The sequence below is a fragment of the Salmo trutta genome, chromosome 10 (assembly GCF_901001165.1).
Source record: "Salmo trutta chromosome 10, fSalTru1.1, whole genome shotgun sequence".
In the NCBI taxonomy this organism is placed as follows: Eukaryota; Metazoa; Chordata; class Actinopteri; order Salmoniformes; family Salmonidae; genus Salmo; species Salmo trutta.
In genome coordinates, this window is record NC_042966.1 from 8,323,510 (window position 1) to 8,395,598 (window position 72,089).

A 72,089-nucleotide genomic window follows, 5' to 3' on the forward strand; every position below is an offset into this window, starting at 1 on the left:
TGAATTTCTTATTTAACTAGAAAATAGCTTTTCACATAATGTCAAAACATTGGATCATGTGTATTCTGTGCTGCAGAACAACATTGAAGAGACTTGATTTAAATGTCTTGTAAACATGCAGCTATCCAATGGTGATATAGGGTCAGACAAGCCTAGGTGCACCATAAATTGTCAGGTCTACATGTCTGGCAACACCCCATAAGCACATCTAATTCCTTAGGCTAATGCGGATAATGCCCTGGCCACATTGCGCGGTGGCACAGCTCTCCATGGATTTGGGGGATGCGCATTTTACTCATTGCGCGAGGACAGGGAAGCCGTCATTGGCAGTTTCTACAACACTTTTTGAAGGCATTTCTTGTTTTTCCCGCATATTTGTTGATAAAGCCATTGTTGAACGATATGGTGAGGCTCTGTGATTTGACAAACAAATGGGAAATCACGAAGTTTGTTGGAGATTTGAAGAAAAAATGATTACCATGATGAGAGTGGTCACACATGAACTTCAGGTAAGCACACAGACTGATATTTGCATTTATGGAATGTGTAGTTTGACGAGATGACTTTTCAGGAAAGGGTAATTTCCAAGAATTGTATATGAATTGCAATTTCAACATGTCCACTTTAGCCAACTAAACAAACAACCACATAACCAAAACAAGCTACAGTATTTATTGGGTTGACCCATTTCAAAATGTTGCGATTGGACATAAATATGCAATAATATCAGATAATTATAGATTTGGCTATTGTAGAATACATTTGTTTTAACACTTTATTAGGCACATCATTAATCAGACTAGGATCTTATGGCTATGAATGAGATGTTTAATCAATAGATGGTTGAAAAAAAAAAATCCCACATTTTATACTTGTGCCGTGCTTAAAATGGCTTTGTTCAGTTCAGACCATGAGTCAAGTTGTGTGGGACAATAATTCATAATGGGCTTTAGATAAGAGCCTCCTTGCCACTATTTAACCCTTGTGATGAGGCCCAAGGTTATGCCTTTTTGCATAGTGCTTCCCTGAGAATAACAAGTAGTTTGAATTACTTAACCACATAGCAAGTTTACTCACTTGTTTGATCACCACCTTCATCCTGTCTGTGGTACACTCACGCAATTGTCAGACAGTGGCATCAGAGTTTTCAGGGTCATTGTCCTGTTGGAAGGTGAACCGTCACCCCAGTCTGAGGTCCTGAGCTCTCTGGAGCAGGTTTTCATCAAGGATCTCTCTGTACTTGGCCCTGTTAATCTTTCCCTCGATCCGGACTAGTCTCCCAGTCCCTGCCACTAAAAAACATCCCCACACCATGATGCTATGACCACCATTCTTCACCGTAGGGATGGTGCCAGATTTCCTCTAGATGTGACGCTTGGCCTTCAGGCCAAAGAGTTCAATCTTGGCTTCATCAGACTAGAGAATCTTGTTTCTCATGGTCTGAGAGTCCTTTAGGTGCCTTTTGGCAAACCTCAAGCGGGCTGTCATGTGTCTTTTACTGAGGAGTGGCTTCCGTCTGGCCACTCTAGCATAAAGGCCTGATTGATGGAGTGCTGCAGAGGTGGTTGTCCTTCTGGAAGAAACTCTAGAGCTCTGTCAGAGTGACCATCGGGTTCTTGGTCACCTCCCTGATCAAGGCCCTTCTCCCCCGATTGCTCAGTTTGGCCAGCTCTAGGAAGAGTCTCGGTGGTTCCAAACTCTTCCATTTAAGAATGATGGAGGGCACTGTGTTCTTTGGGGACCTTCAATGCTGCAGAAAAGTTTTGGTACCCTTCCCCAGATCTGTGCCTCGACACAATCCTGTCTCAGAGCTCTACGGACAGTTCCCTCATGGCTAGGTTTTGGCTCTGATATGTACTGTCAACTGTGGGACATTATATAGACAGGTGTGTGCCTTTCCAAATCATGTCCAATCAATTTAATTTACCACAGGTTGACTCCAATCAAGTTGTAGAAACATCACAAGGGTGATCAATGGAAACACGATGCACCTGAGCTCAATTTCGAGTCTCATAGCATAGGGTCTGAATATGTAAATAAGGTTAAACATTTTTTTATATATATATAAATGTGCAAAAATTCCTAAAAACCTGTTTTTGCTTTGTCATTATGGGGTATTGTGATGTGGCACGCAACCATTGGTTGATGCATGCAATGTCTGAGTAGGGGAACGCGACCAATGTCTTAAGTAGCTGAACCTGTCATTTCTACAACCTCATGAGAGTGACAAACTGACAGGTTTTATTTTAGTCCCTAAAACATTGTATAGAATGAGTGCCTTTCATTTGATGACCTTGTGGGGGACTTTTTTTGTTGACATGAGGTAAGCAGAGAAAGTGGGTCTACAACAGACTCGCGTTTGGAAAATCTGTTTAATAATAATTTCCTTGAGATATTTTGTCTCAAATTCCCTCCGTTTTAAGGACTAATCGTTCTGCCCACCAGGCACAGTAAGTTGAAATGGAATTTTATTTAACTTCTGGCTTCCCGCAGACTGTTTTTTTTTTTTGCAACCCAGTACAATTGGGAGCAACGCTAGAGCAAATACAGTTTCTGCCAATGTGTACAAAAGTCCCAAGGGTTTGCGATACGGTTTTGGAAACCTTTGGAACTTTACACTGAGAAATTATAATATAAAAGGTCAAATTACTATACACCTTTTTAACGCGATTCCCACACAACCATATTTCCATGGATGAGACAAATCACCAACTTGTCTGATTAATCTGGCTGTAAAACACAATTAATTGGTACATACAGCCTGAAACACTGGAGTGCAAAATCGTGTAAATGTTTCTTACAAGCCAGAATATTTATCTTTCTTTACCGGTTTTCAGTGCTGTTGGCATCCAATATTAATGGTGCATTACTGCCACCAGCTGGACAGGGTATAATTAAAATTCCATCGAGGGAAAGGGAGAAAAACTGTATCATACTAAATATAAAATAGACACGTCAACAAACAAAACCCATCCCACTTAGTCAATCGCATTCCATCCCCCCCATTTAAAAATAAATAAAATATAAATAAGGGGTCTGTGAGGGCAAAACGTTCACCGACTGGATTTCTTGCAAGGCCTCGTCTGTGAAATCACCAAGACCCAAGAAACGTTCGGCTGCATTCACAATGATTCCAATTTTCTCTGACTCTTCTCCGCTTGTGCTGTACAGTTTATGACCATTGCAATAAATAATACAAAGTCCACCTTTTTTAACATGTAGCATTTCACTATCCCTCGATTGATGAGAAACCTTCCCTCTTCGTTGTGGCTCTACTATCATTGTTTCTTCCCCACCACTCGTTCCTTCCATTCTTCTCACCGCCTCCAGATAGGAGACACAATGAACACACCTTTCTCTTGCCACCTCGGTCTCCTTCACCCTCCAGGAATTTGGGTGCAAGTTCGCCTCCACAGTTGCAGCATTTCACTTCATCTGGCATATGGTACTCTTCCCTTCTGAACACACTTGACACATGACCAAATATTTTGCGCTAATGACACTGAAGGGGCCTGTGCACAAAAGCTCTTACAGGCTATTTCATGAATCTTAACTTTATATGAGAAGGGAGAGACTCTTCATCAAAGAACAGTAGTATGGATGAAGTTAATTTATTTTCTCCATCCACCATACGGGTCAGTCGACATGCACCAACCACTCCATCTATGTCTTCAGTTATAGCTTCTGCCTCCTTGATATGCGCCCTGCTTCGAAAATCCATACAGGAAACATTTCCACTCCGATATCTTTTTGAGGGTGCTCCGCAGACACACTTGTGACTCTCACCAACTCCACACTTTCCTCCAACACATTCCAGATTTTCCTTGAGACATTAAATGGATTTCCCAGGTAGCATTGATCCAACACCCTCACTTGGATAAAACATTTGTCTACGGGTTTCCTAGTTTCCATCACAACTTGACTTCTCTTGTTTCCCTTCTTCTTCGCCACTGTAACCCACTCATTCTCACTCTCTGTGCTATTATCTTCACTCGACTCACTAGGAGTAAAAAAAACAAAAACGGTTTCCGCCATCTTCTCCTATACGCTCCAACGACTAGCCCACAAGAGCTGTCCCTCACAACACCCATAGAGCTATAAGCGGTCACACCTCACAGAACAGGTGATATGCAGGACTTTTAATTTGCATTAAGATGCAAGCACTTCCAACTGATTGTGAGAAAACGTACTTCAGTCGGAATGTTCGGCTTTACATAGTGTGTATCAAGGTTATTATAGTTTTGTGTTTTTTTGTTATTTTGTTATATATTTTTTATTTGACCCCTTTTTCTCCCCAATTTTTGTGGTATCCAATTGGTACTTACAGTCTTGTCTCATCTTTGCAACTCCCATACGGACTTGGGAGAGGCGAAGGTCGAGAGCCGTGCGTCCTCCGAAACACAACCCAACCAAGCCGCATTGCTTCTTCACACAATGCCCACTTAACCCGGAAGCCAGCCTCACCAATGTGTCGGGGGAAACACTGTATACCTGGCAACCGTGTCAGTGTGCACTGTGCCCTGCCCGCCATAGGAGTTGCTAGTGCGCGATGGGACAAGGTCATCCCTGCCGGCCAAACCCTCCCCTAACCCGGACGATGCTGGGCCAATTGTGCGCTGACCCATGGGTCTCCCGGTCGCGGCCGGCTGCGACAGAGACTGGACTCTAACCCAGAATCTTTAGTGGCACAGCTAGCACTGCGATACAGTGCCTTAGACCACTGCGCCACTCGGGAGGCCTAGTTTTGTGTTTTTATATTTGTTTTTATTTTTATTCATTTTAAGATTTTTATTTTAAATTCAGTTAAGTTTCAGTTCGTTTTTCAATTCACTTTACTAGTTTTTATTTACTTAAAATTTTATAAAAACATTTCATTTTCTTTTTTATATTATTAAATGTCAGTTTTAGTTTTAGTAGGGACAGAACGTAGCATATGCGATGGAGGCTAGGAGCCTTTTCGCCCCCGTCCCGCCCTTCTGGAAACTTATTTCTTAAATCTAAGGATCCGAGTCACGTTCTGCGCATTTATTATTTTACACACAAATTCACGTTTCTCTCTTCTGAACACTCAACCAATTTCATTGATATGATGATGTAGCCTATATTTGCCTCATATTTTTTAACAATGTTCCAAAAAACTATATGAAGGCTGTTGTAAAGGATATTGCCATAGCTGGCACAAGCAAGACGCAGTCTATACATTGCAATGGGGCAAAACAATAAGCGTTTTGTGTGATTATGTAATCTTTATAGTTATGCCGCCATATAGCCAGCAGTTTGCCTCCTGTTTAGCCAATGTTTGCAATGATAATGAAAAAAGAACATTAAATCGCTATTAACTGCCTTTCTGTGAATAGCCGCAGAAAGTAGCTGCAGCACCCCTTGAAAAATCTGAATAAAAATATATATAAATAAAAATAATTACAGTGCATTCGGAAAGTATTCAGACCCATTGACTTTTTCCACATTTTGTTATGTTACTTGTTCTAAAATGTATAAAAAAATTGTCATCAATCTACACAAAATACTCCATAATGACAAAGCAAAAGCAGGTTTTTCAAAATTTCTGCAGATTTATATATATATATATATATATATATATATATAAAAATGCAGATATGGTTATCCTTCTGTAAGGTTCTAATATCTCCACATAGGAACTCTGGAGCTCTGTCAGAGTGACCATCGGGTTCTTTGTCACCTCTCTGACCAAGGCCATTCTCTCCCGATTGCTCAGTTCGGCCGGGCGGCCAGCTCTAGGAAGAGTCTCATAGCAAAGGGTCTGAATACTTATGTAAAAAAGGTAATTCTGTTTATTTTTATACATTTGCAAAAATGTTTAAAAAAAACTGTTTTTGCATTGTCATTATGGGGTATCGTGTGTAGATTGAGGCTCTTTTTTTATTTTATTGATTTTAGAATAAGGCTGTAACGTAACAAAATGTGGAAAAAGTTAAGGGGTCTGAGTACTTTCTGAATGTACTGTATATCACGGCTGTCAGCAAATCAGCATTCAGGGCTGAAGCAGTTTAGAATTAATAAGCAATAAGGCACAAGGGGTATATTGGCCATATACCACAACCCTCCGGCCTTATTGCTTAAATAACGCACACAGTATATCAGTTCGGTAGAATAGTTCTTAATTCCCCTTTGAAGGTACAATGTACAGTATTTCCATGTAGAATCCACGCCACAATACGTTGGCAAATGACGTTGATACAACGTTGATTCCACCAGTTTGTGCCCAGTGGGAAGTTTGTTCGAACTGATTTTTGTTCAAGAGGCAGCGGAGTCACCAAAGATATTTATAACCAACCCAAGATAGTTCATCTGTGTCGTTTTCAATGGGAGTAAATTAAGCATAGTGAGCAGAATAAGCAAGGAGGTGGGCAGAGCCAAGCATGAGCTAGCGAGATCCTATTGGCGTGTTCTAGCATGTATTTGCATATTTATGTTAGGGATGCCTTCTCTGTGAATTGCACGTACACAATAACTAAATTCACCCTTGCACTCGTTGTAAACAACATTTTGGCAAAGGGTCACGTCTACAAAACTTAGTGTACTCTGTTTGCAACAGATAATAGTTTTGGGAATAGAAAACTTTATTTAAGATCTGACTTTTCTTTGGGGAGAAAATCATCAGCATGTCGGCCCAGTGCCACCTCACTCCATACAGATGTATACATACGGTGAAACAGCTGGCTCCTTGTTCTATCTGTGAACTCACAGGGTGACAGCACTGAGCAGCAGCTGAAAGGAGGTAGACTAGTGGATCCCGCATGCGTACAAATCTCTGTATTTTTAGCAACAGCAAGTCGGGTTCCTGAAAATCCGGAACCGCAGCCACTCCGTTATGGGCCTATAGTTTTTGTATTTTTAGGGATTTAACTTCTTGCCACTGTGGGGCAGTAATGCATAAGGTGATGGGTCAGGTCATAGGTTTGGTTAGTTATAAATGTAGACTCAGCGAGGTGACGTAGATGCACAAAGTAAATCGTATTAGTGGGTACATTTCCGTAACAACAACAAGCATTAAAAGGCGAGGCCTAAAGGAGAAGTTGTATTTTTTTACAACCAAATCTCTATTTTTGATGTAAATGGCATGTTATAGAAGGGTCCAGACACCATTTTTTGAGATATTACTTGTTTTTGAGAAACTTACCCCAACAGTGAATCGTCCTTTTAGAGACGGCAAAGCTCTCAGTATAGTGATGCAGCTCTTTAGATGTTGTACACATGAAATTGTCATTCCAAACTTTATCCGCAATGTTATATTCCAGTTTTCCCTTACACAGCTGTGCAGGCCGGGTGTGTCCATGTAGTATACGAACATAATTCATGATTTTAACTTTATTTTAGTTAGTTTTGGAGTCAAAGATAATCGTTTCAGTATAGTTTTAGTTTTTCAAACGGGTTTGTTAATTCTTTTATTTCAGTTTACTAAATCGTTTTTTCATGATTCGTTTTCGTTTCATTTTTCGTTTACTATAATAACCTTATAGTAAGGTTACTATGGGTGTGAAGTACGTCAGGACATGTGTATATTTGCAATTGATTCTCCTTTAGATCGTGTAGGCCTATTTGGCTGTTTTGACTGACATATCCTTCATCCTTCATTGACTCCCTGTCAAAATAAAATAAATTGATTCAGTTAGTTGGTAGTGGTCCCTTGAACATATAGATAGCTGGTGCGATCAAATGTAAACCATAAACATCACCTAGCATTCAACATCTCCACATAGTATTCATAATCCAATGGAGAAATTGCCCGCTTAAAAATGCCTTGAAAGGCAATACACAGAGCATGAGCATGCACTGTAAATGTGTCTTTTTCTGTGTTGAGTAAGCAAGCTTGAAGCTTGGCTAGCAGCAAATCTCATTATCCTGTTCCGGCCACATGCTTTCCTGACTGAGGTCAGAGAGGCACCCATCCCTACCTCTGTCCTCAACCATCACATGTAACACCAATCCAAGCCAAGCCTGCATGGGTGCACATGGACACACAGCTCTCACAGCCTAATACACATCATCTATTGTGTTTTTGATGGCTGTAGATGTGTAACCTTTGCATAGCCCTAGCACTCCCATACATAGGCCTCAAACTTTGTTGTCACCACCAGCTTCAGTGTTCTCTGCCCTGTGATGTCATTATTGCATGTGCAGGCGGGGTGTTGCTAAAAAAGACTTGGCTAAGCCAATTAGAAGGAAGGTTACTAATCCTGTTCTCAGATTCCCAGCCTGTTGGGAGGAAGTGAGCACAACACTTACCAGCCTACAGGCAATGGCCTCTGATATCATGGCTCTTCCTTTACTGTATATTGACATGGAAATGGTTATTACACTAGATGGGAAATCTGACATTGATCTTAAATAGCTCAGTAGCACAAATACCTGTAGTTCAAGGCTGAGAGGGATCTCAGGTTCTGCCACAAGCCCCCATTGAAACCATTTGCCAAGACCTAGATGTGGTTTTAGTATTTTAGAAATAACACCTGCTGACAAGTTATGAATACAGGCCTCATATCTTCATGCAACAACCTCAGACAAGAGATTTGTGAATCAAACATGGTGAAGAGTCTCTTCAGCCTCTTATTCACATAATTGCAGCAAACAATTGTCCAGTTAACAATTCATAATGTGCAACTTACTCAACAAAAGCTACACGCAAGTGCTGATGGTCCATTTCCACACCCATTTGGTCTACCCCAGAAGTTGATGTGAGGCTGGCTACTATTGCAGAATTATAGCACTGCCTAGATTTGTCTTTAGTGAGAGAGTATTTGTTTCCTGACAGAATTCAGTCTTTCTGAGGTGAACAAGCTAGATCCAGTACGACCCAGGTAAGCCTAGGCTATGTGTTCAAGTGAAGCATCTCTCTGGGAACCAGATTAGAGTGAGTCCCCTCAAGTTCTCCGAAGTTTAGTTTGTTTCACAGATTTGTGTCAGTGTTCGGGAGTGTTGGACACCTCTGGGGGAAGGGTGCATAGCATTTAGTATTATTTTTCTTTTCCGGCCAAGAATGCAGCTCTGTTGAGATGCCATTGAGATCATCTTGAATAACAACTATTTCAAAACCTTCCACGTACAGTGTCTGTGTTGTCCTCATAAGTCATAGTTTTTTTTCTGTAAAGGTTGTTTGATTATTGCTCACATTTCATGTGTTTACTTTCTTTCTCAGACCCATACCCTCCTGAGATGACAGGGAGTTTGTAGCAGGACAGTCTCACTGAAAAATCGACCAATAACACAAGGGAGGGAAGCCTGACATAATTTCAAAAATGGAATCATTTCAAAATCCTTACGGGGCCACGCTCAACCGTAGCCAATCGCTGATGAGTGGCCTGGAGAAGACTCCTCCCACCTGCAACAAGCCCACCCACTCTCGGAGCAGTAGCACTGCCTCCTCCCGTCACTCCCGGGTATGTCTCTTCCACCAAGAGAGAGTCACAATGACAAAGAATCAACATCAACAAATTCAATAAACAATCAACACATTTACAGTCACTGACAGAACTAATTAAATTCTATATGTAAGGAGTTTTAGGCCCATCCTGCACTTGTTTAAATATCAAATATCCAAACAAAACTTCAAACTGGATGTTAACATTCCACAAACAACAGGACTGTCTCTAGATGGTTGTTGATGTGTCTGGTATGGTGTTGTCTCACCCCCAGAACATTAAAGATTGGGAGGTGATGGACGACCTTCAGGTGGACGTGACGTCAGGTGACAACCCCCAGGACCTGACCATCCCAGGCATCTGTGAAGGATACCTCCTCAAGAGGAGAAAATGGCCCCTGAAAGGCTGGCACAAGGTCAGCAAATTGTCCATTCATCACTATTTTGGAAATTAGTTCATTTTGGCCTTAATTCATGTGTTTATCCTACTTTCAGAGGTACTTTGTGTTGGAAACAGGGATCTTGCGATATTCCAAAACCCAACAAGATGTAAGTGCACATTCCCTTAATTATATATTTTTGTTAAATTATGAAAATCTCCCCATTAATAATGGAAAGCACTTATTTTTTACTTTAAAGATCACAAGGGGAAAGCTCCATGGTTCATTAGATGTCAGCCTTGCAGTCATGTCAATCAACAAGAAATCCAATCGTATCAATTTGGATGCAGGAGACATTCTATATCACATGAAGGTATGCCCCGTCCCTTTCACCTTATTTTAGCTTGTTGACTATGCTACATACACTACCGTTCAAAAGTTTGGGGTCACTTAGTGATGTCCTTGATTTTGAAAGAAAAGCACTTTTCTTTGTCCATTAAAATAACATCAAATTGATCAGAAATACAGTGTAGACATTGTTAATGTTGTAAATGACTATTGTAGCTGGAAACGGGAGATTTTTTAATGGAATATCTACATAGGTGTACATAGGCCCATTATCAACAACCATCACTCTTGTGTTCCAATGGCACGTTGTGTTAGCTAATCCAAGTTTATCATTTTAAAAGGCTAATTGATCATTAGAAAACCCCTTTTCAATTATGTTAGCACAGCTGAAACTGTTGTTCTGATTAAAAAAGAAATAAAACTGTCCTTCTTTAGACTAGTTGAGCATCTGGAGCATCAGCATTTGTGGGTTTGATTACAGGCTCAAAATGGCCAGAAACAAATAACTTTGTTCTGAAACTCATCAGTTTATTCTAGTTCTGAGAAATGAAGGCTATTCCATGCGAGAAATTGCCAAGAAACTGAAGATCTCGTACAAAGCTGTATACTACTCCCTTCACAGAACAGCGCACACTGGCTCTAACCAGAATTGAAAGAGGAGTGGGAGGCACCAGTGCACAACTGAGCAAGAGGACAAGTACATTAGAGTGTCTAGTTTGAGAAACAGACACCTCACAAGTCCTCAACTAGCAGCTTCATTAAATAGTACCAGCAAAACACCAGTCTCAACGTCAACAGTGAAGAGGCGACTCCAGGATGCTGGCCTAGGCAGAGTTCCTCTGTCCAGTGTCTGTGTTCTTTTGCCCATCTTAATTTTTTTATTGGCCAGTCTGAGATATGGCTATTTCTTTGCAACTCTGCCTAGAAGGCCAACATCCCAGATTCAGTGATGTTGACGTTGAGACTGGTGTTTTGCTGGTACTATTTAATGAAGCTGCCAGTTGAGGACTTGTGAGGCGTCTGGAACACAGGAGTGATGGTTGCTGATAATGGGCCTCTGTACACCTATGTAGATATTCCATAAAAAAATCTGACGTTTCCAACTACAATAGTCATTTACAACATTAACAATGTCTACACTGTGTTTCTGATCAATTTGATGTTATTTTAACGGACAAAAAAATTTGCTTTTCTTTCAAAAACAAGGACATTTCTCAGTGACCCCCAACTTTTGAACGGTAGTGTACATTATGATTAAATAACTTAATAAACTAAGTTGAGTATTGTCCAAGGTTAATTTGAAGAACAGTTGAGTTGGATTATCTTTTTGGGATTACTTTTAGATGCCTGTAGTAATTAAAATGAACTTGACGCCACTCTTCCTGTTCTTTCGTCTCCTAGGCCAAGAGTCATGACCTGTTCTACATCTGGGTGACCAAGCTGAGTGCCCACCGCATGTTCAAGAAGAACGAGGCTGCTCAAGTGCACAATGGCTTCCTCCAGGCCTTGTCCCAGGGCACCAGTGTGGCTGGACTAGCACAGCGGAATGGCATGCAGGACGTGGTAAATTCTCTTTGTAGAGATCCAGTCTCTGTTGGCAGTGATGGTGGTTCATAGTCTTGTATTGACTCTCTTTCTTCTCCGTCTGTCTGTCTGTCCGTCTGTCTCTCTCTCTCGTCCGTATACCAGTCTTCCTACCAACACTACCAAAGCACTACAGGCTCTTACATGGGTGAGATAGCTGCACCAACACTGTCAGAGTTTCCCTCGGTCAACCCTGGGGTGAATGGGAAGGTGTCAGCCTGGTTACAACAGACTCATGACCCAGACAGCTGTGCTGAAGGTACTGCACTCTTATCTTGTATACAAAGTACACCCAATATGTTATAGTTATATACACTCAGGGCTCCCGAGTGGCGCAGTGGTCTAAGGCACTGCATCTCAGTGCTTGAGGTGTCACTACAGACACCCTGGTTCAAATCCAGGCTGTATCACAACAGGCTGTGATAGGGCCATAGGGCGGCGCACAATTGGCCCAGAGTAATCGCTGTCCAGATGTCTTGAAGTTCTTTTCGGTCATAAGACATGGTGGCGGAAACATTATGTACAAAATAAGTTGCAAATAACGTGAAAAAACATACACAATAGCACAAATGGTTATGGAATCGTAAAACGACAGCCATCTCCTTCGGCGCCATTCTGCCAAATGTATAAATATAGGATTTTTTTGTACTCATGCAAACAATATCTCTAGCTCCTAATTCTCATGAATGGTACTTCATGGACGACCACAGTTAGGAGATACAAGTGTTTTGGTCTAGGTCTTAACTCCCCAGTAGAATTGTTCTAGGACCTGCCCTAACAGCATCTGTATTGTTTTTGCAGAGCTGAACCGTTGTCAGTTGGACCTGTCTGAGCTGAACCGGCTGGTCCAGAGGCTGCAGTCACTGGAGGGGGGGCAGCAAGCCTTCACCAATGGAGAGCTGCAGCGCATCATCAGCATGCAGGTGAGTTGAAGCAAAACCACTACGGCCCAGCGCCAAACCAAAACTTCCTAGGATAGGTTTAGCAATGTGGTAATGGATCCACCCCAGACGTCTCATAGGCTAGGATCAAATATCAACACTTATCCAGATGTTTCATGTCTACACATTTTCCCAGGGGCTAGGGGTGACTTTGGAACTTGGCATACCAGTGAGTTGCAGGACAAGGGTGTGAGACATGCTTGAATTTAGTAATGTAATGAGGCAACTGGCGTATACCACTGGGCACAAACTGGTTGAATCAACGTTGTTTCCACGCCATTTCAACCAAAACATTCAACGTGATGACGTTGAAAAGGGAATTTCATATTTTTTTCACCCAACTTTACTAAATCCAATGACAGGGTGACATTTTGGGTTGAATTCATGTCTGTGCACAATGGGATGCCTGTTCAGTGATTTAAGCTGAGTCTGTTTTTTAATTCCACCAAGAATCTTTCCCTTGAGAAACCCAAGAAGTCCAGGTCTGGCAAGATATGGGGTCACTCACGCACAATGTCAAGAGTGGAGGCCCTTGGAATGGTAAGACAGGTTTGTAACATTTAAAGCATTTGGTTTTAGCTGTGGTTCTTAGATTAAATGTGAAGGTGATTTAGGAAAACTTTAGACTCACCTTTTAGTTTTGACTTATGGATTTTGTTCCAGTGAATTTTCCAATGGATTTGGTACTAATGTTCAGATATTTTTAAATCCCCCAAATCCTGAAATTCCTAAAGGTGATTGTGTACCACTAACCAATCTGTTATGAATATAATGTGTTGCTTTTGTGTATTAGCCAACCCAATCCCCTGATAACTTGTAGGCTTCTTTTTAATCCAAAGCCTTTTCGTGGGATTACAAAATCGGTGAGTCACGACTATGACACTAGGCAGACTGCCAAAGCATGGAACAACGAGTCCTAATTTAGCTCTTCCATGTTGTCCAGACAGTCAAATATAGACAAAGGGGTATATTTGTTTACAATGGAATGTAACATCAAATCCGATGTAACTTTAGGGACAGGATAAAGCAATGATTTAGAGTAAACACTGCTATCAGATGGCAGTTTGCAAGTTGTAGTTGTGATAAAAGTTTGAGAAATAAGACATTTGTTTTGGCTAAAACCTTGTAGGACATACATGCTCCTAGAACTTGACGCTAGCTTTTAGCCTTCCATAGTAGTTATATTGCATGGCTTGTACACAGCTCTCCTTAATTTTCCATCTACATTTAAATATATTTAACATCTCCCTAATGTGGGGAATCAGGGACTGACAAATACTGTAGAAAATGGTTATTCTGTTTGTTCTACTTTTTCATTCTTCACCATTCCTCAATTTTGTAGCTGTCCTCCAGTCACCTGAACAGCTCTTCCCAACTGGGTGCATCTGTCCCCTCCCTCCCAGACTATGTACCCTCCATCCCAGACTACGTCTGCTCCCAGCTGTCCCCTCCCACCAACACCTCTGCTGAAGGCAAGAAGATCCAGCAGGACATCTGTACTTTGTCCCAAAGAGGTCAGAGCCAAGTACACACAGACACACACACACACTTTGCCTTCAGGTGTTATTGCTACTACTGATGCTAAATGTGTATATCTTGATTTTCCTGTCCCCGTCAGTGCACACGTCCCTCAAGTCTGTGCATGAGGCCTTGGCCCAGGAGCGTCAGAGACTGCAGGACACTTACCACCAATCAACCACACTGGCTGAGGTGAGGGTGCACACCTTCACGGAGACAGGTTTGGTTTACAATAGACCTATGAGTGCTTTTCCTCGCTGATTCTGTCTGTTTTGCTGTCTTTCTCATGGTGTCTATTGTTCGTCACTCTTCCCCTCTCTTTAGACTGCATCTGGGAACCAGTCCCGCCGCACGCCCTCAGTGACAGACTCTGCAGCAGAGTATTTTGATGCGAGTGACGACGTCCTGAATGGGAGCTCCTCTGAGTCTGACGAGTCTGGTCTGAGCGACAGGACCACCAGCAACTCTGAACCTGAGGAGGGCCATGGTGAGCGTGAACACACACACACACACACACACACACACACACACACACACACACACACACACACACACACACACACACACACACACACACACACACACACACACACACACACACACACACACACACACACACTGTAACCAGTTATCAATTAGAAGTAGTTTTTCAGTGTTGCGGCGTCACTACAGTCTGGGGTTCGATCCTTGACCGGGAGTCCCATAGGGCGGCGTACAATTGGCCCAGTGTCATCCGGGTTAGGGGAGGGTTTGGCCGGGGGTGCTTTATTTGGCTCATAGCAATCTAGCGACTCCTTGTGGCAGGCCGGACGCCTGCAGGCTGACTTAGGTCGTCAGTTGAACGGTGTTTCCTCCGACACATTGGTGCAGCTGGCTTCCGGGTTAAGCGAGCGGGTGTAAAGAAGCGCGGCTTGGTGAGTCATGTTTTGGGGGACGCATGACTAGACCTTTTCCTCTCCCGATCCCGTTGGGGAGTTGCAGAGATGAGACAGGATCGTAATCACGAAGTTGAGGAGAAAAAGGAGGTAAAAATTTTAAATGTAAAAATATGTTGTTTTTCAAAATATTGAAACCTTTATACATTTTCCCCACAGCTTCGGCCACTCGTGAGTACCGTGCCAGCATCTCTAAGGCTCCCAACAGCGTCGTGCCCAAGAACACCGGCCGCCGTACCACTCTGCCTGCCCACTGCCCAGAGAATGCCCATGTGGGCCTGATGCAGATCCTCTACAACAATATAGGCAAGGACCTGTCCCGTGTCTCCATGCCTGCTGCTCTCAACGAGCCCATCAACCTGATACAAAGACTGTGTGAGGAGCTGGAGTACTCCGAGCTGCTGGACACTGCCAACAACACACAGGACCCCTACCAGAGGATGGTAAAGATTTTTTTTTTAAATACATTAATGTATGTGTCGTCAATATTTGGTAACGCAAAGGATGTACGGCTTTTAGATACATCTTAAAGACACTGAATGGGAAAGTGCTCAAAGTAGCAGCATTTCTTCACATCAATAAACTATGATAAAGATTTTCCATTCTGTCAAAGGTATATGCTAGAATACAGTATACATTGAGCCTCAGGATTGTAACGAAACCACGTAACGACAGCTGCAGTATGTGAGATTAGAAGACTGAAGGTGTTTCTCTGTTCTTGTGCAGGTCTACGTTGGTGCCTTTGCCATCTCTGGTTATGCTACAGCTCACTACCGCAACCGCTACAAGCCCTTTAATCCACTCCTGGGGGAGACCTACGAATGTGTGAGAGAGGACAAGGGCTTCCGCTACATCAGTGAGCAGGTAGGAGGACTGAACCTTCTCTGACATCCCTCAGCGGAAATGACGAGTGACCAGGTCAGACTAGTTCTGTCAGATTCAGACTAAGCCGTTCTCGTCTTTCGTCAGGTTTGCCACCATCCCCCCATCTCTGCATGTCACGCAGACTCAGATAACTTCTCCTTGTGGCAGGGTGAGATGTTCTGATTATAAATGAGCAAAACCTTCATTCTAGTCAGCTAGTGATACGCGTCTTAACATTTGTTTTGAACCATTTTAGATTTTTTTTTGTAACTATACTATCGGACATTTTTATCAATAATGTTTGTCATGGAACACAACATATTTATGTCACCTGAACAGACCAGCGGTGGAAGAATAAGTTCTGGGGAAAGTCACTGGAGATCATGCCAACAGGGATCGTGAATGTCACTCTCCCAAGGTAATTGTCTGGTCCTGGTGGCCATTTCTTTACTATCTGCTCTCTCAAGCTGTTAGAAATCAAAATGTGAAATGCTCTACCTTCAATCACTCTTTCAGGTTTGGGGACCACTATGAGTGGAACAAAGTAGTGACCTGTGTCCATAATGTCCTGAGCCAGCAGCGCTACCTGGAGCACTATGGGGAGGTCATCATCCGTAACCTCAATAGCAACGCATGCACTTGTAAGATCACCTTTGTCAAGTCCCGCTATTGGGGGTCGGACACCAACAAGAACGAGGTGCAGGGCACTGTGCTGGACCAGACTGGGAGTGTTATCCACCGGTTTGGGGGGTTGTGGCATGAGGGCATCTTCTGTGACACTTTTCCCACTCCGCAGTGTATCTGGAAGCCAAGTGAGTACACAAGGAAAAAACTCAGAGAGTTTAAAACAGAAATCTTGTGTAAGGGCTTTATTTCTCCTGTAAAGAAAATTGGACTCATTATGTTCGATGGCCATTGAATAAAACTATTTAGTATGTAGGAAGCCTTTTTAGAAAGACCAAGTTGTAAAAGGTAATTCTAAATGTGCAGTTTTGTCACACAACACAATGCCACAGATGTCTCAAGTTTTGAGGGAGCGTGCAATTAATATGCTGACTGCAGGAATGTCCACCAGAGCTGTTACCACGTGTAACCACGCCAGCTGATGAAACTGGGACTTTGCACAACCGAAGAATTTCTGCACAAGCTGTCATAAACCGTCTCGGGGAAGCTCATCTGTGTGCTCGCCATCCTCATCAGGGTCTTGACCTGACCGCAGTTCGGCGTCGTAACCGACCTCAGTGGGCAAACGCTGACCTTCGATGGCCCCTGTCACGCTGGAGAAGTGTGCTTTTCACAGATGAATCCCAGTTTCAACTGAGAAGAAGGCAGACAGCGTGTATGGCATCATGTGGGCGAGCGGTTTGCTGGTTCACGTTGTGAACAGAGTGCCCCATGGTGGTGGTGGGGTTATGGTATGGACAGGCATAAGATACGGACAGTGCATTTTATCGATGGCAATTTGAATGCACAGAGATACCGTGACGTGATCCTGAGGCCCATTGTCGTGCCATCCATCCACCGACATCACCTCATGTTTCAGTATGATAATGCACAGCCCCATGTCACAAGGATCTGTACATAATTCCTGAAAGCTAAAAATGTCCCAGTTCTTCCATGGCCTGCATACTCACCAGACATGCCATCCATTGAGCACGTTTGGGATGCTCTTGATCGACGTGTACGACAGCGTTTTCCAGTTCCCTCCAATATCCAGCAACTTCGCACAGCCATTGAAGAGGAGTGGGACAACGTTCCACAGGCCACAATCAACAGCCTGATCAACTCTACGCGAAGGAGATGTGTCGCGCTGCATGAGGCAAATGGTGGTCATACCAGATAATGACTGGTTTTCTGATCCTACCTTTTTTTTAAGGTGTCTGTGACCAACAGATGCATATCTGTATTCCCAGTCATGTGAAATCCATAGATTAGGGCCTATTGAATCCATTTCAATTGACTGATTTCCTTATATGAACTGTAACTTAGTAAAATCTTTGAAATTGTTGCACGTTGCGTTTATATTCTTGGTCAGTGTACATCTAGCTACACAATGCTGAACTTCCATCCTCTCAGGCCAGGGGTACAATGTATGGATTAATAGTTGGATCTGAATCTACATTATAACCATTGGCCAGTATGGAGAATTAAGTAAAACCACAAGACCAAAACCCTATCTCCATCCATGGCTAACTTAGCAAAGGGCCAATTTTATCCTCAGGAGGACAACGAGATGCAACAATTCATGTTATTTTTTTGGCTTTTGATGTGATTGGTCTTAAGCCAAATCCAAACTGGCTTCCCTTGACACTTTTTTGGGTGCGCCAGGACCTTTCACAGCTGAGCTCACTCAGTTTAGCTCAACACTGATTGGCTATTATTATTATTATTATTATTATATATTTTTATATCAAGGGAGGCCAAATGCTCGCTGGCTCCCCTTGCATTCAATGCTATGGGCGGCAACAATGTCAGACTGTGGTTACATTAGCTCACTATTGTAGCTCACCTCATTGGCTTCTTTCACTGTGCAGATCCCCAGCCCAAGGACTACCACCTGTATTACGGTTTTTCCAACTTCGCACTGGAGCTGAACGAGCTCACCCCAGGCTTGAAGCCTCTTCTGCCCCCCACAGACTCACGCCTTCGCCCTGACCAGAGGTGAGTGGTGCCTCAATGGGCCGTGGAGGGCTTGATTATTATTAAACCATTTTACAAATCATGTTTTTATATTGATAGGGCCTTAGTTGTAGATATGATGTGATAGGTTTGATGAACTGGAGCGTTTCTTATGAGGTTTTTCTCTTCCTCAGGATGCTGGAGTATGGGAGGGTGGATGATTGTGATAAGTTTAAAGAAGAAGTGGAGGACACGCAGAGGGAGCGGAGGAAACAACTAGCTAAGAAAGGACAAGAGCACAAGCCACGCTTCTTCAAGTAAGTCCCTGCTCTTTTAGTCTTCAGTGATACTGAAGCAATAACAATCAGTGTGTCGTCTTATATCTAGGATAATACTTCACCAAAAAATTCAGTTAGTAGCCTTAACTTCAAGCTATGCTTTCAGTAATTTACATTTTCTGTTCATTTTCCATATTCAGGAAAGCCGTGGATTCCTCTGGGAGGGATGTGTGGCTGACCAACGGAACCTATTGGAAATTCAGAGAGAACCCGGGGTTTGCTAACACAAACAACCTGGAACTATGGTGAAGAAACGCACCGGGGCCATTTGGTGGCTTGAGAGAATCAAATGACAAAAATGTCTGTATTGAAACCCAGAGGATATGTGGTGGGAATTGATGAAGGCATGGATGAACTGTCCTGAGAAGCCCACCTTCTATCATCACCATCTTATATGCACTCCCAAGACAAAGAAAACTTCCAGGAAAGTCTGCAAACTACTCGGATCCACTGAACAGTCAACAGTGAACAGTCAAGTTGAAAATAGTTCCCAGAATTCCCTGAAAGCGTAGCATCACCTGTTCCATCACCTGAGAAGGATAAAGAGAGACTTTGTTCATTTTTCTAATGCATTTCTACCGGTACTTGTATTGTCCATTGCAATGTAGTTACGATCATTCCCTATTGTTTGTGTACATTTATGTTCTTATATCAAGATGCATTTGCTGTCCAGAGCAGTTTCTCAACTCCAGACCTCGAATACCCCAAAAATACACATTTCTGTTGTAGCCCTGGACAAGCACATCTGATTCAACTTGTCAACTAATCATCAAAGCCCTCAATGAGTTGAATCAGGTGAGTTTGTCCGGGGCTACAACCAAAATGTGTGCTGTTGGGGGGTACTGGAGGACTCGAGTTGAGAAACACTGTCTAGAGCAGGGGTATTCAACTCTTGCCCTACGAGGTCCGGAGCTTGCTGGATTTCTGTTCTACCTGATAATTAATTGCAAACACTTGGTGTGACAGGTCTAAATTAGTCCCTGATTAGAGGGGATCAATGAAAACAAGCAGTAGAACAGGCTTCGCGGTCCAGAGTTTGAGTTTGAGCGGCCTCGAGGGGTGGAAGTGTGAGGTTAATTTGCTCAGGTGAAGAAAACATTTACTGTGGACTATTCTTCAGAGATTGTATATTTTGAAACGTGTATTTTATACTCTCTGGGCTGAATCATAACTAGATTTTTGTGTTTCATCACTCAACATTTTCACATAAATCTCCCAAAGAAATCTATGCATGATTCTTAGTTGCGTGAGTGGGTCTTAAGATACGACCCTTTATGAATTATTGTTGAATCATATTTATTTCAGTGGCACTAGTGTATTAAATACCTCTCTTTTACAAGAGTTCATTTTAGTAAGTCAAACAAGTGGACATGGGAATATAACCTATAACTTGTCTCTCTATGTCATCTAGCTTGCACATAAATTACTTTTTATAATGTAAGTGTCGTGCTTTTGATTTGTGATTTTAGTTAACACTAATAATGCTATTGTGATGATTAAAGATATTTCTCATGAAAGGGGTTACCAAGGCGAAACTGGTTGAGTGGGAACTGAATGTACTCTATTCATCATAATTCATCTGCTTTAAGGTACCTTTTATAATGGTGAATTATGAGTATAATCAAATTATAATCAAACTAGACTTGATATCAACATGTGTAATATACAGTACAATGGATATATGGGTATTATTCAATAGTTTGTATTTACATTCAATGAGATATCAAACCAAACAGTTGTGATTTAAGATAGTTAAACTTTAATTCATGAATAAAAAACAACAGTACAATACACACGTAAGCCACCTTTAATAAATAACATTTCTTCCCCTCTGTTTTCTGCCATTCAAGTCTTTTTTACATTAGAATAAATCAAACACAATATTTTGCATTTCTCTACTGCATTCCTGAATCATCTGAGTCTGTATCCCTTTCCTGCCTCCTCGGACCGATTGAGTTAATGATGATTTATACACCTCTATAAAACGTGAGGATAATTCATCTCACAGAATGGAAGGTGCCCTACTCCAAGACAAACAGTGCACATTAAACACAAATGAACATGATTCACTATCCACCGTTGGATGGAGAATTTGACCTTTCAAGTCTATCCCTTACTCTCTAAACCTTTTAAAGTCATCATTACTTCTGTACACAATAGCAATCCCAGGGGACTACATTTCCCATTCACAGGTTTATTCTGATATAGGGGACATGAACGTTAAAGGATGAATAATAATCATTGGTTATGGAGTGTTTATGAAAGATTTCTATTGTCACGAGTTGGGTTTGTTTTGCTCATTGTAAGGAGTGAGATTACCACTAGGTGGCAGTCCTGAGGAGTCCACACCACACATACAGAATTCTCTATTTCCCCCAACAGAGACACTCACTAGCTGTCATGTTAGTGCAGGTTCAGTGCCAGTGTAACATACAAAAAGATACAGAGTAAAATGTCAGCACATTTTCATAGCATTTGATCAAACCAACGTTTTTAATTGCTCTTGCCATATTGAATACCTTATAAATAATTGCACTTAAATGACGTAAATAACTCTCCACCTCTTATCAAATAACTCTAATTTTTAAGTTAAGATATATTAAGAAACCTCGTCCCTTTCTTCGTTTTTTTCAATTAAACTGCTTAAAGGTAAAACCGAAATGTTCAGGAAGCAATATACTATTTTTGTACAGTGTCCAGCATGAGATTCTACATAAGAAAACATCTAGCTTGACTTTTTAAGTTCCAGTTTATTCCCTTTCCCTATTTAAAAACACAAAGTCAGTCCAATGTCATGTGCGAGACCTTTACTGTGCTGCAGCATTATTGCATTATGATGGTGTCACAGCAGTCAAGATTAGTTCCGTTTAGGGAAGGATGTCTTTCTGTTTACAAACATATTTAATATAGGATTCTGCATTACCACAGACCTGATTGTCTTTTCCATCCCATTGCTCCAATTTCTGTCAGAGAATCACTGATTAGCCTGACACAAATGGCAGAATTTCCTTTCGAAAGTTGGCACCTACTGTATATAAGTCATGAATGAATAATATAAAAACACTTTGATGAGGTCAACAAAATTAACATCTAGTATACTGTATATGTATGTCTTTTTTTAATACAATTCTATCTTACATTAAGTGTATTCAATCTTAGCCAGCAGTGTTGACTATAGACACACATAACTTTCTTCTTTTTTTTTTAAGTGGATGTGTTCGTCACCTTCCGGTGTGAGTGGTTGACTGTGTTTATGAGTCATGTCTTCATGGTTGGCCTGTCACTCACCAAGTGCTAATTATACCATGTCTGTCCTCTGTGCATCATATACTGTAATCATATACTTTAGCTACAGAAGCTTGATAAATAATGAGGTCTTGCCTTGATTACATTCCTGTCTGTTTTCTGATGGCCTTGCAATTGGAGCACACAAACCCAGCAATACGTGGTTTAAGACCACCACTATCCCAGGGTCCTCTGAGTGAGTGGCTGCCTGTCACCCAATAGTTGTCTGTGGTCATTAGCACCTTGTGAAGGCAAGGGCTCTGATCAGCTCAGACTGGAGGCTCTCTCTCTCTCTCTCTATAGATCTCTTGTCACCTTGACAGGAAGCTGCGCCTTTGTCACGACATGATGAACCTAACGTCTGGGGGTGGACACGGTCTGTCAGGTCACCCTAACCAAGCCTGGGAGTGACAATACTGTACATAGGCTACATGTACCCTGTCTGTTTGGCTCTCTCTTAGCCCTAGGATACATATGTGCCTGGTATCGGGTTGGGTGGAAATGGAGAAGCAACAGAGGTCATCAAATCCAATGAATAAATACAAATACTACCCTATATTACCATTACCCTGTGTAGGCCATATAATGGGCTTTTGGCATTATGATTGTGTCTGTGTGTTTGTGTGTGTCATTACCAGCTCTCTGTTAGTAAGGATTTCCAGTGTGTGTTGTCCGAGTGGCCCCCGTTTTAATGCAGTTATTGATTGTGGTCTTTATTTGTGTGGTGACGGGGGCACTTTCAGATTGATTTAAATCACACAGAGGGCGACCTCTGTTACAGTGAAACCGTCAAAAACTTTTACCCTGTAATACCGAACGCAGCTCCCTGAAATGGTCTGGGATGGATGCCTGAGAGTAAATTCATTCCAACGATTTAGGTTCCCTTTGTGCGTTTACAAATTCAAATGAATCGCTACTCTAGTTGCCTCCAGAGTGTCTGTGAGATATGTTGAATTCCATTGTGTTGTGAGTCTTTCGGAGTGGCGACTCCTATTGGCTGCTAAGGCCAATACTTCTAAATGAGAGACCTGCTGTAGGCTTCAGAAGACCAGAGGAAGACTAGCCCGTCGGGCTTGAGGCTGATTAGGGTTGCCACTTCAGATCAAGATGGCTAAGGTCCCCCTGACCTCTGACACCTGACCTCTGGCCTCTCGCCTGTGTGCTCGACCCTCAGCTTGCAGTTTTTCACTGCTGTCACAAGGGGGAGTTGCAATCTCCTCAGACAGTAGAGGATAAGCCAGAAATTACTCAATTATGTTATTAACATGCAACCAGTCTTGTCTGCATCTTAGTACATTGGGGCATGTGATTGCGATCATATACTAAAAGAGTTGGGAGAATAGAGAAATGTCTGTGCGTGAGCATGTGTGTGTGTGTGAGAGAGAGAAAGCGTGTGGGCGATTGTGTAAGTGTGTGTGTGTGACGTGGGAAGACCGGACAGTCCCTGCAGGGGTCTGTCAGCAGGTGTGCAGACGTCTTATTTTCTAATCCCCAAACGTTAGAAAGACTTAAGTCACAGGTCTGCGTGTCGTTGTGTCTACGTGTCTCTAGGGCAGTGTCAGTGGACCCAGTCAAATCGCCTTGGCTCTTTGGCCCTCACACACTTTGACAGTCACCTTCAAAGTGTTAGTGTCTGACCTCAAAAGGGTCCTTGTTCTGAAACACGTAGCCAACACAAAGAGAGGGCCTTATGAGCAGAGTAGCCACACTTTTGGGCTATAGAGAGGTCTACTCTATTTGTAAAGTATATATATATATATGTGTGTGAAAATAGCTGAGATACAAGGTATCTGACTTGTCTTCACCCTTTTGATGTTGGACTTCCGTAGCCCATTGAGCTTCAGTCCAGCACCATTACATGACTTCATTGGACAGGCAGAGACACACGGCCATGTGGGAGATACTACAGCACAAAGAGGATCGGGTAGGACACTAGGAGAGGGTATTTACGTGGTGGGTGGGGGGCTCAGTGGGTGTAAAAGCCGTAGTAGCCAGCGTCACTACTGCTGTCTTTTTCACAGACCTCCGCACTGCGGGTGGGTGGCGAGTTCTCCGTGCTAGAGGCGTAGGGCGACACTCGCGGTTTCTTGCTCTCCACCCCGCTCTCAAACAGGCCGGAGTCGGCCGAGTCCACTGATTTGACCGAGGGGGGTTCCAGCCAGGGGTCCTCTCCCCCCACCTCCTTGGGCTTGTCCTGTAGTGGGGGTGGGGGGCGGAGCGGATCTAGCAGGGATGGGGGGTGGAGCCTGGCATGACCTGAAGAGGAGGAGTTGGTAGAGGACACGGGCCTGAACCAGCCTAGACTGGGGCCGGCTTTACTGGGGTGGGGGTGGTTGAGGTACTGAGGGGAGGGCCGGCTGGTGCTCCAGGCCGCTGAGGAGGCTCCCGAGACGGATACGCTGGCAGGGGCGAAGGGGCTGTCCCCGTAGTAGCCCAGTGCATGGTGGGCCGACGTCTGCAGGGGAAAGGGCTTGTAGAAGCTGTTGCTAGCGAAGTCGCTCTCGTAGGTGTTGAAGTCCAGCCGGTTGGAGGCGACACTCTGCTGGGGGGAAAGGTACCAGCGGCTGTGGGGGCTGGCTGAGGGGTCTTTGGACTGCTGGCCCATGGCAGCCATGTGCTCCCGGCTGTAGAATCGGCTCTGAGGCAGCGGGTTCATGTACTGGTCCGTCAGGTACCCCTGTGTGTAGCAGGTCCCCGCCAAAAACTGCTGGCCCTCGGTGGGGGATGGGGTGAGGCGGTCCGTGTCAGGCGGTGCATACAGCCTAGGCAGGGGAGGTGTTACTTCCTGGCAAAACCTAAGCCAAAAATATCTCTCAATGAACTATAAGGCTTCTAACGCCTATTCATATCAACACATCTTTGTGAGATAGAAATACATAGGCCTACCAGCGTTAGCAATTTTACATTATACACTGCTCGAAAAAATAAAGGGAACACTTAAACAACACAATGTAACTCCAAGTCAATCACACTTCTGTGAAATCAAACTGTCCACTTAGGAAGCAACACTGATTGACAATAAATTTCACATGCTGTTGTGCAAATGGAATAGACAACAGGTGGAAATTATAGGCAATTAGCAAGACACCCCCAATAAAGGAGTGGTTCTGCAGGTGGGGACCACAGACCACTTCTCAGTTCCTATGCTTCCTGGCTGATGTTTTGGTCATTTTTGAATGCTGGCGGTGCTTTCACTCTAGTGGTAGCATGAGACAGAGTCTACAACCCACACAAGTGGCTCAGGTAGTGCAGCTCATCCAGGATGGCACATCAATGCGAGCTGTGGCAAGAAGGTTTGCTGTATCTGTCAGCGTAGTGTCCAGAGCATGGAGGCGCTACCAGGAGACAGGCCAGTACATCAGGAGACGTGGAGGAGGCCGTAGGAGGGCAACAACCCAGCAGCAGGACCGCTACCTCTGCCTTTGTGCAAGGAGGAGCAGGAGAAGCACTGCTAGAGCCCTGCAAAATGACCTCCAGCAGGCCACAAATGTGCATGTGTCTGCTCAAACGGTCAGAAACAGACTCCATGAGGGTGGTATGAGGGCCCGACGTCCACAGGTGGGGGTTATGCTTACAGCCCAACACCGTGCAGGACGTTTGGCATTTGCCAGAGAACACCAAGATTGGCAAATTCGCCACTGGCGCCCTGTGCTCTTCACAGATAAAAGCAGGTTCACACTGAGCACGTGACAGACATGACAGAGTCTGGAGACGCCGTGGAAAACGTTCTGCTGCCTGCAACATCCTCCAGCATGACCGGTTTGGCGGTGGGTCAGTCATGGTGTGGGGTGGCATTTCTTAGCCCTCCATGTGCTCGCCAGAGGTAGCCTGACTGCCATCAGGTACCGAGATGAGATCCTCAGACCCCTTGTGAGACCATATGCTGGTGCGGTTGGCCCTGGGTTCCTCCTAATGCAAGACAATGCTAGACCTCATGTGTCTGGAGTGTGTCAACAGTTCCTGCAAGAGGAAGGCATTGATGCTATGGACTGGCCCGCCCGTTCCCCAGACCTGAATCCAATTGAGCACATCTGGGACATCATGTCTCGCTCCATCCACCAACGCCACGTTGCACCACAGACTGTCCAGGAGTTGGCGGATGCTTTAGTCCAGGTCTGGGAGGAGATCCCTCAGGAGACCATCCGCCACCTCATCAGGAGCATGCCCAGGCGTTGTAGGGAGGTCATATAGGCACGTGGAGGCCACACACACTACTGAGCCTCATTTTCACTTGTTTTAAGGACATTACATCAAAGTTGGATCAGCCTGTAGTGTGGTTTTCCACTTTAATTTTGAGTGTGACTCCAAATCCAGACCTCCATGGGTTGATAAATTGGATTTCCATTGATTATTTTTGTGTGATTTTGTTGTCAGCACATTCAACTATGTAAAGAAAAAAGTATTTAATAAGATTATTTCTTTCATTCAGATCTAGGATGTGTTGTTTAAGTGTTCCCTTTATTTTTTTGAGCAGTATATATTAGTTGGCGATATCTAGTGTTGATACAGAGGACTGAGTAGGTGTGTGAGCACTGTGCCTCAGCGCCTGCTTGAATAGACATAGAGCGGCTTTAAACATTCTCATTCAAGACTAGAGGCCCCTCTGGAGAGCAGGGTTTTGTTTTCTCTTTATTAATTCAGTTATTTTCTGGCATACTCACGTGTCATAACTGTCCCGGAAACCTTTAGCAAAGGGGTTATGGTCTATTTTCAGCTGAGTGATCTGTGTAAGAAATAGCAGGAGACAGGATGGGAGAGGGGGCAAGGATAGGACAGAGAGATCGTTGGAGAGAGAGTGTGAGAGCGTAGACGCATTAGAAAAAGAGAGAGAGAGAGAGATCACTGACTGCATGAAATAATTCATGAGGGTTACACACAGTTAATTTTCTTATCGTGGGAAAGTCTTCTGCTTTGGCACCTTTGTGCGAGTATACTTCTATTCCCAATTAAGTTATAATTGTCTATGATATGCTATGGAAAAGAGCACGCCCAATGAGCTGTTGAGGTCAGGCGAGGTTACTCACATCTGCATTTTGATAGGCTGTGACAGCGATGAATTGGTTCTCCGGAAAGATGAAGGTCTGGGCCTTGGTGGTGAGGAAGGGGTCCTCAGAACCATCGTCTTTCACCTCAATGATGTGCAGCCGTGGCTGGTACTTATGGAGTGACTGCAGCACGATCATCTAGAAGGCAACAGCACTGGAGAGTTAGTTATAGAAGAGCATTACGACCATCATAGCCTTAGGAAGTAGTTTGGGGGTGGGGGTGCTGCGATATTTTTCGCTGTGGGGGGAGGGGGGATGCTGAGAATTTTGGGTCAAAGGGGGGAGGGGGGCGGCGCTGAAACAAATGTGTTGTCCGCGCTACAGACGGCTATATCGGTCTGCTAATACAGGACTAGTAAAGGCCCAGTGCACTACATTTGTGAGAATATATATATATATATATATATATATATACATACAAACACAGGGCATTTGGAAAGTGTTCAGACCCCTTTTCTTTTTCCACATTTTGTATGTTACAGCCTTATTCTAAAATTGATTAAATAATTATTTTCCCTCATTGATCTACGCACAATACCCCATAATGACAAAGGAAAAACAGGTTTTTATAAATGTTTGCTAATTTATAAAAATTAAAAACAGAAATACCTTATTTCCATAAGTATTCAGACCCTATTCTATGAGACTCGAAATTGAGCTAAGGTGCATCCTGTTTCTATCGATCATCCTTGAGATGTTTCTACAACTTGATTGGAGTCCACCTGTGGTAAATTCAATTGATTGGACATAATTTGGAAAGGGACACACCTGTCTATATAAGGTCCCACAGTTGCATGTCAGAGCAAAAACCAAGCCATGAGGTAGAAGGAATTGTCCACAGAGCTCCGAGACAGGATTGTGCCAAGGCACATATCTGGGGAAGGGTATCAAAAGATTTCTGCAGCATTGAAGGTCCTCAAGATCACAGTGGCCTCCATCATTCTTAAATGGAAGAAGTTTGGAACCACCAAGACTCTTCCTAGAACTCGCCGCCCGGTCAAACTGAACAATCGGGGGAGACGGGCCTTGGTCAGGGAGGTGACCATGAACCTGATGGTCACTCTGACAGAGCTCCAGAGTTCCTCTGTGGAGATGGGAGAAACTTCCAGAAGGACAACCATCTCTGCAGCACACCATCAATCAGGCCTTTATGGTAGAGTGACCAGATGGAAATCACTCCTCGCTAAAAGGCACATGACAGCCCGCTTAGAATTTGCCAAAAGGCACCTAACGGACTCTGACCATGAGAAACAAGATTCTCTGGTCTGATGAAATCAAGAATGAATTATTTGTCCTGAATGCCAAGCGTCACATCTAGAGGAAACCTGGCACCATCCCTACGGTGAAGCATGGTGGTGGCAGCATCATGCTGTGGGGATGTTTCAAGGGCAGGGACTGGGAGACTAATCAGGATCGAAGCAAAGATGAACGGCACAAAGTACAGAGAGATCCTTGATGAAAACCTGCTCCTGAGCGCTCAGGACCTCCGACTGGGGCGAAGGTTCATCTTCCAACAGGACACCAACAACCCTAAGCACACAGCCAAGACAATTCAGGAGTGGCTTCGGGACAAGTCTCTGAATTTCCTTGAGTGGCCCAGTCAGAGCCCGGACTTGAACACATTTGAACATCTCTGGAGAGACGCTCCCCATCGAACCTGACAGAGCTTGAGAAGATCTGCACAGAAGAAAGGGAGAAACTCCCCAAATACAGGTGTGCCAAGCTTGTAGCGTCATACCCAAGAAGACTTGAGGCTGTAATTGCTGCCAAAGGTGCTTCAACAAAAGTACTGAGTAAAGAGTGTGAATAATAATGTAAATGTGGGGGCTGGTGCCAGGTTTCCTTCAGACGTGACGCTTGGCATTCAGGCCAAAGAGTTCAATCTTAGTTTCATCAGACCAGAGAATCTTGTTTCTCATGGTCTGAGAGTCTTTAGGTGCCTTTTGGCAAAGTCCAAGTGGGCTAGCATGTACCTTTTACTGAGGAGTGACTTCCATATGGTCACTCAACCATAAAGGCCTGATTAGTGGAGTGCTGCAGAGATGGTTGTCCTTCTGGAAGGTTCTTCCATCTTCACAGAGGAACTCTGGAGCTCTGTCAGAGTGACCATCGGGTTCTTGGTCACCTCCCTGACCAAGGCCATTCTCCCCTGATGGCTCAGTTTGGCCGGGCGGCCAGCACTAGGAACAGTCTTGGTGGTTCCAAACTTCTTCCATTTAAGAATGATTGATGCCAATGTGTTCTTTGGTCCCCTTACCAGATCTGTGCCTTGACAGAATTCTGTCTCGGAGCTCTACGGACAACCTCATGGCTTGGTTTTTGCTCTGACATGCACTACAATCAAGTTGTAGAAACATCTCAAGGATGATCAATGGAAACAGGGTTTCACAGAATTGGTTCTGAATACTTATGTAAATACGGTATATGTTTTTATTTTTAATACATTTGCTAAAATGTAAAAAACTGTTTTCGCTTTGTCATTATGGGGTATTGTGTGTAGATTGCTGACAATAATTGTTTTCTAAATCCATTTTACAACAAGGCTGTAACGTAACAAAATGTGGAAAAAGTAAAGTGGTCTGAATACTTTCTGAAAGCAGTGTGTATATATACTAGAGCTCGACCGATTAATCCGCATGGTCGATTAATTAGGGCCGATTTCAAGTTTTCATAACAATCGGCAATCGGCATTTTTGGACGTCAATTATGGGCGATTACATTGCACTCCACGAGGAGACTGCGTGGCAGGCTGACCACCTGTTACGCGAGTGCAGCAAGGAGCCAAGGTAAGTTGCTAGCTAGCATTAAACTTATCTTATAAAAAACAATCTTCACATAATCACTAGTTAACGACACATGGTTGATGATATTACTAGGTTAACTAGCTTGTCCTGCATTGCAAATAATCAATGTGGTGCCTGTTAATTTATCATCGAATCACAGCCTACTCCTACTTCGCCAAACGGGTGATGATTTAATAAGCGCATTCGCGAAAAAAGCACTGTCATTGCACCAATGTACCTAACCATAAACATCATGTATATTTTTTTAAACCTGCATATTTAGTTAAAAGAAATTCATGTTAGCAGGCAATATTAACTAGGGAAATTGTGTCACTTCTCTTGCGTTCTGTGCAAGCAGAGTCAGGGTATATGCAGCAGTTTGGGCCGCCTGACTCGTTGCGAACTGTGTGAAGACCATTTCTTCCTAACAAAGACTGTAATTAATTTGCCTGAATTTTAGCCAGCAATATTTAGACTTATGGATGCCACCCGTTCGATAAAATACGGAAGGGTTCCGTATTTCACTGAAAGAATAAACGTTTTGTTTTCGAAATGATAGTTTCCGGATTTTACCATATTAATGACCTAAGGCTCGTATTTCTGTGTGTTTATTATATTGTAATTAAGTCTATGATTTGATATTTGATAGAGCAGTCTGACTGAGAGGTGGTAGGCAGCAGCAGGCTCGTAAGCATTCATTCAAACAGCACTTTCCTGCGTTTGCCAACAGCTCTTCGCAATGCTTGAAGCACAGCACTGTTTATGACTTCAAGCCTATCAACTCCCGAGATTAGACTGGCAATACTATAATGCCTATAAGAACATCCAATAGTCAAAGGTATATGAAATACAAATGGTATAGAGAGAAATTGTCCTATAATTCCTATAATAACTACAACCTAAAACTTCTTACCTGGGAATATTGAAGACTCATGTTAAAAGGAACCACCAGCTTTCATATGTTCTCATGTTCTGAGCAAGGCACTTAAACGTTAGCTTTCTTACATGGCACATATTGCACTTTTACTTTCTTCTTCAACACTGTTTTTGCATTATTTAAACCAAATTGAACATGTTTCATTATTTATTTGAGACTAAATTGATTTTTATTTATGTATTATATTAAGTTAAAATAAAAGTGTACATTCAGTACTGTTTTAATTGTCATTATTACAAATATATATATAAATAAAAATCATCCGATTAGTCGGTATCATCTTTTTTTGGTGTATCGGTATCGGCGTTGAAAAATCATAATCGGTCGACCTCATATATATATATATATATATATATATATACATATATACATATATATATATATATATATACATATATATGTATACACATATATATATATGAGGTCGACCGATTATGATTTTTCAACGCCGATACCGATACACCAAAAAAAGATGATACCGACTAATCGGATGATTTTTATTTATATATATATATATACATATATATTTGTAATAATGACAATTAACACAAAAAAATAAAATAGAAAGAATATATATATACACTGCTCAAAAAAATAAAGGGAACACTTAAACAACACAATGTAACTCCAAGTCAATCACACTTCTGTGAAATCAAACTGTCCACTTAGGAAGCAACACTGATTGACAATACATTTCACATGCTGTTGTGCAAATGGAATAGACAACAGGTGGAAATTATAGGCAATTAGCAAGACACCCCCAATAAAGGAGTGGTTCTGCAGGTGTTGACCACAGACCACTTCTCAGTTCCTATGCTTCCTGGCTGATGTTTTGGTCACTTTTGAATGCTGGCGGTGCTTTCACTCTAGTGGTAGCATGAGACGGAGTCTACAACCCACACAAGTGGCTCAGGTAGTGCAGCTCATCCAGGATGGCACATCAATGCGAGCTGTGGCAAGAAGGTTTGCTGTGTCTGTCAGCGTAGTGTCCAGAGCATGGAGGCGCTACCAGGAGACAGGCCAGTACATCAGGAGACGTGGAGGAGGCCGTAGGAGGGCAACAACCCAGCAGCAGGACCGCTACCTCCGCCTTTGTGCAAGGAGGAGCAGGAGGAGCACTGCCAGAGCCCTGCAAAATGACCTCCAGCAGGCCACAAATGTTCATGTGTCTGCTCAAATGGTCAGAAACAGACTCCATGAGGGTGGTATGAGGGCCCGGCGTCCACAGGTGGGGGTTGTGCTTACAGCCCAACACCGTGCAGGACGTTTGGCATTTGCCAGAGAACACCAAGATTGGCAAATTCGCCACTGGCACCCTGTGCTCTTCACAGATGAAACCAGGCTCACACTGAGCATATGTGACAGACGTGACAGTCTGGAGACGCCGTGGAGAACGTTCTGCTGCCTGCAACATCCTCCAGCATGACCGGTTTGGCGGTGGTTCAGTCATGGTGTGGGGTGGCATTTCTTTGGGGGGCCGCACTGCCCTCCATGTGCTCGCCAGAGGTAGCCTGACTGCCATTAGGTACCGAGATGAGATCCTCAGACCCCTTGTGAGACCATATGCTGGTGCGGTTGGCCCTGGGTTCCTCCTAATGCAAGACAATGCTAGACCTCATGTGGCTGGAGTGTGTCAGCAGTTCCTGCAAGAGGAAGGCATTGATGCTATGGACTGGCCTGCCCGTTCCCCAGACCTGAATCCAATTGAGCACATCTGGGACATCATGTCTCGCTCCATCCACCAACGCCACGTTGCACCACAGACTGTCCAGGAGTTGGCGGATGCTTTAGTCCAGGTCTGGGAGGAGATCCCTCAGGAGACCATCCGCCACCTCATCAGGAGCATGCCCAGGTGTTGTAGGGAGGTCATACAGGCACGTGGAGGCCACATACACTACTGAGCCTCATTTTGACTTGTTTTAAGGACATTACATCAAAGTTGGATCAGCCTGTAGTGTGGTTTTCCACTTTAATTTTGAGTGTGACTCCAAATCCAGACCTCCATGGGTTGATAAATTGGATTTCCATTGATTATTTTTGTGTGATTTTGTTGTCAGCACATTCAACTATGTAAAGAAACAAGTATTTAATAAGATTATTTATTTCATTCAGATCTAGGATGTGTTGTTTAAGTGTTCCCTTTATTTTTTTGAGCAGTATATATATAAAAGTGTTCATTCAGTACTGTGTTAATTGTCATTATTACAAATATATATATATTCTTTCTATTTTTTTGGGGGGGGGGGGGGGGGCACCCCTACTATGACGACCATGAAATACGATCAAAAGCACCATCAATAGAAAATCGAATTTGGATAAATATTCAAACTACTGAACAAACACACAAACAGCAAAAAAGCAACAACATAAAACATGAGGATTTGATGACATATTTCAATGAGTTTCTGAGCATACTGTATCTGTTACCTGCCCAACGTTGTTGGAGCTGCCCTTGTTGTTGGTGAGCTTGAGCTTGCCAAACGACACCTCCTGCCTCATCCAGTGAGCCCCTGTGTTGGGAGAGTCTGGGTGCATATACATCCTGTTCCCTATGGGAAAGAGTGAGTAACAACGTTCATGAAGCCATCGTGAGCCCTTTATAAGTCTACATTAGCCTACATAAATGCTTCGCAAATCACTTACAAGCAAATGCCATACTACACAGTCACAGCTCCAGTTAACATCGGCACCACAACATTCTAACCCGCCACCACATAATCATTAGCTACCATGGCGATGTTACCACAACTACCACTACAGTGTAATAAGTCCGGTGCCACACAGCCACAATACCTGCTATGACACAGGTTGACCTATTTCGATGACTGCAGTGCTCTGTGGTAGTTCAAATTGATGCTCTATCTCTCAAGGCTACTCTGGACGAGTATTGTGGATTCACTCATTGTACCACTGTATGTCATTGATTGGAGCTGTATGGATGACAGAGAGTGTGTGGTGTGGCAATATTATAAACTGGGTGGATCGAGCTCTGAATAGTGATTGGCTGAAAGCCGCGGTATATCAGACCGTATACCACGGGTGTGAGAAAACATTACTTTTAACTGTTCTAATTATGTTAGTAATCAGTTTCTAATAGCTATAAGTCACCTCGGGGGTTTGTGGTATATGGCCAACATACCACGGCTAAGTGCTGTATGCAGGCACTCCGCGTTGCATTTATCTTAAGGACAGCCCTTAGCAGTGGTATATTATCCATATACCACACTCCCTCTGGCCTTATTGCTTAATTATAATACAATCATACCTGGCATGTTGCCCTCTGCTTTGCCACACTGGACCCACTTGCCTCCCTGGTACCTCCAGTGGTGCTGGTCAGCCAGGACCACGTCCACATACACATTGTAGTGGGCTGACGGGTCCAGAACGCTGATGTTGAAACTCAGGAAGGGGAACATCCTCCTAGAGTAGAAGAGAGGAGAAATACATCATGGTCAGATGAGAGAAGAGGGAGATCTATTTGGTTAAAATACAATAAAAGAGATGTACTGTAGTACATTCTTATAGGGCAAGATTTAAATGAAAGTAAAATACCACTCAAAAATGCATTTCTTGGTATTTGTTTTATTAGTCCACTGTTGATACAGTCAAAAAGATTTTGGGACAGTTGACTAATGAAACAAATAGCAAAATATAGTTTGAGTGGAATTATTCCATGAAGTAACACAAACATGATACTGTATTGCTCTTTCTAATAACCTTATGATGTGTGGTGTTGTCGTTTTACCCCTATTATTCCAATGTGGATATACACAGTACAAACAATTGGAATTAAAATACATGAACATTTCTTGACTTGACAGCTTTACAACACTACCATCAGAATGACTAAATCTACTTCGAGCTACAAATTGTACTACAATCTGAACCAATCCCAAGGCATCTTTGTCAGAAACAACATCGAGCAAGATAGAGAGGGGATTTTTTTTAAAGCTCTGTGTGTGTTTCTTCTGTGTGAGGTCAGACGGCTGAGAGGTGATAGGAGGGGGGGGGGGGCAGGGTGTTGTAGTGGAGGTGAATATTTAATATGGCTGTTAATAAAAGATGGGCCAGAAAGCAGCGTCTGATTGCTGGAGCTTTACTTGGTGAACTGATTTGATCACAGGGGCAGTCACTGAGGAGGTAACGGGGAGGTCAGCCTGTCCCAAGGCAATACAGTGGGGGAATGGAAGGTAAAGTTTGCCCAAAAACAGGAAAAACACACTCATACATACATAATGTACTGTAAACACACACACACACACACACACACACACACACACACACACACACACACACACACACACACACACACACACACACACACACACACACACACACACACACACCAATACATAAGGCTACCGGGGCAGCATGGCACAACACAACCACAGGATTACTTTCTGTTGGAGTGGATTCCCGGTCTCTAAGCCTGTGTACATTTTATAACCCCTTGCGTGCCCTTTGTCACCCTGGCATATCCACTTGTAACGGCCGTTGTCAGAATTAGACCAAGGTGCAGCGGAGGATGTGTTCATCATCAGAATTTTAATTCAAAAAGAGAACACTTTACAAAAATGAAACAAAAACAACCAGAAACAGTCCTGTCAGGAAAACACACTAACAGAATACAATTACCCACAAAACCCAAAGGAAAAACATGCTCCTTATGTGTGACTCCCAATCAGCAACAACGAACTACAGCTGTGCCCGATTGGGAGCCACACACGGCCCAAAACAAAGAAATACAAAAAAACCTAGAAAACGAACATAGAACGCCCACCCAATGTAACACCCTGGCCTAACCAAAATAAATAACAAAAAACCCCTCTCTATGGCCAGGGCGTTACAACACTATACATATCACTTTACACTAGGCTGTATATGCCTTCATTATGATACTGCAGGTTGCTGCTGTTTGAGATAAGCACAGGGTAATTGGTGTTGCTAAATATTCGCGGCATGCTTTTGGCCCGCTGTTTTTATACTTCATAATACATGAGGCTATAGCTGTATAGCACTTCCAACGCAATACATAGACTGAGATAGTGTGCCTCTAGTGAAGGTAAGATACTTGATCAGATAAGGCTGTGACCACTCCTTAGTGGTTCAAAAAGCTGTGCTAAAAACACACTTACTTTCCAGAAACTCTCACCACCACCACCAACTAGCCAACTCAGGAAATTACTATTATGGTGAGAACAGGAATGCAATTTCTGCTACGATATTCATCATTAATACTGAAGGTGCTTACGTTTTAGAGGGTTATTTGTTGGTTGACTACTATGGCGAGAATATGAAGGCAATTTCTGCTATAATATTCAGAATTAATACTGAAGGCGCTTACTTTTTATAGGGTTATATGTAGGTTGCTTTAAATGAAACCATGGTAAAGTATGTAATGCTACAATACTATAGCAGAGATCGAGAGAGAGCTACTCTCTGCCTCTTACGCTGACAGCCCTGTCTACCTCGGTATGACAGAAGGGGCATTACCTTTTCCACTTGGTGTGAGCCTATAAAGTCAGCTCATTTAAATTCAGTCAGCTCGACCCTCAAGCTCTTTCAGCATTTAGCAGTGTAAAACAAGTGAGGTGTATAAAGAGACATTTCTCTGTGTGTGTGTGTGTGGGGGGGGGGGGCATCCACTCTGGAGGCTAACTCCTATTCCAATGGGGTGTGTGTGCATGGCATATGTGTGTATCTCCCAGATTTCAATACCACAGTCAATTAGTCAAGGCAAACTGTACTCTGCTGAGACAGCGTTAACCTCTCCTCTTCAATGACAGACATTAGGGAACCCAAAGGATCTGTGCCAGAATACTATATAATTCATTAAAATGTATTCAGAAAACAAACCACCTTAGGTTGTGACATTGTTATAAAATCTGTTTTGTTTTGTGTTTGTTCTGCATACTTTTATGTGACAAGATGGAAGAGGCTGTCGTATCTGTACGAGGCAATGTGCCATTGACAAAACCCACACGAGACCTTACACACATCATACCCTTTGGTAAGACAAAATACAATTGGTTGGTGATATTTTTTCCTTTTACAGTAAATCTCCACACTGTTGGATAGCAGTATGTCGACCTGAATCATGGGCAGTCCAGTGCAACAATCAATCCCAATTCTCTGTGAAACCCAAGTATTGTGGCAGCTCCTTAGCTGCTATTACATGACAGGTGATAGGTTTCTCTTTCTACGTATGTGGTTAATATAAGTGAAAACAGACACTGGCAGCAGGCTGTTTGAGTCATGAGTGGAACCCCACTACCCCATGAGAGAAAACAGAAAACAAGAACACTGATAGCTGACATTTTCCTTCACTGATATTGTCAGACTTATTTAAACTGAGGCCTTTTATAGGAAATCAGAACTTGTCGAGAGGAAACCAAAGGGCGAGCCACAGAGATGTGGGGGAGGTTCAGGGGTTTTCATTATTGATTATGCAGGATGAGATCTGGAAACTTCTCTGGCTGAGTCTGAAAGGCAGAGAGCCTGACTGAGAGTGGGCAGCCACAGACGGGTCTAGCCATGCCATGATTCCATGTCTATTGACTCCTATACTACTGTCTTTAGCCTAAACCTGTCTGGTAGGACAGGGATTGTGGTGGCACAGGTAGTATCTGTTCTAACTAAACCTGTCTGGTAGGACAGGGACTGTGGTGGCACAGGTAGTATCTGTTCTAACTAAACCTGTCTGGTAGGACAGGGATTGTGGTGGCACAGGTAGTATCTGTTCTAACTAAACCTGTCTGGTAGGACAGGGACTGTGGTGGCACAGGTAGTATCTGTTCTAACTAAACCTGTCTGGTAGGACAGGGATTGTGGTGGCACAGGTAGTATCTGTTCTAACTAAACCTGTCTGGTAGGACAGGGACTGTGGTGGCACAGGTAGTATCTGTTCTAACTAAACCTGTCTGGTAGGACAGGGACTGTGGTGGCACAGGTAGTATCTGTTCTAACTAAATCATCGTATTTAAGTCAAATACTTGCCAGACAGCCAATCATTCAACATGTTGGTGTAGTTTGGAAAAACAAAGCTCAATGACAAACATCGGCTTGTCGTTGAAATGGGTTTAGAGAGAAAGAGAAAGGGGGTTGTCCTGGGAATGTGAAGCAGAAGCTGGTGAGTGACTGCGTATTCACAGGGGAGAAGACTTTTCTGCTTGAGTGCACCCACTGATTCAACAGGACAGGAGTTCAGGTCCAGTTTATGTCACCACACATGTACACTTGATCATCGGTGATGAAAACATGCCAGTCTACAGCTGCTGCTGGACACAAGGAGAGTATCACACTATTTATAGGCATCTATTCTCTATCCAGTGGATCAAGGTACAGTATAGAGAACCTTTGTGTAGACAGAAAACCGAACAGCAGCTCAGGAATATAGTCAGATGATGTTATTTGATACACTATGACGATATGATTGATAATATACTGTTTGCATTGGACTTTAGATATTGGCTGGACAGTAATTAAAATATTCTGAATATATTCCAACAACATATTTTTGCTGAAAGCATGAACTTTAGGAATGCACGATATATCGGTGAACATATCAGAATCGATGTCTAGTTTAATGCCCAATGTGCAAAACCGATGCCAAAGCTGACGTGCATACCTATATAACGAAGGTACATGACGTAAAGACGCCACGTAAAATTTTGCGCTATACTTGCAGCACACAGCATTCCTAAACTAGCCCACAATGTCTGCTGTGTGGATCGAGCAGTCAACATGTCGAGCAGTCATTTGAAAGAGTAACGACATTTCAGCGAGACAACTCAAAGGCGAAATCCATTAACGCCAAGATAATGGAATTTATTGCCCTTGACAATCAACCGTTCTGTCGTGGGTGATGTTGGCTTTCGCCGACTGGTCAAGCACCGGTTAACACTACCAAGTGCGCTATTTTTCCGATGTTGCCCTACCGGAGTTATACAGCGTCACTGCTATTAGCTTCACGACATACATATTATGGAACACCGTTTGGGTCTTTGCGTGTCAAAAAAGATACAGTAGCACTGTCAAAGCTGTACAAAACAGACAGCAAACAAGCAAACACCGGCCACGAACTATGTGTTTACAATACCGTGTTGGTAATAAAGCATAATTTGTCCGACCGCAACTTCTGGGGTAGCTAGCTTTAGCTTGGTACCTAGCAAGCACCAATACAACCAGCCTGCAAACAATGACCAGCAGAAACTGCAGTCATTTTCATTATTCTTAGCAATGATTTAGGAATCCTTGTGAGTAAGTATTAGCTAAGTTGCCACTTGTTGTTCGCTTATTGAAATTGAACTTCAGTTCATGAAAATAAATAGCTAGCCAGCTACTTAACCCTGTGGCCCAAAGCAAACGTTATAAGCAGCCAGCTAGCTTATGTGTTGTGAAGCTAGCCACAATAAGGATTAGGCACAATAGTGGAATTTGCAGTTTGCCTTCAAAATAAAAGTATGTCATTGACAGTGATGCAAATGAATACGAATAGTAAATTATGTGATCCTTTTATTTTGAAGGCTAACCTTAAAGTCCACTGTTGTGGCTAATCCTTAATGTGGTTAGCTTCACAGATGGTCCGACCGCCATTAATCAAATAAAAACTGTCTTATAAATTAGGGTTATTTTAGATGATGACACCTAGCTATATAGTTAGCTAGCTAACTGTAGCTACTGAAACAGATGTCGTTTTGCTATGTTTTTGGGGAAGAACATTGTTTGCATCCATGAGCTAGATAGCTGTTTTTTAATGACCAGCACTGTAAGTGCGCGGGACAACTTTACCAGCATCATAGCATACATATCAATGAATCGTTGTGACATATGAATTACAAGTGAGTGTAATCAATGTGTAATAACTACGTAAAAAATGTATGAGCGCATTAAATTATTATGTGACGTGCAGTCATCTTCAGGTCCTGATTGGTCGACAAGCTTATTTGACACGTCAAATAGTGTTATTTGACGTGTAAAATAGTATATTTTTTGACACGCAAACACCGAAACGGCGTTCCATAGAAATCCTGCTTGAGAATGAGACGACTGAACAAATGAACAACGAAACAGCACAGCAAGTAAGTGAAAGAAATAGGTTTTGATTATGCTTTACTGGTAATGGGGACATACGTAAATGCCAACAAAATAACTTTTTGGTCAGTGTGGTGTATGTGTGTGTGTGTGTGTAACCTTTATTTAACTATGCAAGTCAGTTAAGAACAAATTCTTATTTACAATGGTGGACTACCCCGGCCAAACCTGAACGACGCTGGGCCAATTGTGCACTGCCCTATGGGACTCCCAATCACAGCCGGATGTGATACAGCCTGGATTCAAACCAGGGACTGAAGTGACGCTTCTTGCACTAAGATGCAGTGCCTTAGACCGCTGCGTCCATGTGTTGCGTCCATGTGTGTGTGTGTGTGTGTGTGTGTGCGTGTGTGTGTGTAACTGTACTAGAAAGGCTGCTAAAATTGTAAATATCGGATATCGGTATCAGGTTTTTTTGGCAAGCAAAATATTGGATATCGGTATAGGCCAAAAAGGTCATATCGGTGCATCACTAATGAACTTCAAATCAAAGGTTTCTATGAGTGGATGCCACCATACATGCAGGGCTCTACGGCTACACTGACTTTAAAAAAGTAGCATGTGTGCGCCTAAGTTTAAAAATTGAGTCGCACAAAAATAAATTTAAGAGCACAATGAAAAATATTTTGGATATAAAAAATGTATTTGCGCACTGGTGCTCCTAAACTATTTTACTACAGTGTGAGTAAAATGGTCACGCTGTAGAGGCCTGGCATGCTCCCCATTCTCGACATCTGTCAAGAGGTGATGAGAACTTAAACATCAGAGCGTATAGGAAGTACTTGGGTTAGTTCCTTCTGAAATGTTGGTATTAGAGGTTTCTGCAAGACACTGCATACTTCAAGTATGCACACACCAACATCTGTACAGGATGTGACAAGTTGTTTAAAAAGCCTAAGACACCAAAACCTTGAAATAGTCCTACTTCTGCTTGTGGTGGAGCATATGTGCATTACCCAGACACAGACTAGGTTGCACTTGATGTTGACAGACACTGATTGCTATATCTCTACAAACGCTTGTGTGCATTTTTATTTAACCCCAGTTTTCAGAAACACCTCGACAGCTACAGTAAATAAACCTAAAAGCCTAAAACGTCCAACACTTTCTGCTACAGTGTCAACGGCCAATATAGTATTATTCCATGAACTTGAATTCTAAAAAAAAAGATTACAAACATTGGGTTTATATAGTACTTTTATAGGACCAAAGACACTTAAAACCAATGAACAAAAACTTGACTTTATCCTTGATCATCATATTCTATTTGAGGCGTGTTCATTACTTGTTTATTTAGAAATGGGTTATAAACAGTCAAAATGGTTTATTTACATTACGATTGATTGATCCTAGTTACAATTTTAAAATGTTTTTTTTGGAACATATTAAGTGACAAATATTACCGAGATTCATTGAACCAGAGAAACAGAGATGTATTTTCTCTCTGAGCAGGTTACCATGATTCCTGTGAGTCTCAGGTTAGGGCAGAACTCTTCCTCTGAAATGGGCTGCCTACACTGTAAGAACTTACTCAATCCTATCTCCGTCCAAGAACACATCTTGCTATAGATCGATAATAGCTAGAAACGTCATCAAATTAGAGAGTATTCCAAATTCGAATACTGCAACAATCCAAAAAGCACGCAACAATATAACGCTCATGTCTTCTTTTACAAGAGACGTTTCTGAAACCTAACGATGGCTGAATGCAGTTGTTGCTAAAAAAATGCATGTCTTGGTTCAATTCCAATCATGAAGAACCAGCACCTGACATCATCTCCTCAGTTATGTTTCTATCAGCAATCTTAGTACATGGTGGACCACTATCACAATCGATAGAAACCTCTCACCAACAGATAGAGTTCCATTGCCACTGCCATGAGTCAAACAGAGTCAGTGGTGGTGGAGATGGCTGGGCCGAGCCAATGTTAAATTAATTGTTCTTGTCTTACAGGAACACTTGAAAAGAGCAGGAGAACCCTTGCCCCCGCTGCATGCCTTGGGATTGCAGCACATTTCAAAAGGCCAGACTTGTTCTTCTGAGGGAATGGGATCCTCACTCGCTATACTCTTAACTGTACCAGAGAAGAGGTGTGAGTGAAGAAAGTGAAAAAACCCCAGCTTGCCTTCCTTCCTGGACTTCAAAGGGTGCCTAGCACCACTGCTCTGTGTATGGCCATCTGAAGCCTCGCTGGTGCCTGCTCTGCCCATCACCCCACACCCCTCTCTCTCTCTCTCTTTCTTGCGTGCACATGCGTGCTCTCTATATGTCTCTCTCTATGTCTCTCTCTCTCCACAGTATGTCTCTCTATGTCTCTCTCTATGTCTCTCTTTCTACTGTATGTCTCTCTGAGTCTCTGTCTCTCTGAGTCTCTCTATGTCTCTCTCTCTGTCTCTCTCTCTATATGAGTCTCTCTATGAGTCTCTCTCTCTCTATGTCTCTCTGTCTCTTTATGAGTCTCTCTATGTCTCTCTCTCTGAGTCTCTATGTGTCTCTCTGTCTCTTTATGAGTCTCTCTATATGTCTCTCTCTGTGCCTCTATGTCTTTCTCTCTATGTGTCTCTCTATGTCTCTCTCTCTCTCACCCTTTCACTTGGCTCCATTTAAGTTCCATTGGAAGTGAGTAGCATTGCAGAACCCAATGGCTCCAATACTTTTCTTTCACTATCAGTGGAAAATTATATCATGAGAGTAGCTATTTGGTGGTAAGTCTGTTTACACATACAGTATTTCAATTCAATGTGCATGTAATCATTGATATCATGATTGTGTAGGGGTGTATGTTGCCTGTGCCTCTGTGTTTGTGTGAAGAGGGGTGGGGGGGGGCACGGCAAAATGTGTATTTTAAGATATGCATTAATTACTTTAATTATATGAGCCGAGATGACCATGACCAGACTGTCATTTTCCACAGGGTTATCTGCCAGGAGAGGTTATATCAAAAACGGACAAACACACACACAGACAAACACAAAGGCAAGCACTAACATACTGTAGGCCTACACAATCATGATAGTAATGATTCGAGTAGAGAGATGAATGTGATTGAAAGAACCTGAACCAACTGTCACTGATTTAAACCATGACAGAGAAGTGAGGGTGTTCTTTCAATCTGGAATAAGGTTTTATTTTCATATTTACCATTGTAGCAGTACAACATTGCATTTGAAACAAGTAGGAAAATGGTTCAATTAGAGACGGTGGGTAATGCCAGCGTGGTGATACACTCGGCATGCACTTCAGGGAGTCAGGCTGAAGTATCATAATGTTTTCCAGCAACAATATTTCCATGATATTGTGGCTGGTATTTATGCTCCTCTGCTTAGCATATTGGACTCAAACCAGCGCATGAGAACTTGGATTGCTTTGCCTAAAATGTTCACGATAAGTTGCACAAGTTAAATCAATTGGAACATACAATAAAAAAAAATATGCAAAGGAAAACTAGAAAAATATTTGAGAAGCTCACAATGTTGGAGTTTATTTAAAGTGTAGCTTAAATAGCATGCATATTTCATTATGGGTAAATAGCAACAACTAAAATAGCCAGCGAGTTTAACATGTAAATGATTATGTTTTGTGCATCATATTAATTAATATCTAATAAACAAGCCTGAATATTTTTGAGCACTTTGTTAGTCTGTAGCGGGTCAATACCCTCATGCCGGGTCTGGATTCATTCTTATAGGCCCAATTCATTTTCGTGTGACATACTTGGCTTTGGCAGTTTGGCACACACTGATATGGCTAACATTATGTAGCCTACACATACAACGTTTAGGAATGAGTTTGAGGAAAACATGAGCAATGCACTAAGGAACAACTTTCCCTGAACTTCTCACCAATGATTAGCTCACATTTGCTCATGCCTTGACACCTGTCAAAAACTTTTGGCGAACTAACCTAGTCCTACAGTACACTAGCGGTTCTGGGGGGGGGGGGGGGGGGGGGGGGGCAGTGCCCAAGTGACAACAATTGTGGACCCTCTTATGGCCCCCCTAAATGTGGAGTATGAAATAATTTTTAGATAAAACATTTTTTCTATCTCTCTTTTTTACATCCGTTATTAGACAGTTGTAACGATGATGATTATGAACATGGTCTTTTGCCTGCTAATGCCTGCAATGCAGTGAAGAAAACGATATGACAACAATAACGTCTAATGTAACTGGCCCCTCTAACAGTACAACTGGCCCCAGCTTGCCCCCCCCCCCCCCCCCCCAGTTGAAATGGTCTAGAACCGCCCCTGCTACAGTACCTATGGAACTAACACATTTTGCTGGTTGAATTAATGTTGTTTCCACCTCATTTCAACCGAAAACAATACGTGTGATGATGTTGTATCAACATGGAAAACTCTTTTTTTACCAACGTTTAGCTTAAATCCATTGTCAAGGTGTCATGTTGAATTCACGTTAGTTGAAAACTCAACCAAAAAAATACATTTTGAACTGACGTCTGTGCCCAGTTAACTGTCATTTGGAGTCTACATAAGATGTTATAGGCGTATAATAAACAGGCAATACGTTTCCCTCTGAGGGAATTTGCATTTTTACTCACCGTCCCTGTTTCGTTATGATCATTTCCGTTTGGTATTTGTGGAACTTCGCCCACAGAGGATAGTTGTTGAGGAGAGCCTGCGTCTTCCCGCACACCTGTAGCCCAGGTAACGGGTAGAGTGGAGTGCGAGGGTACCCGTGTTGAAAGGGTGCGGAATAACTCTCCGGAGAGGCAGGGTAAACTTCTTTGCTAGTTGTCGAGAAACCTTCGCCTCCCGTCGGTAAATACGTCTGTCCCATCCCGTTTCTAGTTGGCGACCTGACACTGCTGAAGTGGCAGCTATTGAGGGGAGTTGGTGAGTAAAACCTCCCGGGTTGTGCTCCGAAACCTGCCACAGTTTGGTCTGCGTGGTATGGCAGTACCAACCCGTCTTGTCCGTTTTGAATTGCGTCTTGGTAATATAACCTGGTGTCCTGAATTCCCATTTTGAACTCCGCTAAATCCTTGCTGCGTTGAATTTGATTGTTGCTGTCCGTGTCTTTTCCGAAAGTTTGCGTATCAGTCCCATTCAACATACTGAGATAAAGATTGGGACCTATGCCGCCCATGTGCAGCCCCAGTCTCAGTGTATGCGCAATGTCATAGGTTCACCGTGCCCCTTTGTTTCGAGTCGAGTGGAATGAAAGCGCGTTTTAACGATTTTGAGATAAAGGCACAACATTCAACATTTCGCCCACCTACCGTTTTTTGTTCACCCAACAACTAAATAACACGTTCTAAAGTTCCTAGAACAATAGGTCTATCGACTTCTGGAAAACACACCCTCAATTTCAATATATCAAGAAATAGGCAATAGTTTAGTAAAAGTCACGAGGTAATGATTTTATCATTATCCTTCGAAAATAATTGTCTTTTTTCCCCCCCAAGAGTCCCTGCCAGTGTCTCAAACACATGCCCTGCTTCCTAACCTATGATATATACATTTTGCGATTGGTAATTGGTTGGAGGTGGATCTGATGCCGGAGCCGGACGTGATAGGCTTGAATTTCGCAAAGACCCTCCCCATTTCCCAAGGACTTGCTCGTGCGCTCATATGCTCTAACTAAGCGGACAACACGATAAACAATTGTTAAACTGTCTGAAATGGTTGTGGGGGCAACGTTTTCTCACTTTAGGCTACTTAAGGTCATAAACACATTTTAGGAAATATAAATAATACGGTGCATCAGTCCATTGATTACTGGAATTGCTTGTGATCAAAATAAACTCAATATTTTATTGTAGTGGCAGATGCAGGTAGGTAATGATAATATTATAATGAAAATTATAATAATAATAACAACATCAACAATATTATTATGATTACTTAGTAGAAACCAACTATAATGCCACTGTACTAGGCCTAATAGCCTAATAATAAATTAGTCATTTTGAATACAGCATACAGAGAAATTAAACAGATAATTAACATATATAGGCATATTGTTAATCAGATGTAAATTATTCCTATAACTTGTTATTAAGATAGTCATACCCTAACTGTTGTGAGCCTATTCTTCGATAGCCTATTCTTCTCTGATTTTGGCCCACAATATTTTGCCCTTTTGTTTTAAAAACTAACAAACAAATAAACAAACAAAAACAAGTTAATGGTTAGTCTTTCGTTTAATCATAACCTTTAGATATAAACAAATGCACATTTCTGGCCTTTATGTTGTCATAATTCAAATGTTGAAATATCAACCATTTACAACGCATTGGTTAACTGAGACAGCGTGCACTGGCGTGCTCAACACGTTCTGTACCACGCTGACACCAGACTGTGATTAATATATTCTCAACTCCGTCTCTGACTTTAAACCAACTTAGCCTACATGCAACATTTTAATTGAACGCTATTTTTTAAAACATGTTTTAGTCATCATCGGAGGGATGGTTGATAAAAGCATCCGCACACCCACAAGGTTTGGATTTAATTTAGAAAAATAGTCTAATCGGGTAACAGAACGAGTGTGAACGATTCAATTTAACAAAAGTTTCAGAGTTTTGTAATGTTTCATAAAATGACATTTCTAAAATGTTTTTGTTTTGTAAATGAATGCATATCACATGTATTTCATATATTGACTCAATCATGTTTTAGAAAATTTAACAAATATTGTTTGTAGAGGAATACATTTGCAGTAATCTAATACCAGTCATTGTCACCTTGATGTATTTAAATTAGCCTGATCATGATCAGTTATTGATTGCTTGAAAAGAGAGGTATAAAATTTGAATACATAATAGTCCAGAGGTTCTTCTAACTCTGACTTTTAAAATGTTTAACAGTTTTGTTTTTGGACTTAAATTGGTCAAATCTCTGACATTTGCTGTCAAATTAACCACATAAACACATTGATTTCACAAAGAAGGGAGTTATTTCTAGTAATTTAGTGAAAATAATGGGATCTGACCGCTACAATAAATGTATTAGCTCAGTAGCAGAGTTAAGAATACTAGAGAATAGTGTACAAGATGAAATAGAGACTGAGGTGACTAAAATATTGTCTATGACTGACTCCAGCAACTGTCCCTGTGTGTTCCAAGAACACAGACACAACTTCTGTTAAATCTGCTCGAAGAGAAGATCTTTATGTTAAACACAGATAAAACAGATAACTCCAGGGGTATTGACCCCCCGCCCCACACACACACACACACAAATACACAGAAATCCCCCAAGTGCACGTATGACACAGTCCTCCCACTCCACACTGTCATTGCTCTAATCTTAACTTCCTGTGTCTCTCCTAGCAAGGTGAGCTCACAAGGGCACGCCGCTGAAGTCATCGTTGTTGACACGAATGGCGAGAGGGCCACAGTCTGAGCAACACAGCGGCCAGGCCAGCCAGGCGTACCCATGAGCCTCCGGGGCAGAGCCACCATTTCTCTCATGTCATCCTACTGCAGGTTGCCCCAGGACATTACCTTGGTGTGCACAATCAGCTTTCATTTGATCCTCTAACAATTACAAACAGGCCACGTGCTAGTTCTCAACATATTCATCGGTTTTGGATCTGAGCAAACAGACCAACAGAATTATAAGGCACTAACCTCACATTTTATGTGGTGACAAATTATTTCAGATATTTGTTTGGCCCCATTTTCCAAAAATGTACTTACTATATATTGGTCAAAATGCAGTTAAAAGCTGTCTTTGACCTGGCAATCGAAGTAGCTAGAATGGACCTTTAGCCTTTTAAAAACGTCCGTGGGCTGACAGATTTAACATTAGAAGTGCTAGACCTCTGAATGATTTACGCTCCGGTGTGGAGTCAGTTGGTTAATCCAGATCTTTATCAAGATTGTCATCTAGCGCCTTGACTAAACAGTGACACATCTTTGTGAAAAGTATTACATATCTCACATCGGACATTAGCGAGTGGCCTCTGAAGATCTCTACCCAAAGGGTTACATGATCGTAAAAGTTACTGATCGATTAGTCGACACCTCGAATGATCAACGAACACTACGCTTGGTTGTTACCCATAACGTTTATAGTAGTATAAGTCTACCGTGTTACTAAAGACTGAATTAGAGCTAGGTTACAAGACACAGCAATTACATTTACAAACTGTTGACAACAGTACGGTCCTTATGCCTTCAGGCGGATACATTGATTCCGTCTGTATCATGCCCCCATTGGCTCAGTGCGGAGAGGAAGGGAACAAGTGCCCCCAACCCCCCACTGAACCTGATTGGGCAGTATGGTGCCTAGACGGAGGACTACAACACGGTACACTATGTCAAACTGTACTCCATAATTCATGCTTCTCAGTTGACAACACTTGTTTACAATCTAGTTTATGTGCGTTAAACAGAGACTTGCTTAGACCGCTGCTTTCCAGAATTCTGTCAAACTCTATAATATAATTGTTATCCATGTCTTCGGTGTCAACTTTTTCCACTGAGTGCATAACCTCTAGTCATAAATACTAGTGCCTTAAAATTTCACCAATGTGGGTGGGCCTCCCAAGTGTGACCCACATGGATCTCAAATCAATGAATCAGTTGTAGCCTGTATGAATCATAATGTTGACTTGCGGTGCACCACACTTGAAGTTGGTTTCGAAGCTCCTGCAAAACTCTTGAATGGAGCAAATAAAAACTCTGCAGTCATTACACCTGGCACACCATCACTACGAAGCATGACAAATTAGAATCTTTGTTCAACATTAAATGGATAATAATCCCAGGGTTATGTCAATTGACATAAGTCTTACGAATGTTGTTATAATCTGTCGTTACGTTAACGACAGGTGTCGCATCTTCGTATGACTGTGTTATAACCGATACATTGGTGCGTGTTTCATGGCAGCTGTGAGAATGTGATGAAGTCTCGGTTTGTGTTTGGGTGTGTTGATTCTGCTGAGGCGGTGCGGTGCAGGTGTGAAAGCAGAAGCGGGAAGCTCCTCGTAATCGCTCTGCAAATGGTTCTGATTAGAAGGACTTAGCGGCAACACATGCTTCTCAACCGGCTCCTGGAGAACCACCTTCCATTCTGGGTGCGCCGTGGCAACGGGGCCCTAATTAAAGCAACATATGTTTATTTAAATCTCCGTGCGGAGTGTGAAAGGAGGCTTCAGGAGGCACCACCTACCGAGGTTGTGAAAACAGAGGGACGCCAAATTAAGTGGTGAAGGGAGTAGAAGGATAGGGAGAAAGAGCGAGAGACTGCGAGAAGAAGTGAGAGAGGAGAAGATAGCACTTAGTACTCGGCGGCATTCGCACCCGATATCACATTAACTCTTGGAGAAGTGAAAATGTATTCCACTGCAACCCTAGAAACAAACAAGTTGCCACTTCCTTAGTTTATAATTAGATGGTAATCAATGCTGGGTTGGTTTCTCCCTCAGTAATAGAGCTTCAGCCATGGCCGCGCAATGCCGGCCCTGCAGTTGCAAACAGACAACTGTGACAGAAGATCCAGATAATTCTTTGACATTAAAGAAGAGACACTTTCCATGCATTCTTGGCACAGTATTTGAAATAAAGGTTGTCTTTATGGCCTGACTTAACAAGTATTTACAAGCATACTTTATGGATTGGCCTTGAAAAAATCATTTTGGAAAGTCCCGATTCAAGAATTCACACATGGCTAGCCTAGAAAATAAGTTCAATTAAAGAAAGCTGGAGGCCATGTTTGCTTCACCAGTGATTTCACAGAGAAACTTGGCCATTGACATGGCCTCTAAAAGCATTGTTATGGAGCGGCCCTTTGACATTTGCGATCAGAGAGAGCTTGCGTAAGATGAGGGCAGTGTTGTGATGGCTAGTGGGTGATGCACAGATAGACAGCTCATTCTCTGGTCAGCTCGTGAACCCTGACTCACCCCCATAAACACCCAGAGTGTTTTTAAGCCACAGACATCTGCCTGCACCTTCTCAAGCACACAGAGCTGCCCTCACACACCCAGACTCCAGACGTGACCTTTCAGCCTGGAAATGCTAACATTGGAGCAAACTGTTCAGAGATCAGTCACAAAGGCCTCTGTGCTCGCCGTGGGCACTCAGCAGACCCAGCTGTAGGACCAGTCAACCTAAATTGACCTAAGATTAAACACACAGTCTGTGATTAGATGGCTTAATCCCATTTATAGGTGCTAAAGCATCAAGGCATGATTAGCACCTCACCGTCATTTTTTAAAAATGAGGTTCCAATATTCGTAAAGAGTGCTGCAAAGAAAAGTTGTGGTGTACGTGATGCATCTTTCTCAGACAGTGCATCTCATTCAAAGTCCTGGGGGTTGCTCAAGTGTCAGTATTTTTTTTTCTCTCTCTCTCTCTCTCTCTCTCTCTCTCTCTCTCTCTCTCTCGCAAGCTTGACTGGTACACCATGATATATAGAGCCTCATTACTCCCTAAAAATGCCATACACCTGCAGGATCAGAAACTTTATGCTGTAAGATGAGCAAGCCTAGTTTCCAAATGCCAAGGAATTGTATCCCACCTTGAGGGGCTTGAGTGTTTATCACCAGGAAGTGCTCTTATACGGAACTCTGCATGATGCATCCCAGGCCCTAAACTCCATCCATGAAAGGTCCTGCTCCTCAGACAGCACAGTGCCTGTGGTTTGATGGGACGGGGCAGCTGTGCACTCCATCGAATTCCTCTGGCTTGCTCCGGGGGCACAGAGCGACCCCCATTCCAAAACACTGCCAGTAAGTCTCAGTCTTCCCTTACAGGGACCATGCGTCTCACTTCCCCTGCACCCCCCAAATGCACAGAAAGATGGACCCTCCCAGTACATCCACAGTCCACCCAGCAGGGCCCACTGACTGCATTAAGAAATCATCGCCCCTGTCGTCCACGCCTGGGGTCTGCCTGGCCAAGGTGAACACTCACAATACCATGTAACTGATCTAAGGTAAACCAGAGAACACTGAATCTGGAATGACCATCGTTGCCCCCAAAATACATAATATACGATCGAAACCATGAATGTGTAAGAACCGACGCTGGAGATGAGAAGCAGGTACAGAGACTGAACATTTAATTTACACAGACATGGAACAGGATAGGAACAGCTTCAGAACCGGGTAATATAAAGACATACAACAATTAATTCTGAAATGGGGAACAGAGCTGGGGAACAGACAGATTATAGGGGAGGCAATGACACAGGTGATTGAGTCCAGGTGAGTGCAATGAATCGCTGATGCGCGTGACGAGGGGAGCAGGTGTGCGTAATGATGGTGGCAGGAGTGCGTAGTGCTGGGCAGCCTGGCGCCCTCGAGCGCCAGGGAGGGGGAGCGGGAGCAGGCGTGACAGAATGAAGTGTAGCTGTGGAAGCGTAGCGGTTGGCCGCTAGCTCTGGAAAATATTCTCTCGTCATGTCAAGCCACAGCTTTGTTAGTGTGCTGAGACCCAGTTTATCTACACTTTTGTGCAGAAGTCAAAACAAAGCTAGATGAAGAAGATCTGGTCGGTCTCAATCCGACAGGGCAAGAAGCAGAGACATGGTAGAAAAGAGACGCGTTGTTAAATGAAGACATGAGAGTGTCGAAAGGAGTGATGTAGAAGAAGGGCTGCCCTATCATTGATGGAGGAGACTCACTGAAAAGAGGATAATCGTATATCAAATGTTGGGATCCTGAGAGTTTATTGATTTAATGTTGTTCATTGAGTCATTCACTGGTAGAGGTTTAAATGTGTCTGATATGTGTCCAGAACACAGTACTGGCCCCTACCCTATTGCCTGCACAATGGCTTTTAGCACGTCCACTGTATCTGGAGGAGGAAGAGCTGAATGAACCACACAACTCCTGTGCCCCCTTACGCTAAGTCCAGGCAGTGTATCTCTCCCAGAGTTCTCCAGCAGCCTCCACTGTTGTGTTGTCTCTGCACTCTCCGCTCCCTTCCATTCACCCAGGGCAACAAGAGTCTGCAAAGAAAAGCAGGGCACATTAGTCACTTAGCTTGATTCGGCATATTTCAGTAAGTTCACAGCGAGTTCAAGACAGCTTTAATTAAAGAGTAAACAACAAGGTTAACAGCTTTTGATGTCCCGAAACAAGCGGAGTCAACGAGATGAGCCACTAATTCATCGCATCCTCATCACTGGAGTCACTCATAGTGGTGCGGACGAAGCTGACTTAATGAAATTACATTCATACAAATAGAGTAATACAGTAAGTTTACCTAAGGCAGGCAGAGGTTAGTGCCAAGCTGGACGTCTGACTTTATTTTCAATGCTATGGGATGTATACTCTAGCTGCCATTTTGAAAAGATCTAATGCCTAATTATCATGTCATAAATCCCAGTGGACAAGGTGTTAGATGCTGTCAGTTCAGATGAAAACTGTGGAGGGTTCCATTTCCCCCCTCCCTTCCAGACAAAGGCGCTGTCTGTCTGTTCACTCAATAATTCATCCTTTCTCCTCCAGCCCTCATGTTCAACGCTTTCAGACACTTCACATGCTTATTTCCTTCCAGTCTCAACATTTGATTTGTCCCCTCATCCATCCATTCCCTCATATTTCCCCATATTGACACTCACAAACTGATTGATGATACATTTATTGTGGATTGATGTAGATTTTGATGCATAGCATAATGCCATGATGGTCAATGCTTGATTCAGTGGATGTAATGGCAATAAGGCAGGAGACATTTTTCGCATCAGGGGCTCATTTGCGCAAAGAACATACAGTTGAAGTCGGAAGTTTACATACACCTTAGCCAAAATACATTTAAACTCAGTGTTTCACAATTCCTGACATTAATCCTAGTAAAAATTCCCTGCCTTATTTCATTTTTGATTTTTTTCACCTTTATTTAACCAGGTAAGCTAGTTGAGAACAAGTTCTCATTTACAACTGCGACCTGGCCAAGATAAAGCATAGCAGTGCGACAGAAACAACACAGTTACACATGGAATAAACAAGCGTACAGTCAATAACACAATAGAAAAAAAAGAAAGTCTATATACAGTGTGTGCAAATGACATGAGGAGGTAAGGCAATAAATATGCCATAGTAGCAAAGTACTTACAATTTAGCAGATTAACACTGGAGTGATAGATGAGCAGATGATGATGAGCAGATGATGGTGTGTAAGTAGTGATACTGGTGTGCAAAAGAGCAGCAAAGTAAATAAAAACAATATGGGGATGAGGTAGGTAGATTGTGTGGGCTATTTACAGATGGACTATGCACAGCTGCAGCCATCGGTTAGCTGCTCAGATAACTGATGTTTAAAGTTAGTGAGGGAAATGTAAGTCTCCAGCTTCAGCGATTTTTTTTTTAGCAATTCGTTCCAGTCACTGGCAGCAGAGAACTGGAAGGAAAGGCGGCCAGAGGAGGTGTTGGCTTTGGGGATGACCAGTGAGATATACCTGCTGGAGCGCGTGCTACGGGTGGGTGTTGTTATCGTGACCAGTGAGCTGAGATAAGGCGGAGCTTTACCTAGCATAGACTTATAGATGACCTGGAGCCAGTGGGTCTGGCGACGAATATGTAGCGAGGGCCAGCCGACTAGAGCATACAGGTCGCAGTGGTGGGTGGTATAAGGCGCTTTGGTAACAAAACGGATGGCACTGTGATAGACTGCATCCAATTTGCTGAGTAGAGTATTGGAAGCTATTTTGTAGATGACATCGCCGAAGTCGAGGATTGGTAGGATAGTCAGTTTTGCTTAGGGTAAGTTTGGCGGCGTGAGTGAAGGAGGCTTTGTTGCGAAATAGAAAGCCAATTCTAGATTTGATTTTGGATTGGAGATGTTTGATATGAGTCTGTAAGGAGAGTTTACAGTCTAGCCAGACACCTAGGTATTTGTAGTTGTCCACGTATTCTAGGTCAGAACCGTCCAGAGTAGTGATGCTAGTCGAGTGGGCGGGTGCGGGCAGCGAACGGTTGAAAAGCATGCATTTGGTTTTGCTAGCATTTAAGAGCAGTTGGAGGCCACAGAAGGAGTGTTGTATGGCATTGAAGCTCGTTTGGAGGTTAGTTAACACAGTGTCCAAAGAAGGGCCAGATGTATACAGAATGGTGTCGTCTGTGTAGAGGTGGATCAGGGAATCACCTGCAGCAAGAGCGACATCGTTGATATATACAGAGAAAAGAGTCGGCCCAAGAATTGAGCCCTGTGGTACCACCATAGAGACTGCCAGAGGTCCGGACAACAGGCCCTCTGATTTTACACACTGAACTCTATCTGCGAAGTAGTTGGTGAACCAGGCGAGGCAGTCATTTGAGAAACCAAGGCTATTGAGTCTGCCGATAAGAATACGGTGATTGACAGAGTCGAAAGCCTTGGCCAGGTCGATGAAGACGGCTGCACAGTACTGTCTTTTATCGATGGCGGTTATGATATCGTTTAGGAACTTGAGCATGGCTGAGGTGCCCCCGTGACCAGCTCGGAAACCAGATTGCACAGCGGAGAAGGTACGGTGGGATTCGAAATGGTCAGTGATCTGTTTATTAACTTGGCTTTCAAAGACTTTAGAAAGGCAGGGCAGGTCTGTAACAGTTTGGGTCTAGAGTGTCACCCCCTTTGAAGAGGGGGATGACCGCGGCAGCTTTCCAATCTTTAGGGATCTCGGACTAAATGAAAGAGGTTGAACAGACTGGTAATAGGGGTTGCAACAGTTGCGGTGGATAATTTTAGAAAGAGAGGGTCCAGATTGTCTAGCCCAGCTGATTTGTACGGATCCAGGTTTTGCAGCTCTTTCAGAACATCTGCGATCTAGATTTGGGTGAAGGAGAAGCTGGGGAGGCTCGGGCAAGTAGCTGCGAGGGGTGCGGAGCTGTTGGCCGGGGTCAGTTAGGATCCCCATTAGGTCAGTTAGGATCCCCACTTTATTTTAAGAATGTGAAATGTCAGAATAATAGTAGAGAGAATGATTTATTTCAGCTTTTATTTCTTTCATCATATTCCCAGTGGGTCAGAAGTTTACATACACTCAATTAGTATTTGGTAGCGTTGCCTTTAAATTGTTTATCTTGGGTCAAACGTTTCGGGTAGCCTTCCACAAGCTTCCCACAATAAGTTGGGTGAATTTTGGCCCATTCCTCCTGACAGAGCTGGTGTAACTGAGTCAGGTTTGTAGGCCTCCTTGCTCGCACACGCTTTTTCAGTTCTGCCAAGAAATGTTCTATAGGATTGAGGTCAGGGCTTTGTGATGTCTACTCCAATACCTTGACTTTGAGGTACTTAGGCCATTTTGCCACAACTTTGGAAGTATGCTTGCGGTCATTGTCCATTTGGAAGACCCATTTGCGACCAAGCTTTAACTTCCTGACTGATGTCTTGAGATGTTGCTTCAATATATCCACATAATCTTCCTCCCTCATGATGCCATCTATTTTGTGAAGTGCACCAGTCCCTCCAAACATAACGATGGTCATTATGGCCAAACAGTTCTATTTTTGTTTCATCAGACCATAGGACATTTCTCCAAAAAGTACGATCTTTGTCGTCATGTAAGTAGATGTAGATGTCCTAACCGACTTGCCAAAACTATAGTTTGTTAACAAGGCATTTGTGGAGTGGTGGAAAAACAAGTTTTAATGACTCCTAAGTGTATGTAAACTTCCAACTTCAACTGTAGTTGAGCCTAAGGGAACAAGGAAATGTATGCAGTCTACCAAAGTCATTTTAATGAAATCTCAGAGCATAACATGTGACATGATTAGGCATAAAATACTAATATGAGGCTAAAATGGTCCAAATGTTTCAAAATATTTTTTTTGTTCTCATCTCAGTGCGGATATCAGTTAGCTAGCAAAACTTTGATCAAACACTATGATCAACATCAACATCAGCCATTTCAACCTGTATATACAACACTGATTCCAGACCGGCCTGCCTCCCCCTCTCCCTTTTCTCCCCCTCTCCTTACCCATCCATTCGTGGTGACACACATGGCAAAGGATCTTGACCCTGCCACACTCACTCTCCCCTTCGATCCAGTTCAGACAGTCCTGCCACAAACCTGCCAGTGCCTGGTATATTTAGTCCCGGGCCACGAAGGATCACTGTAGGAAAACAGCCTTGGAGAACCATGCTCTGAGGGACCCAGGAAGGATCACTGTGGGAAAACAGCCTTGGAGAACCATGCTCTGAGGGGCAGGAAGGATCACTGTGGGAAAACAGCTTGGGAGAGCCATGCTCTGAGGGGCCCAGGAAGGGGGACCAGAGACTAGATCCTGTAATGAAACTGCATCTTAATACGCTTGTGCTTTGCTATTTTTCTCTCCTCTTGTGGTGCTGGTGGGTAGAGAGGGTAAGAGGGTGAGAGTCCTGGGTGGGTCACACAGGGCTGACCCTGCTGGCAGACTGGGGAGTCATGGGGGAGTGAGGGCACGAGAGGAGAGGATCTCAGGATGCTCTTAAAAGCCCTATAGGAAATGAGGTTGTGCAGTGTCATTTCCATAAAGGGTTTGGATTGTGTATCCATTTTTTAAAACAAAAACAACGAAACAAACCTTAATTAAAAATGTCAACATTTTGTTTAATGTCATACATGAGATTTATTTATCAAAAAGCTTTTTGGTGTCCAATAATGGTTAAAACATCGTTCTCTGTGGTCTAAGGCACTGCATCGCAGTGCTAGCTGTGCAACTAGAGATTCTGGGTTCGAGTCCAGGCTCTGTTGCAGCCGTCCGCGACCGGGAGACCCATGGGGCGGCGCACAGTTGGCCCAGCGACTTCCGGGTTAGGGGAGGGTTTGGCCGGCAGGGATGTCCTTGTCCCATCGCGCGCAGTGCACGCAGACACGGTCGCCAGGTGTACGGTGTTTCCTCCGACACATTGGTACGGCTGGCTTCCGGGGTTAAGTGGGCACTGTGTCAAGAAGCAGTGTGGCTTGGCAGGGTTGTGTTTCAGAGGACGCATGACTCTCGACCTTTGCCTCTCCCGAGTCTGTATGGGAGTTGCAGCGATGAGACAAGACTGTAACTACCAATTGGATACCACGGGAGAAAAAGAGGATAAAAAAATAAAATAAAATAAAAACATTGTTCTCTGAAAATTTCCCAATGCAGTTATTCCAGGCATTTATTCTGACTGTCATATTTGGCTCATTCAAAACAATCCCATAAATTGTACAATTAGCTACTTTTGAAGGAAATGAGTTCTGAACATACTATAAAAATAAGCTGCCCACTTCTCCATAACCTGCTATTAGCCTGTGCTGGGGGGCCTGATTTTACAATCACTGAAATAATGTTATGATTGATTGAATGTTGCAGACAGGCGTAATGAATGACTTGAGCTGGTGCACAAATACAATGATGGACATGTGGCTCTAGCTGTGAAGCCATGGAAAGTGCAGCAGGGTTAGGGCACAAGGGCCCAGGACACAGTGCTGTGTGTGTGTACATTATGTGTGTGTGTATCTGCCTCAGGTCTGGCGGGCCCTGCTCATTCCACTTGCTCCTGGGTTGCGGCTGGAGCAGGCGTTGGGGTGTGTGTGTGGTATGTGAGTGGCAGGAGACAGAGGGGGGCTGTGCTTGGGAGTGGTCTAACACAACCAGCGCATAGGGGGAAGGAGGGGATGTTGGGACGATGATCTGGATGTGGTGGTGGCTTTAAGCGGCGTTCCAACTGACAACAGCTTGCCAACAAGAGGACTTGCCCAGCCCACCTCCCAATCCATCTGTCTTTATCAGTCTGCCGCTTTCTGTATCAATCATTTGCATCATTTATTTTTAGTGGGATGTGGCCCCTCGCCCTTGTCGCCCCCCTCGCCACCTGCCCACCCCGCTGCCCTCCTCATGCCCCCCACAGGCCCCTTGCTTAGAGGCCCTCACTAATGAGTGTCAATCTGGGGACTGTGGCACTTTGACTGCAGAGTAGACACCTTCTCTGACAAATGCAGGGCTGCAGTCAACACGCATCATGTGCAACAAGAACAAACTGACATCACGCTGCCTCGGACGCTTCCCTTCCAGTCCCAAGAGGCCTCAGTTTGCTGGTGGAAAACCCTTGTTCATTTGTTTTGATAACTCCAACATGAACGAAGTGTTGAGAATCTGTGTTAAGCGGATCTTCCTGTAGATGCCATCTGGGGAAAAGCAATTAACAACAGATCCATCTTGGACAGTATCTCTCGTGCCATAGTGTCTTTAGGAGCATGGTCCTGCTGCTACTGTACATTACGTACTGTACTGATCCGCTCAATGGAGTTGGAGTCACCAGGTCACCCCCCCCCAATCATATTACTCTGTTTAAATACAACTCAACACTTCTATGAAGTGATGGCTGCACATTGTTTAATTGGCAATGCATGAACTTTGCCAACTGTTTCTGTTCATCAAGTCACAATAACAACTCTGGAGAGAGAAAGAGAGAGTGTGTGTGTGTGCGCACTTCTGTCTACTGTCTACGTGGGTATGTCATGTATCTGTGTCTGTGAGTGCCACTGTACCCCCTCAGCGTTAGATAGGGATACATCTGAGCCAGGGATGTTGTCTTGTGTATCCTTGCTCCCGCGGTTCCCGGGACAGGGTGGTTTTCTAGCAACCAGGGCGGACGTCACAGGGCTATTCTGGCCGCCCGGTGTGACAGCCGGACAGCAACAGTATGCCGAGGGCAGGAATGTAGTCTCGTCCGGAGGCCGAGCCGAGCGCTGATCCTGTCGGAGGAAGTGGAGAGTGGTGCTCTCCCATTTCATGGGCTATGGAAAGGGAGGAGGGGCTGTGGGGGGAATTGGGCCCACTCCATATCCCCCAGGATAGATGAGGGAGAGAGAGAGACAGGATGAGGGGTGGGCAAAGGTATTTGGGTTTGGTGCCAGTCGAGCCAGGTCTCTGGCATGCCTCATTCCAGGAGATCAACACCCCCCCCCCCCCAATATCCAAGACATTATTACAATCAGGCTTATTTGGACTTTTATTACGTTTATAGTAATACAGCTGTTTTTTTACAGGATGAAAATCCATCACACTGTTGATGCGAGTGTAAGCGGAGACTCTTTACTAGGATAAAGGCATCTCAGAGCACTTAGGTTTTGGTATGGTGATATCAAAGGTATATTAAAACATAGGATAAGAATAGGCACATACTGATACAACATCCCCACCCCACACACGCACATCCCTGCTACCATGATTGGCATCTAAGGACCAAGGGGCACTGACCCCCAGATGCCACCGGATATTCCAGACTCTGTTTTACAGCAAATATATTGAGGATTGGATTTACACATTATGAATTATGGTCGACCATTGATCTCCTGCGACATTTGCCTTAACATTTTCAACTTCAGGGAGCAGTCACTGTCCTCAGAAAAAAAGAGAAGAGAATCAAGTGGAATGCTGTAATCAAGGGGAATGCTGGAATCAAGGGGAATGCTGGAATCAATCTATCAAATAGAGTGTGCCGAAAAAGCCTTGGTCATAAATAGGAGTTTACAATTCATCGCCATTGGCAAGTCATCCATTGACATGCAATCTTTATGCCTCTCGTGCAGAATGGGCAAGTTATTGACTTTTAAGAATCCAGCTTTTAGAATCTGTGTAAGTTTTTCTCCATTTGATACAAACATGCATCAAGTAGCTGACAAAAAGCAGTGGATAGTTTCATATGTAACAGATTATCCATGTTTTTTACAATTTGAGTTACTTTCAGAATGTGAACAGTAAGTATCACATTTACAGTTCACTGACTGTATAGACCTTTATTCTCTTTGTTCCTGCTATTTAAGGGCATTCCAAAAACGTCTGCCGTTCTTGATTGACAGAAAACAGATGGAGCAACTCATTTATTGTCAGTAGAAGTTCAGATGTGCGTGTACAGTATATGTACAGTATGTGTCCGAGTTTTGTATGAGTGTGCATTTGAGTCCCCGTCTGTGTGGTATGATTGTATGTTTGTGTATGTGTACATTATGTGTGTTTATGAGACTTTGTATGCGTATGAATGTGGGTATTTTCATGATTGTGTGTGTGTGTGTGTGTGTGTTTGCACTCTGTGTGGTAATGCTCGTGTGGCTGTGCCTGTCTGTCAGCTCAGGTTATCTTGACGCTGAGTAGCCACACCTTGCGGCTGCACAGACCTCCGGGATAGGCTCCCTCTCATCAGCAGCATTATGCCCCAGTGTATGATGGGTGCTGACCCCTGGCCGAGCTTGGCGGTGGCGGCCGGTGTGGGTGACAACGGCTCACTTCCTACCAGGAGCACAAACACCCTGGAATGCCCTGGTACCAGTCACTCTGCTGTCGAGCCACGCGGGCCAGGGAAAAGACAACACGCCGACTAATTTGTGCCTGGCCTCAGACAAAGGGCCCTCCCATTATTAAACCACCCTGTCTCTCCGAGTCACAGGCCATAGAGGAGATGGTTGACTGAGGGATCTGAGAAACTAGTTGAAGGAAGCAAAACTTTTTCTGCTTTGTTGAATACTCTGAATACTCATATACAAACACAAATCTATTTTATTTATTGTTTGTGTATAGAGGAGTATGGATCCCCATTGAGTGCAGTTGTGCCTTTCAGCCCCAAAAGCAGGGGACGAAGGGAGGCGAGGGCAGTTCCAATAGGAGAATGACCCCTGTATATAAAAAGACAATGAAGAGCTGTTGCATTTGGAGCCTTGAAAATATGAAGTGACAAAGGCAGCCCTTTGTGTGGGAATTGACGTGGTGTAAGGCTGACTCCGTGCACCCTCTAGGGGTTAACCTTCCAGTCAGGATCAAATGCTAAAACTAGGTCAGGGGAAAGAGGGGAGAAAGGGAGGGACGAAGAGAGGGAACATGGTGAACAACGAGAGGGGACTCGTGAAGGTTGGGGGGGTAGGGATGTGGAGCTGTGACAAACCAACAGCATCCATGCAGAGAGTGAGATGGAAGGAGAGAAAGAAGGAGAGGGAGAGACAGGTAGAGGAGAGTAGCTTGAGAGAAGACATGGGTGATACAGACTGGCAGATGGACTGAACCCGAAACGCTTTATGCCTCTTCTCATGACCTCTAGCATTTCCACCCAGATCCTCATCCTAAATTAAGAGGAAGTAGTAGACAACCATGGAACCATGCTGTTGCCCTTACATGGACATCCCTGTCCTGTCTGGCTCCGTTGTGCCTAGCCAGGTTGCCACTGCCGGTATCCCCCAGACATGAAACAAAGGGCAACTGGGCCTGACAACTACACAAAAAGGATTCTGGTAGTTGCGATTCTCATTGCTCTCATAGTACTTCACAGATCCACTGTGCACCTGCCAGCGGATCCAATGCGTTGGTGAACTTTCAGAAGGGAAGAGGGGATGTAAGGTCTCCAGCACCAGTCTGCTCCCGCCTCTAGCTTAGATCAGGGGCAGCTTTGACCACCATCAACCTCCACCACCTTCCACCACGTCCCTTTGTTTGTCGCTGTAGCTGACCCTTCCCTTCCATTTAATTAATTAAAATTAGCACCCGTCCCCGTAGCATTGACTTATTACGTCTGATAGAATCAACTTTTGTATCAGCGGGCCCTGGGGTTGCCGGCCCTAATGAGGCCCAAGATCCTAATTAGACGGTGTGGGGGGATAAGGGAGGGGTGAGGGTCTGGGGGGGGCAGAAAGGGCCCTGCTGTACCGAGCGGGCCCCTGAGGGGACTGGGGATATTTATGTTTATACATCTTTTCTCCATCCTGCACCTACACATAGAGGGAAACGAGAAGAAAGCGGCCCCTGGTCTCAGACAGTGCCTGCTCCTCCTCTCTCTCTCTTTCTCCCATCACAACCACTCACAGGCCAGGCAGCTGGGTGATCCGTCGTCTGGTCAAGGGTCAGACAAGCCTACACTGCAAAGGACACAGCGTGGCATTTACCGCCAGTAAACTCAGTACACAAAAAAACGAAAACAATTTTCTCATGACAATAGGGACCAACAGAGAACGTATTGCAAATTCATGAAAAGTGTATTTAATTAAATGTGATTAATTTATACATATGGTGTGTTTTGAATGTGTTTTATACATACATGGGTTTCCAGTTCTCTTCCAAATACTAATTTCGATGTATCAAACATGGGAAGTCGCCAAGCAGATTCACTACAGGAAGTAACCAATCACACAGCATCTAGACAGACAATGCGCCACTCACCCACCCACTGGTCATTTCTCGCTCTCTTCCTTGCGAAGAGTCACTACTGACAGAGTCACTTCCGACAGGTTAACGCTGCCGAACATAGGATCTCGTCTCTTTGTGTTGAACAACTGACTGAAAGGAAAGTTTTTTGCTTCTTTTAGATTTACCTCTTATGCTTTTTCTAGTCACTACGTCTCCATGGCAAGCTACTGAGACTTGGCTAGCTCTCGCTAGAAGGCTTAGCTAACCCGGCTAACTCGCTGCAAGGCTTGCTATATACCACCAAACTAGCTTTTCTAACTGTCCAGATGGTAGAATTGCTAGCTCTCCTCTCTAGTTTAGTTCGACCCACGTCCCCTTGTGTCGTATTGACTAGACTGACCGTCCTTGCTTCACAGCTCGACATCAGAGAGAAACGCTTTGACAAAGAAAGCACGTGCTTCTCTGGCTAGCATTGTGCTAACTAGTTAGGCTATAGCCCACGAGGCGAACGATAGCTAGCTTACGCTTTGCCCGAAGCCCTTCTGTTGTTTAGTACAACCTACGTTCACTCGTTTGTGTTGACTAGACTGACCAGTTTAGCCTCTCTGCATTATACACAGTGCTGACTTCAGCTAGCCATTCAGCTAGCAAGGCCTCTAATAAGCTAGCTCACATTTGTCAAGGCTAAATCGCAGCAGGCACTACTGGGTTAGCAGGCCGGTTTCCATGATTAGGGATGTAGAAGGAGTAACAGAGGCTTGAACGTGGCCCAAACTGACTCCTCAATTCAACAAATTATGGTCACTGCTACCCCGTCTGAGGCAGGCACTCAAACCCTCTTGCGCTGGTGGCTCGATGATGCTTGGATGACAGCCGCTACTGCTCTTCCACCTACGGAGGATTTCTAGCTTGCTCTCTTATTTGGTACATCTAATGTTCACTCATTTCGTTGGCTAAATTGGCCGGTTATACCTTACAGTGTTATGGTTAAAAGAGACTCCCAAGACCGAAGAAGCAACGCTATTCACAAAGCTTTTCTTTGGCTAACGCGGTGCTGGCTATAGCTAGGCTATTAGCCCACTGGGTGAACACTAGCTAGCTAACACAGAAGCCTCACGGCGAATGCTAGCAAGCTTACCACCGTCTAGCGAATGCTAGCTTAGCTCTCGTATTTAGTTCACCTAGCATCAAGTTGCTTTTTGCCTACTAACTGAACCAGTCCCACCATGCTGTATCACTGCTAACCTAGGCTTGGCAAAATGCACAGCCAGAGCCACAGTGTTAAGGTTCCTCTGGGTTGTTAACACTGTGGCTCCCATTAGGCAAGTTAGAGTAAACCATAGATTTTGCCCTGGGTTTAGTCATGAAATCAAGGAACAAGGCCTTTAAGCAATATAGTAAGACCCAAGATCATTCTGACTCCCTTTTATATAAAAAGGTTCATGACTACGGCTCGGAAGAAGATTGTGGAAGCCAAGAATGGGTACTCTACTTACAAAATTGCAGAGAAAAAACAACCCCAAAAAGATGTGGAAATTATTCAAGAAATTTGTATGTAGCCAAAAACAAATCCAGATGTATTGGCCTAGACCAGTGGTTCCCAAACTTTGAGTTTTTGTCACAACCCGGCTCGTGAGAAGTGACAAAGAGCTCTTATAGGACCAGGGCAAAAATAATAATAATCAATCATTTTGCTCTTTATTTCGCCATCTTACATATAATACCTTATTTGTTCATTGAAAATTGTGAATAACTCATCACAGGTTAATGAGAAGGTTGTGATTGAAATTATGCACATAACTCTGCAATGTTGGGTTGTACTGGAGAGAGTCTCAGTCTTAAATAGTTTTCCACACACAGTCTGTGCCTGTATTTAGTTTTCATGCTACTGAGGGCTGAGAATCCACTCTCACATAGGTACATGGTTGCAAAGGGCGATTTGCCAAGGCATGATACTCTGAGCGCAGCCCAATCCAGAAATCTAAGAGTGGCTTCTGACTAAATTCAATTTCCACAGAACCGCTTGTTTCAATTTCGATGAGGCTCTCTTGTACAGATATCGGTAAGTGGACTGGAGGGAAGACATGAAAGGGATAATGAATCCAGTTGTTTGTGTCATCCGTTTCGGGAAAGTACCTGCGTAATTGCGCACCCAAATCACTCAGGTGCTTCACTATATCACATTTGACATTGACCGTAAGATTGAGTTAATTTAAACACAAAAAATAATACAATGATGGAAAGACCTCAGTACAGATAATGTAAATGTAAATGTAATGTTGTCCTTGTTAATGCAGACAGAGAAGAGCTCCAACTTCTTAATCATAGCCTCAATTTTGTCCCGCACATTGAATATAGTTGCGTAGAGTCGCTGTAATCCTAGATTCAGATGATTCAGGTGAGAAAAACATCACCCAGATAGGCCAGTCGTGTGAGAAACTCGTCATCATGCAAGCGGTCAGACAAGTGAAAAATATGGTCAGTAAAGAAAACTTTAAGCTCGACTCTAAATTTAAAAAACATGTCAATACTTTGCCCCTTGATAATCAGCGCACTTCTGTATGTTGTAAAAGCATTACATGGTCGCTGCCCATATCATTGCATAGTGCAGAAAATACACGAGAGTTCAGGGGCCTTGCTTTAAAAAAGTTAACAATTTTCACTGTAGTGTCCAAAACGTCTTTCAAGCTGTCAGGCATTCCCTTGGCAACAAGAGCCTCTCGGTGGATGCTGCAGTGTACCCAAGTGGCGTTGGGAGCAACTGCTTGCACGCGCATTACCGCTCCACTATGTCTCCCTGTCATGGCTTTTGAACCATCAGTACAGATACCAACATGAGCAGCAGCTACGTTTGTGTAATTTCTGTGATAGAGCAATGGTTAATGTGATTGGATGTTAATTATTTGACTAGGCTACCTGTATTTGACATTTTGTTGTTATTTTGCTGAACACTAGATGGTTTAATTTTATTTTTGGCAGTGAAACAAGGTTACTCAGGCGAGAACAAAACCTCACCCAAATGTATAGCCCCGGTGGAAAATATAAATGGACTGTTTATTTTTTTGAAATGTGAATCAGATTTTTATTTGGCGTTCACCCGACGGCATTGCGCGTACCTGTACCCCAGTTTGGGAATACCTGGCCTAGACAAGATGGGCGAGGTGGTTTCCAACAAAACAATGGTGGCTAACTAATTCAACTCATATTTTAGTTGCCAGTAAGTTGGTTAGCAACCCACCACCACTGGTTTGTTTGGGAATGACAAAGTCAAGAGCTACTATGCCAAGCTAGGGGTCCAACCAATCTCTTTCTGATTTGAAAGTGTTTCAACATCCAAGGTTGCTAAAATGCTAGCTGAGCTTAACTGCTTCAAAACCACTAGCTTACCAGCAAAGTTGTTAAGATATCTAGATGTTTGAATTGCCCCATGCATTACTTATGTCATTAACCTCTCTCTTGATCAATTTACATTTCCAAAGGATATGAAAATGGCCTAAGTAATTCCTTTGCACAAGAAGGGGAGTAAGACCAACCCTGGGAACTACAGTGCAGTCTCTATCCTCAGTGTCACGTCCAAGATCTTGGAGAGAATATGATACATGAGCAGCTCTATGAATATGTAAACAAAGATAATCTCATGTTTGAATTCCAGTCAGAGCTCAGAAAATCATACTCTACTGTCTCAATGATCAAATAAACTAAAATACCTCAGTTAGCTCACCACTAGCAAAGATTTTTCTAACTAACCCAAGATAGACCACAGCCTGTCGTTTCCAATGGGAGCAAATTATTAAATAGTGGGCAGAACAAGCAAGGTGTAAGGAGTGCGTACTGGCGGCAGAGAAGTCAGACGCAGGAGAACAAAAACTGTGTTTCCAAACGGCGCAGTTTAATAACAAAAAAAACCACCTGAAAACAGAACAATCAAATAATGGGTAAATAACCCGACGCACACCAGGACAGACGTGCACAAGCACTTACAATAAACAATCACCGGCAAGGACATGAGGGGGAACAGAGGGTTACATACATAACAGTAATTGATGGGATTGGAACCAGGTGTGATGGAAGACAATTCAATACATTTCATTACATTACAACGGAACGATTTGATTAGTGTAATGTTAGCTAGCTACATAGTTGTCTTTGCATCAAGGATAAAGGTGTAGCTAAAGGCGTAGGTGTAGCTTTGAGAAACTAACTTTGAGAAACTAACAAAGTTAGTTAGCCAGCTGTATTCGTTCGTTCGCGCCGTTTTCCAAACGGCGTCAATACCACAACACCACAGCCACTGCTAGCTAGCCAACTTTACCAACTAGCAGTACTGTAGAAACTAAATACATTACAACGGAACGATTTGATTAGTGTAATGTTAGCTAGCTACATAGTTGTCTTTATATCAAAGATAAAAGATAAAGGTAAACGCAGCCACTGCTAGCTAGCCAACTCTACCAGCTAGCAGTACTGTATCATCTTTAGTCAAAAAGATTTTTGCAACGTAAGCTTAACTTTCTGAACTTTCGAGTTGTGTAGTCCACTTGTGTAGCTAGCAGGACTGACTTAGCCAACGTTTAATTACTTCTGCGTTATGAAAGGAACTAGACACGGACACGAATGATCCATTGGTAGTTTGTTGTAACCAATTATCGGTGCTAACCGTGTGTTATTGCATGCTAGCATGCTAGTTAGCTACGGCGTCATAGGACAAGGTGCACTGGGTGGGTTTCACGGAAGAATACTGTACCAAGTTATCTAGCTGAATAAACTAAGTTTGAGCCTATTCCTGGAAACATTGAACCACTGTAGTTTACATCAATTATAATTTCTAAGTGGAAGCTGGAAAAGTTATATTTGAGTGTTTCAGTGAATGGTTAGTGAGGGAGGCCCTGCTCTCTCGCTTCCCCAGTTGTTTAGTTAATTTTCATTCCAATCTCCTTTGCATTAGCGTAGCCTCTCCTGTAGCCTATCAACTATGTGTCTGTCTATCCCTGTTCTCTCCTCTCTGCACAGGCCACACAAACGCTTCACACCGCATTGCCGCTGCCACTCTAACCTGGTGGTCCCAGCGCGCACGACCCACGTGGAGTTCCAGGTCTCCGGCAGCCTCTGGAACTGCCGGTCTGCGGCCAACAAAGCAGAGTTCATCTCAGCCTATGCTACCCTCCAGTCCCTCGACTTCTTGGCGCTGACGGAAACATGGATTACCACAGAAAACACTGCTACTCCTACCGCTCTCTACTCGTCTGCCCACGTGTTCTCGCCTACCCCGAGAGCATCTGGTCAGCGGGGTGGTGGCACTGGAATCCTCATCTCTCCCAAGTGGACATTCTCTCTTTCTCCCCTGACCCATCTGTCTATCTCCTCCTTTGAATTCCGTGCTGTCACAGTCACTAGCCCATTCAAGCTTAAAACCTGTTAGGGCTAGGGGGCAGTATTGACACGGCCGGATAAAAAAACGTACCCGATTTAATCTGGTTACTACTCCTGCCCAGTAACTAGAATATGCATATAATTATTGGCTTTGGATAGAAAACACCCTAAAGTTTCTAAAACTGTTTGAATGGTGTCTGTGAGTATAACAGAACTCATATGGCAGGCAAAACCCTGAGACAAATCCTGACAGGAAACTGAAATCTGATGTGTGGATATCACTTCAAACATTTGCCATTGAAACACACAGGGGCTGGTGGATCATTTAGCACTTCCTATGGCTTCCACTAGATGTCCCCAGTCTTTACAAAGTGGTTTGAGTCTCCTACTATCAAAAAAGACTGAAAGAGAGCCTGTTTATCTTGGTCACAGGGGATGGGCCATTACCATTGTGACGTCGGCGCCCATGGGTACTCTCCCTTTTCGAAATGTTTTGAAAGACAATGCAACCGTCCCAATGGAATATTATTGAAGCCCTGGTTGAAAAAGCCCCTAAAGATTTATGTTATACAACATTTGACATGTTTGAACGAACTTAAATATATATTTTTTGCTCATTCCTGACGACAAGTCAGACGCACACGGTATATTTTCACTAGCCTTCGGAGCGCGCTAACACTATTGGGACATAAATTATTAACTTTTTTGAACAAAACTACATTTGTTATGGACCTGGGATTCCTAGAAGTGCCTTCTGATAAAGATAATCAAAGGTAAGGTATTATTTACAATAGTATTTTTGATGGTTGATCGTTCCAAGATGGCTCCAACATTTATAGGCTAGACTTTTTTTCTGGGCATACCACGTCGTTTATTGCAAAGTGTGATTTCCCAGTAAAGTTATTTTTAAATCTGGCAAAGAGATGGCATTCAAGACATGTTAATCTATAAGTCTTTGAATGACAATATTACATTTTAACAATGTTTTCGAATAGTAATTTTGTAAATTGTAGCGCTAATAAACCGGAAGCATTTGAGGCAAAAGATTTTCTGAACGTCATGCGCCGATGTAAAATGCTGTTTTTATATATAAATATGAACTTTATCGAACAAAAAATGCATGTGTTGTGTAACATGATGTCCTAGGAGTGTCATCTGATGAAGGTTGTCAAAGGTTAGTGCTGCATTTAGCTGTGTTTTGGGTATTTGTGATGCATGCTAGTTGCTTTGAAAATGGCTGTGTGATTATTTCTGGCTGGGTACTCTGCTGACATAATCTAATGTTTTGCTTTTGCTGTAAAGCCTTTTTGAAATCGGACAACGTGGTTCGATTCAGGAGAGGTTTATCTATAAAACGATGTAAAATAGTCATATGTTTGAGAAATTGAAGTTATAGCATTTATGAGGTTTTGCATTTAGCGCGACGCGATTCCACTGGCTCTCGATTAGGGTGGGACGCAAGCGTTCCACTGGCCCAGAGAGGTTAACATCCTTATCATTTATCGCCCTCCAGGTTCCCTTGGAGAGTTCATCAATTTTATTGAGCTTGACTCCTTGATAAGTTCCTTTCCTGAGGATGGCTCACCCCTCACAATTCTGGGTGACTTTAACCTCCCTACGTCTACCTTTGACTCATTTCTCTCTGCCTCCTTCTTTCCACTCCTCTCCTCTTTTGACCTCACCCTCTCACCGTCCCCCCCTACTCACAAGGCAGGCAATATGCTTGACCTCATCTTTACTAGATGCTGTTCTTCTACTAATCTCACTGCAACTCCCCTCCAAGTCTCTGACCACTACCTTGTATCCTTTTCCCTCCAACACTACACTCTCTGCCCCTACTCAGATGGTATTGCGCCGTTGAAACCTTCGCTCTCTCTCTCCCGCTACTCTCTCCTCTTCCATCCTATCATCTCTTCCCTCTGCTCAATTCTTCTCCAACCAATCTCCTGACTCTGCCTCCTCAACCCTCCTCTCCTCCCTTTCTGCATCCTTTGACTCTCTATGTCCCCTATCCTCCCGGCCGGCTCGGTCCTCCCCTCCTGCTCCGTGGCTTGACGACTCATTGCGAGCTCACAGAACAGGGCTCCGGGCAGCCGAGCGTAAATGGAGGAAAACTAGCCTCCCTGCGGACCTGGCATCTTTTCACTCCCTCCTCTCCACATTTTCTTCCTCTGTTTCTGCTGCTAAAGCCACTTTCTACCACTCTAAATTCAAAGCATCTGCCTCTAACCCTAGGAAGCTCTTTGCCACCTTCTCCTCCCTCCTGAATCCTCCTCCCCCCCTCCTCCCTCTCTGCGGATGACTTTGTCAACCATTTTGAAAAGAAGGTTGACGACATCCGATCCTCATTTGTTAAGTCAAACGACACCGCTGGTCCTGCTCACATTGCCCTACCCTATGCTTTGACCTCTTTCTCCCCTCTCTCTCCAGATGAAATCTTGCGACTTGTGAAGGCCGGCCGCCCAACAACCTGCCCGCTTGACCCTATCCCCTCCTCTCTTCTCCAGACCATTTCCGGAGACCTTCTCCCTTACCTCACCTTGCTCATCAACTCATCTTTGACTGCTGGCTACGTCACTTCCGTCTTCAAGAGAGCGAGAGTTGCACCCCTTCTCAAAAAACCTACACTCGATCCCTCCGATGTCAACAACTACAGACCAGTATCCCTTCTTTTTTTTCTCTCCAAAACTCTTGAGCGTGCTGTCCTTGGCCAGCTCTCTTGCTATCTCTCTCAGAATGACCTTCTTGATCCAAATCAGTCAGGTTTCAAGACTGGTCATTCATCTTAGACTGCTCTTCTCTGTGTCACGGAGGCTCTCCACACTGCTAAAGCTAACTCTCTCTCCTCTGCTCTCATCCTTCTAGACCTATCTGCTGCCTTTGATACTGTGAACCATCAGATCCTTCTCTCCACTCTCTCCGAGTTGGGCATCTCCGGCGCGGCTCACTCTTGGATTGCGTCCTACCTGACAGGTCGCTCCTACCAGGTGGCGTGGCGAGAATCCGTCTCCGCACCACGTGCTCTCACCACTGGTGTCCCCCAGGGCTCAGTTCTAGGCCCTCTCCTATTCTCACTATACACCAAGTCACTTGGCTCTATACACCAAGTCACTTGGTCATATCCTCACATGGTCTCTCCTATCATTGCTACGCAGACGACACACAATTAATCTTCTCCTTTCCCCCTTCTGATAAACAGGTGGCGAATCGTATCTCTGCATGTCTGGCAGACATATCAGTGTGGATGACGGATCACCACCTCAAGCTGAACCTCGGCAAGACCGAGCTGCTCTTCCTCCCGGGGAAGGACTGCCCGTTCCATGATCTCGCCATCACGGTTGACAACTCCATTGTGTCCTCCTCCCAGAGTGCTAAGAGCCTTGGCGTGACCCTGGACAACACCCTGTCATTCTCTGCTAACATCAAGGCGGTGACCCGATCCTGTAAGTTCATGCTCTACAACATTCGCAGAGTATGATCCTGCCTCACACAGGAAGCGGCGCAGGTCCTAATCCAGGCACTTGTCATCTCCCGTCTGGATTACTGCAACTCGCTGTTGGCGGGGCTCCCTGCCTGTGCCATTAAACCCCTACCACTCATCCAGAACGCCGCAGCCCGTCTGGTGTTCAACCTTCCCAAGTTCTCTCACGTCTCCTCCGCACACTCCACTGGCTTCCAGTTGAAGCTCGCATCTGCTACAAGACCATGGTGCTTGCCTACGGAGCTGTGAGGGGAACGGCACCTCCGTACCTTCAGGCTCTGATCAGTCCCTACACCCAAAGAAGGGCACTGCGTTCATCCACCTCTGGCCTGCTCGCCTCCCTACCTCTGCGGAAGCACAGTTCCCGCTCAGCTCAGTCAAAACTGTTCGCTGCTCTGGCACCCCAATGGTGGAACAAGCTCCCTCACGACGCCAGGACAGCGGAGTCAATCACCACCTTCCGGAGACACCTGAAACCCCACCTCTTTAAGGAATACCTGGGATAGGATTAAGTAATCCTTCTAACCCCCCCCTCCCCCCTTTAAAAGATTTAGATGTACTATTGTAAAGTGGTTGTTCCACTGGATATCATAAGGTGAATGCACCAATTTGTAAGTCGCTCTGGATAAGAGCGTCTGCTAAATGACGTAAATGTAAATGTAAGACAAGACAAAACCAAAGGAAAATGAAAAGAGGATCAGTGATGGCTAGAAGTTCGTTGACTTCGACCGCCGAACGCCGCCCGAACAAGGAGAGGGACCAACTTCGGCAGAAGTCGTGACACAAGGAGGTGGGCAGGGCCAAGCATGAGCTAGTGAGAGCCTATTGGCGTGTTCGAGCATGTATTTGCATAGTTCCGTTAGGGAATACCTACTCTGTGCAGTGCGAGTGTGCAATAACTACATTTGCCCTTGCGCTCCTTCTACCCTTGCGCTTTTTCTACTGCATCATTGATTGTATGTTGTTCTACTCCATGTGTAACTCTGTGTCGTTGTATGTTGTCGAACTGCTTTGCTTTATCTTGGCCAGGTCGCAATTGTAAATGAGAACTTGTTCTCAACTTGCCTACCTGGTTAAATAAAGGTGAAATAAATAAATTAAAATAAATAAACAACACAATTTTAAAAAACTTA

General features: G+C 43.7%; 2 protein-coding genes across 3 annotated transcripts; one reads left to right on the forward strand and one right to left on the reverse strand.

Moving 5' to 3' along the window:
- Nucleotides 1–224: 224 nt before the first annotated feature.
- On the forward strand, nucleotides 225–19,694 carry LOC115201044 (oxysterol-binding protein-related protein 7). Its single transcript, XM_029764270.1, has 21 exons — nucleotides 225–509; nucleotides 9,179–9,419; nucleotides 9,676–9,816; nucleotides 9,896–9,949; nucleotides 10,040–10,153; nucleotides 11,530–11,691; nucleotides 11,818–11,971; nucleotides 12,514–12,635; nucleotides 13,104–13,202; nucleotides 13,493–13,516; nucleotides 13,996–14,167; nucleotides 14,272–14,363; nucleotides 14,496–14,658; nucleotides 15,266–15,549; nucleotides 15,833–15,970; nucleotides 16,076–16,139; nucleotides 16,310–16,388; nucleotides 16,487–16,782; nucleotides 18,505–18,631; nucleotides 18,784–18,906; nucleotides 19,068–19,694. Exons 2-21 carry the CDS (start codon nucleotides 9,279–9,281, stop codon nucleotides 19,174–19,176), a joined length of 2,658 nt encoding a protein of 885 aa, XP_029620130.1. The 5' UTR covers nucleotides 225–509; nucleotides 9,179–9,278; the 3' UTR covers nucleotides 19,177–19,694.
- Nucleotides 19,695–20,663: 969 nt separating this feature from the next.
- LOC115201045 (T-box brain protein 1) lies at nucleotides 20,664–45,600 on the reverse strand. 2 transcript variants are annotated; one of them, XM_029764272.1, is made up of 6 exons: nucleotides 44,632–45,600; nucleotides 34,243–34,397; nucleotides 33,405–33,526; nucleotides 27,237–27,395; nucleotides 26,874–26,935; nucleotides 20,664–24,974 (listed from the first exon to the last, which is right to left on the reverse strand). In XM_029764272.1, the coding sequence occupies exons 1-6, from the start codon at nucleotides 45,177–45,179 to the stop codon at nucleotides 24,179–24,181; spliced, it is 1,842 nt and encodes a 613-aa protein (XP_029620132.1). In that variant the 5' UTR covers nucleotides 45,180–45,600; the 3' UTR covers nucleotides 20,664–24,178. The 2 variants fall into 2 exon arrangements, with proteins under 2 accessions (XP_029620132.1, XP_029620131.1); XM_029764271.1 differs by having other exon boundaries at nucleotides 20,664–25,007.
- Between the last annotated feature and the right edge of the window lie 26,489 nt (nucleotides 45,601–72,089).

Coding starts and splice junctions, on each gene's coding strand:
- LOC115201044 (XM_029764270.1), top strand. CDS start 9,279: ATGGAATCATTTCAAAATCCTTACGGGGCCACGCTCAACCGTAGCCAA. Junction 9,817..9,895: donor CCCTGAAAGGCTGGCACAAG/GTCAGCAAATTG, acceptor TCCTACTTTCAG/AGGTACTTTGTGTTGGAAAC. Junction 9,950..10,039: donor ATTCCAAAACCCAACAAGAT/GTAAGTGCACAT, acceptor TTTACTTTAAAG/ATCACAAGGGGAAAGCTCCA.
- LOC115201045 (XM_029764271.1), bottom strand. CDS start 45,179: ATGGGCGGCATAGGTCCCAATCTTTATCTCAGTATGTTGAATGGGACT. Junction 26,936..27,236: donor CAGCCTATCAAAATGCAGAT/GTGAGTAACCTC, acceptor TTTCTTACACAG/ATCACTCAGCTGAAAATAGA. Junction 25,008..26,873: donor TTCCGGGACAGTTATGACAC/GTGAGTATGCCA, acceptor TTTTTGGCTTAG/GTTTTGCCAGGAAGTAACAC.